Below are 60,908 nucleotides of genomic sequence, written 5' to 3'. Positions count from 1 at the left end.
ATCCATGCTATAGATCAGACATTTGAAATTAGTAATAATTTGGTCTGGTTCATTGAATGTTGAAATCCTTGCAGTAAACAAAGCCAAATCAGCTAACTCTGCAGATTTTTTGGAGATGTAGCAAAAGAAAAGTTTAAAAATAACAGCAAAACCATGATAGAACAGACAACGCTCTTACATAGAGTGCTCTGAATTGCAGACTGCTGGCGTGGCTGTCTGGGGAATGAGGTGCAAATCATCCATTTAGTCCCTTGGCTGAACCACCATCTCACGGACAGTTAAGCTTGAGAAGGGAAGCAAGTGACAGGTAATCGTATTTTTATCCTCATGTCCATGGGTGAGAAAGGAAAGAACCTCTAGCAACCCACCCACAGCATATACCCACATGGGAGGGACACAGGGCATAGCTGAGGCACGTGGTGTCCTCGCACAGAGCTAGGTGAAACCTGGGCAGCAGATTGCAGCTCTCTGCACAAGGGGTGATCAACCAGCAGCTACATGCTGCTTCCAAGTAGATGAAGCACAGATCCCCTCCAGACCTATAGCTCATGTTCTGCTGGGTTAGCAAAATCCACAGGTTGGGGGGCAAACCAAATATGCATGCTCAAATTGAACTAACCAGGCTGCCCAGTACCAACCCAAGCCTTGTTCAAGTTATCACTAGGATGGAAGGATGGCTGCTGGACTTCCCCCAGCTCTTTGGATGCCCGTGACATAAGACTGGCAAATTTTGGCATGTGGCTCACGGGACAAGAGGGTTAGCCTCTCTCACCTGCACTGCCAGCTGAAAAGAGATGTGAGCCTGCACTTCTCATGATGCCTGACTGCTACCAAGAGCGGACAACACGATCGTCGTCTTTGCCAGCAAACATCCCGGGACTTACAGGGTGGACAGTAGGAGCCCAACCACCCATTTGGGTGCAGAGTGTGGTGTCACGAGGGCCTGTTCCTCACCCCTGCTGCGAGAGGAGCAGCAGTCAGCCTCGCCACCCGCTTCCGTGGCCATGGCACAAAGCGTTCACAGCAAGACCGCAGTGCAGCCCAAGAGCTGCCGGAGCTTAGCAGTGGCTTGGCCACAGCCGCTGCCGGTCAGAGAACTCCCACTGCAACGGCTCTCTGGCTAAGCTGACGTTTCCCTTGCCGGCGCTGTGTCTGAAGATTGTTTTCAACCTGTGGAACCACCCTGGCTGCTTTTTGCTATATTACAGGCTCTGATTTACTGCTTTTCTCTTCTCACTTCACTAACGGCCTGTCAAACACTCAGCAGTCCTGCAATGAGATTTTGTAGACATAATTTGCCCCGTTGGGGGCGTATGGAAAACAGGATACTGTAACACACACACACAGTACACCAGCAGCCTCAACTGAGGGCCTAGGAAAATTACATTGCTGTCCTCCACGAGGCTTCTGCCTGGAAAACAGCAGCTTGAACCCGACTGTGGCTCGGAAGGACCCCTTGCAGCAAACGCTGTCGTGATGTGCTGACACAGATGCACTGACTGCGTGCATTTGCCCCCTCATGTCACGGACTTCTGAGCCTCCATTTGGGATTCTCTGCAAGAAGGTGCTTTGTGCTGTTACAGCCCTTCATGAAGACGTTGTCAAATGCATTCACGGCCCTTACTTAGTGGAGCTTGCATTAAGTGGAACTAAATTTAGCCCAGTACTTCTGTGTTGAAAGATGCTGTATAGAAATGCAAAATTAATACATTAAAATTAAACAAGGCAAACATCTAAAATACTAAAGTTACCCCACCATATTCAGTTCAGTGCTCTCTGTATTCAGAATATGTTTGCCAACCAGCCTTTCCATATAAATTGATTTAAATATAGAAACCTTGGTGTCATTATCCCAAAAGAGAGGATCCAATCTTTTTTCCAATTAGAGCTAATGAAGCAATCTCACTGACTGTAAGGAGAACCACATGCAGGTGTTAGCTATAAAGTCAAAAATTCAAAGTTTTCAAGTCACCTTATTCTGCAAGGTTCTACTCCTAAACAGCATATAAAGCATCAATAGCTTCTAAGTAGAGAGCAACTGGTGAATAGACAGACAGGCTAGTATATGGTTAAGTATTTTATAAAATGTAATAGCTCAGTAAATTTACTTTTAAAGAGGGTTTTAGTTAACAAAATGCCTTTCCTTGACATGTTCATATCCATATAACTCATGTTTTTCCCTGACACATTCATACCCATATAAATCATGTCTGTATTCAAGATAATAATAGATTAGTGCCCTTTTATAAAATATTAAAAAATGAAAAATTCATATAAAGTGTGACCAACCTTCTCAACAAGAGCTTTTTTAGAAAATAAACTACTGGTGTGTCTGTGCATCTAAAGTTTATATTTTGGTGTATTATTAATTTACACGAACCGCATGCTTTGATGTCTGAATTCAACAGCCTTTTACTGCAACTGTTTCCTTTAATGTAAAGTGTGTGTGGCATAATTCTCATTGCTAATTGCAACCTTATGATAATATTCTGCAGAGTCCTGCTAACCTCATTTACAATAGCGTAAGAAGCCTAGGCCAGCTGCTAATAGATGTGTGCTAAGCTTTTTCTGGGTTTTTTTACCATAAATAGAAATGCACACAATCTAAATCTTAAAATGCAAATCCTTGGGCATTTGGGGAGAGTTTGGATCTAGACCCAAACTTTGAATTTCCAGGCCATACCCAGTTGCCGCAGCAGAGGTTCCCTGCTTTTACCGCTGATTTGTTTTGCTTTCAGAAATGTGACTTCAGCAATGGAGCAAAATGAACCACTAAATAAAACACACGCTGCCCTCTTCCAGCTTTAGCTGTGATAGCGTCGTTAGCACAGGAGGAATTGTGTACTCTCGCCTGCCCTCTTTTGATCTTTTCTATAAATTGTCCGGCCTTATGTTTCTGGTGTTAGACACACAGAGATGGAGAGCAGCCTCCTGACTGTCAGCTCTAACCTCGTGGGTTTAAACAGTTTTCCCTTTTCAAAAAGGGCTACGTTGTGATCCATTTAGCTGTATTTAGTTTACCACTTGCAATACAGACAAAAGGAGGTTAAACCCTGCCTTCTTATTAGAAGAGCTGCAAAGAGCATCTGGAAATAGGGCTTGAGGAGATGGTTGAAGAAGGCTTAAATGCAGTCCATATGCCATAGGCACACTTCTAAAACATTTGTCAAAGTGTGGTACACACCGTATTTTTAGCTGTGATGGGAAGGGAGACAAGGTGAGAGCACACGTAGGATGTTCGCAGCGAAGGTGGGAGAGAAGGGCTTGTTCCCGCAGACCCTCCAGCTGACAGCCTGCCCGGCTGCTCCGGGCTCACCCGCAGCCCAACGCGGTCGAGTCACAGCAGCTTCGCCAGCTGCCAGTCCCCCGGGCTGCCCTAACGCCTTGGACACGTATTCTCGGCTCACCCGGCTATGAGACACACGCGTCCTGCCTTAAAGCTGAGGCAGAGGTCCGAGATAGCACGTTCCCACCTGCCAGGGGTGGTAAGAGCAGGCACAGCAAGGGTTTGAAAGCTCAGCTGGCAGTTTCCTTCGGCTTCAGAAATTGTCACCTATTTTATCTGATGGCTAAGCCTTTGCCTGTTGTCCGTACCACAGTCACACTGCTTTACCAGAGTGGTGGCACCATCTGGCAGGAAAGGCAGATGACTGCCTTACACACATACACAAAGCTCACACAAATTCTGCCTTTTTGCCATTTAATTCCATGTTTTTATTTTCTTGCAAGGATGGCATGTATTTTTCATTCATACTGCAGTGCTACACTTTAAGCAATAAAATGACATCTTTACTGATAATTAATTTCATTTCACAGGGTTTGGGACATGGAGACATCCACCAGGCACTTGGTGTCTTCTTTTGGGGGCAGGTAACTTAAACTACCTTTAATTCTGTTTCCCACCGTGCAAGGTGGAGTGGTGATCACTACTCCACCTACCCTGAAGTCCTTGTGAAGCTCACTCGAAGAATGAAGAAGTGCGATCCTTGTAATTAGGGAGCTACAAAAATGCTAATTATTATGATTCAGTGTTCTTTCAGATGCTGCTTGAAGTGGAGACTCGAGTTTTTAAAAATACTTTTATGCTAATGCTTTATTTGATTTTTTTCCTAGAGATTTGTTAAGTGTCAAGTGCTATGACTTACAGCTGAAGCACAACACTTCTAATGGAGTGTCTGACCTTTCAACAACCTCACTGAACAGCACCAACGAAATTTCCAGGCAAGCTAATTAATACACTGGTACAGCACCAGTCGGGTGTACCTCTAGCAGCTTAACTCTCAGCCAAGAGGATTAAATCCTCCTGCCCTCCCCACACCCACATCTCACTAACAATAATGGATTTGGGACCTAATCAGGCATTAAAAGAGAGGATTAGTGAGCTGCAAACTGCAGCAATCGCAACTCAGTTTACAGTGCATGCAGGGGACTGGCAAAAATTACAAGGCATGCTTTCAGTAAATTAATGTCTATGTATCTGAAAAACCCATGTGGGCAGCAGAGACTGTTGGACTTATACTCAATGTATGTATATCACGATTATGAATGATCAGCAGAAAAAGCAACACAGAACAGTAGCTTAATGGGAAATGACAATAGAGCAAGAAGCAGGTACATGTAGGTGACTGTGAAGCACCGAATACAGTTCAACTGTGGTAGCACACACTACTGCCATACATTTAAACAACCACCTTTTCGAAGATGTGGGATATGTAGCATCCTTCTACAAGCTCTAGCAGGTCCCGGGAGTGTAAGGCCCACTTTTACCTGTGTTCAGAAAGGGTACTGTAAGGAGAAGATACGCTCCTAGTTTTTCTGCTTTGACTGCACTTAGGGCAAGGAGAGATTTAAGTAGAAGAGAAGAGCAGTAAGAGAAGCAGGGCTTGGAGGTTTCAGGGCTCGAGAGATGTGTAATTGTCTGCCTTGAGGATCCTTTCCTTGGCCGGGTGGATCATGAGAAGCAAGATCTTTAGATGGCCATGGGCTATGCCTACAGTAGCAAATAATTTGGTGCAGTAAGACTGCCTCTCAGTCACTGGAACGTGCTGAACTCCCTCCTCCTCCGGCTCCTGCCACAGGCCTGCCTGCAGGATGTGTGTGCAGCAGCTTGGCGGCTCTGGAGGGAGACACTGATGTGGGGCCATGGCACCTCTCCAGAGCCTTTGTTTCCACGTAGCCAGTCTGGCATCTGGAATAGCTGTCAGCCCTGCTGAACGAATGAAGGAGCCGTGCTACCATTTGTTTTACACATATATTACAATGTTTGTTGCACGGCTTTGAGGTGAAGTCATCCATACTGGGTCAGGACTGGGTATGCAGTTTCCGATCGCCGTTGATAGTTTCACGTAGCTGCTGCGTGAATGATTTCTCCTGCGGCTCACAGCCCCTGTGGAATTGCTTTTAGAGGTGTGCCGGCTCTCCTGGGCAGTCTGGTGATATTCATCCCTTCCCTGCAGATCTGAGCCCAAAGCTGTAATTCTGTCAGAAGCTTCGTCCCCGCTGCCAAGCAACATGTGTAGAAAAGCAGTACACTTACTGTGTTGGAAACAGGAGTATGCATAAAGGGGTGCTGATGCCAGCGATAGTGGGGAGGAGGTAAAAAAGGTACTTTACAGTATTACCTCGAAGGGACCTTCTGTGGGATCCAAGAATAGGAACGCTGGAGCTATGTCAAAGCGCTGTCATTTCTCCAGGTTCTCCACCATGGTGACAGAGTCCATGTGAGCAGCTGCTGCCACGTAGCGCTCACATAGTACGGACATGTCTGCCATGCTCTCAATGAGGTGTAATGGGACTTTAAGAGGATCACCTTTATTCTCCTGAAATCTGTGGGCTATTGCTTGCCGGTGCTTTCATATCACGAGCAGTCATGATGTTAGCAACCTCCTCCTTCTGCCAGCAAATTATTCTGCTACCCAGGAAACCTCTGTCCCTCTCATGGAATAACAAGCCCTACCACTTCCATAAGGGGCCCAAGTTGCAACTCTCTGAGTTTTCAGGAGGCTAAAGGCAGAAGAGAGAACAGTTGGCAAATGGATAGTAAGAATAAGATCTGACAAAAGAAATGAGGGGTTCAGCAAGTGGGATTGACAACAGAAGGGAAAGCAGCTGAAGACAGGAAAGGATTTCAGACTACAAGTGTCAGTGGATGATGGAGTGGTGGCAAAGAGCTGAAGGCTGGCAGATACTGGCAAATAGGAAGGTGCCTATGGCACTTGGCCCTTTACATATAGCACAAGAACCACTTCAGGATCTTGTGGGAGCTCTGAATAGTTTGAGAGTCTTCTTTTGGCACATGTGCTATGTAACATGCTGGAGGATCTTGAAGTAGTGCAGCCCACATATGGATTTGAAAGACGATGTTTCCACTTCCATGAAGTGCCAGAGTGGAACAGCATTTCACTGCCTTTCCCCAGAAGACACCTAGTTTGTGCTCCTCAAAACCACTCCGTGTGGTGGTGTGCTCCCCCTGCCCAGCCCCAACCTGACCTTTATTTCCCTGCTCAAGCATAACCCTGCTCAAGCGATAACCACCAGTGGCGGTCGTAATGGATGTGTCTGGTTGCGATGGCTGCATCCGGCTCAAAGTGGATTTGGGGGAAGCAGATAACAACACAATAGCCAAGGGCTAATTTGAGCAATGCGCCCACCTAACCACAGTGCTTGTCAAGGTCCGAGTCAAGCCAAGTTTGGAAGAAGCTAACACCTGTAGTCAGTATGCAAACATGACTGTGAGTCAATCATCTTACTCCGTAAATAGTGGACAGCCCAGGGCCTACTGAGCTCTCCTGCACAGCAGCAGGCTGCACGCCAGGATCTCCCCTTGAGTAGGGACGTCTCTCAAGGTTACATCTGCTGCAGAGATCCCTTACTCCTCAAGCTTGAGAGATCCCTTACCGCAATAGATCCTCAGTAAGTGATTAATAGCATGCTAAACTTTGAAATCTTAGCTAAGTGATAATAAAGGATTGATTGTGCATATATAATCCTTCAGACATAAACCGTTCACCAAGTCTGGGACTAGGAGTGCATCCAGCCACACCTAGACACCCTCTGAGAAGGAGTTCAGAATGCAAGGGGGTCCTTTCTGAACCTCATGACTCAATGGGAGGGTCTCCCTGACAGTTTTGTCTGACCCTGTCCTCTATGCAGTAAATAATCAAGTGTACCTTGCCATCGAATCTTGTTAAACCACTGTCACATTTAATATCAAACTTTGTTAAATCACTCTTTTATATCATTAAACATATTGCGGCTTCTCTCTTAGGAGTGAAGTGCGTCACTCCATCCGCGACACTCTGAGAACCAGACTAGCCATAGAAGCAAATGTGAGCTTTGCTTCGAAACCACACCACTGGGCTAGACAAAAGCACTAAAGGCAGCCACTGAACCCAGGGCATGCACGTCTCTTGCACATCTAGCTTTTTTGAGAGGTGAATTACAGCTCCCTTATCTTCCACACCTGAGAGAAGAAGAGAAGGACCTAAAGTATATCTTATGCCTCCTGGCAAAGGGTGTTGCCTTTTTTATGGGTAGGTCTTTTTACACTGACAGCCTGTCAATGAAGGGGTCCTGTGACATGGCTTTTCTGTGGTCAGCATGTAAAGCAGGTGGTCCAGTAAGTTTTTAGTGTAGTGTGTAGAAGGGATGAATTACTTCCCCTGCTCAAGAGAACAGTGGTGTTATGTGCACGAAGGAGAGACAAGGGAGAGCTGCCATCTGCTGTTGGAAACGTTCTGGTTCATCTTTTAGCCCAGGCACCGCTAACTGCTGCAGGTGACTCATGAATGCCAGTGACTCCCATCCCACTGTTTTAGCACACAGAGCAATATTTCTCAGGGGGTCCAGGAAATCCGCACCCATCGTGCCCTGGGGAGAAGTAAAGTTTGCCCTGAAGTGCTGCTGTTGTCGTTTCAAACCTAGGAAAAAGACGATGGATTTTCCTGACCTTTCAGACCATCCATACCAACAGCAAAGTAAAGCTGGAAGGTATGGCAAAAACCACTGTGCCTCCAGGAGGGAGTTTAATGGAATAATCAACAACATTTTCAAATTTAAGCCATAGCTAGTCAATTAAGTCAGTGTTTAGACCTGATATCTACAATGGTTTGGTTTGGGTTGGGTTGGGTTTTTTTTCCAAAAGCTGAGCGCTCTCTATTACAATGGAAATGAAAGAATTACTGATGCCCTACACTTCTAAAGTCTGGATACTTACGGTGAGAAAAAAATTATTAATCATCTACTGAAAAGACAGCTCATTTACTGAAAATTTGCTTTGAGTCAATCAAAATTATTTATCAACTTCTGAAAACACGTTTACTCTTACTTTCTAAATGACATTTTAAGCCAGTTTAGCTAAATGTAATTTACCCTTTTTTACAAGAAGAGACATCCAAATATTTAATACGAATTAAAGAAAACATTTCAGTCATTTAAGTTAATTTTGTTTAATGCTTCAATTAAAAAAAAAAAAAAAAAGCACTGAAAATTCTGCATACAAAGGTACTCCTTGTTTGTATTTTTTTCCAGTAGAGAAAATGAAGAAAAAAGCCATCCATATCACCCTAGTCATTTACAGGGGAACCACACAATTCAATAATTCAGGACCAGATCTTTCACAAACAAATAAAAACTCATATTACAGCAGTGTGGTGCTGATTTGCTCTGCAAGTAAATACTTTTCAGTTATTCTGTTGAGTTTTTTCATTGCAAATTGGTATTTTTCCAAAGGACAAAATGAAAAAAAGAGTAATTCTAGAGTATGTGTATTAAACTCAATTTTCCAGCAGGAATGAAGGCAGGGGCAGCAATAGCAGCTGCAAATGAGTGTTCAGTCAATTCAGTTGTTTGCATTGGTGAATTTTTGAGTAGTGAGGCTCTGCTCTAGCAGATGCATACATTTAAGGGTCTAAATATAAACTTATAGTCCATATGTGAAGCTGTTGGCATATTTACCTTTTAAATGAAGACTGGGTTATTTTTCAAAAATAAAAGTGATAGTTCAAAAAGAAATTATTGATTTAATATAGTAATTATGGGATAAAAGCCAAGGCCTGGTATATGTCAGACAAAATCCTAAGACTTATCCCCCAAACAGATAACATGAATTTTGTCCCCAATATACTTCAGAGGGGAAAACCCTTAATCCAACTGTGGTAATGCTTTTAACTTAAACTAGTCAGTCTATGAGAGGGTGTCATTCAAAACACGAATTAGGGATCTCACCAGCAGCTGTCACACTCACACTCAGCTGGGCTGAGTCAAGAGAAGTAAATTCAGAGGAGAACAGGTGAAAACCACCCTGCAGGGTGGCTGTACCTCATGCTGACTGCTTCTGATTTGAAAACCTGCCCAAAACACACCAGTGTGTATTTTTCTTGGGGTGATTCTGTGGGTTTTCATCTGCGTTTTCCTGAGAGCGGAGGCAGCAGCAGGTACAACCAGCAGATGGTGCAGCTGATTGCTTCCTCTGCAGGGACTCAGGGTTAGCAACTGGTTTTCCCAAGGTGGGTTATAAGGTGTGCTGGAGAGAGAAATAAAACAACACCGTTATGTGGCAAGTCCTTAATAAAGTTACTGATGTTACTCTGGGAAGAAGGCACTACAGTTTCTTCTGTTCCTACACTGAGGTTTCTAAGGTCTGGGGCAGCTTCTGATGCTTACCAGTTCTCCCACCGCTCCACTCACACTACTGCCAAGATGGCTTGAACTCGGCAGGGCAGAGGCAGGTTTCCAAAACCCACGCACCCCTTCCCCCCCGGATGCAAAGCGTGGTATGGAAAGGAGCATCTCAGCCTTTGTGCAGTCTGTTTGTAGCCTTTTCCTTTGAGAAGACAAAGGTGAAAATGTAAAGCTGTGCAAAGCAATCTCAGTAGCTGAAAAAATGCTGAGCTCCCTTCGAAACTGAAAAGAGAGCTGGAACCCCTGAGGTCCCTGCAGCACAAACTTACTGCAGCACAAACTTACTGCACCGTAGGATGATGACGCTATCCCAACAAGTGTCAGACGCTTTGGGGCTGAATCACTGTCTCGCTGAACTGGGCGGATATCCTCAGAGCTGCAGGCTGCCACAGGATGGCCACGGAGGGTAAGAAACTGCTCCAAAGCAGAAAGAAAACAAATTAAAAAATCTTTCAGAGGCTTGCCAATAAAGTTTCTTTGGCTCTGTGTCTGGGCATCATTCCCAAATTCAGCCTCTCGCCCTCAGATAAAGCACTACAACCTGGAATGGGAGTCAGATGCGTGGGAAGGGAGTGCATGTATCTGTGCCTGGGCTGGAAAACATATGTACTGTAATGCCTAGAAAAAGCTTTTTGCTTTGGGCCTTGCTCCAGAAAACCTTTTACATTGCTTTTACAACTGTCCCCTGTTGCTTGGGACTGCCCAGATGTTTAACCCAGCCCCAAGGACAGGGAGACTGAGGAGTTTTCCTTGCGCTCTTCCCGCTGCCACCCAGATGTGGGAGCAGCCAGCCTTGGGCGCACCACCTCCGGCCCACACGTCTGCTCCTCAAGAGGTGGGCGAGAAGAGATGGTCGCCTCAGGCCGCGGGGTGACCCGTCCACAGCAACGGGACCCACAGCTTCTGGCTTTATCTGACACATCGAGCGGATCAAGTCCCAGCCTCAGCAGGGAGGGGGGACAACCAAATACCTTCGGGGGCAAAGGAGGGAGAGAGGAAGAGAAGATCCTGAGAGACTGTCGCTGGCCTATTCCTACCATTTCATCGTGAGGTTCTATGACTCCGTGGATTGCTTGTTACTTTTTTTAAGCCCGTATCCCGGAATTTGGTAACTGTGTAAGGATTTTAGCTGTTCTCAAGTTAAAAGCAAACACGAACCGCCACCATCAAACCGTATGTCCTCAGCCTGCCAGATCGCAGAAAGAAGCTGGAAAAACTGCGGACAGCTTTCTGTTTCACCTCACGACTTTAAAATCAGCCTCTTCCCGGAGGGCGGGAGTTGACTTCTGGCTGGAAGACGGCAGGGCGCGCTTAACCCAGGGGAGCCGCAGGTGAAGACGACCGCAACGCCCGAAGCCCAGGAGCAAGGTCGGAGAACCGGGGAAAGGCTTCGCCAGGGCCACAGCCAGGCTCGCCGGCGGGAAGGCTGAGGAGAGGCCGGGGCAACTCTGCCCCTTGCCGCTCCCCTGGGCGGGCCGGAGGCCTGACAGGAGGCGCAGACCAGGCCTGACAGGGGGAGCCGGCGGAGGCCGGCCGGGCCCGCGGGGGATCGTTCCCGCCGTCACGCCTGGGCGCCCCGGCCGGCAGCGCCCTGGCTGACGGGGTCTGGGGGCGCCCGGTAACGGCCCGCAGGCCCCGCCCCGGCACACCTCGGCCCCGCCCCTCGCCGGTAACGGCCCCCCCCGCCGGCCCGCCCCGGCACACCTCGGCCCCACCCCTGGCGACCTGCCGGCTCGGCTCGGCGCGGCGCGGCTCGGCCCGGGGCGCTCGCCGGGCGGCGGCAGGGCCCTGGCTCGGCGGTAAGGCTGTTTCCTCACGGGTGGCGGGGCCCCGAGCTGCCCTAACGGCCAGCGCCGCTCGGGCCCCGCGGCCGCCTCGGCGGCGGCTCTGTGTGTATGTGTGTGTGTGTCCCGTTCCCCCCCCCCCGCCCCGTCAGTGGGGGGGGCTGAGGCACGGCCGCGGCCCTGCGCTCCCCGGGGGCTGTGGAGCGAGGCGGCTCGCCGTGCCCCCCCCCCCCCGCCTGCCGCCTCCTCCTCCTCCTCCTCCTCCCCGGGGGCGCGGCTCCCCGCGGCGGGCGGGTGCCGGCGCTCAGCCCGCGGTGCCCGGTCAGCGCCGGGGGCTCGGGCTGGCCGGCGGGCCGGGGACGGGCTCCCCGCCGCCGCCCCCCCCCGGGGCTTCCCCTAGCCCCGCTCCGCCGTGCCCCCCTCTCCTGGGTGCCCCCCCGTGTCCCCCCGAGCCCCGCGGCGGGGCGGGCGAGGGTCGGCGGCCGGCCGGTGCTGTGCCGCCTTCCAGCTGAACTGGGGCCGGCGGGGGGGGGAACCCCAAGGTTTGTTCTGTCTGTTAAGCACAGAAAGCACCGGCCGGCGGCTGCTGTTTCAGGTCGTCCGTCGGAAGAACGCTTGAGGAGATGTGATTAATGTAAAACGATAAATGCAGTATTGCCTGCGTAATTTACGGATGCCGAACTGGACTTACTAAGTCTGTCTTAATCGCTTAAATAGTTGGAAACACTGTATTTTTCACAGGATTAAACGGCCGGTGCCCCTGTCGCTGCAAGCCACGTTCACCTTTCCAGTAATGGTTCGGACAGGGAAAGCCCATGCGAGCAAAAAGTACTGTTTGACTGTGCGCGAGGTGGATGAAGTAGTCATAGAAAATATTTCATAAGTGCTGGATGTTGTCTATAATTATTTTGGTTTGTCTCCCATATACTCAATCAGTACTCAATTAATATCCAACAGCTTCTGTTCAGTATTTGCTGAACGTTGTTGCCTCAGTTAATGGCTTGCTTGTGGTGTGGGCAGATAGTTAAAAGTGTAAATTTTAAATAATTTTGCCTACAGCGATTTTTAGTTGTATAATATTGGAATGTGTTTATTCTAATATCAGCCTAATTCTTTCTCCTACCTTATCAGCTATCTTTCTTTTTTCCTACACAGCCCTTATCACAGAAGTATTTATTTAGAATTCTTTCTTTGCAGGCTAATACCTTACACAGAAAGTGAGACTGAGTAACATGCACATGCTGATTACTGGAGGAGACGCTGAAGGACATCCTGTTTTGATTTAGCAGTATTATCATTCTTTGGGGTGAAATGAAGAATTTGAATCTGGTTTGGAAACATTCAGATTTCTAATGCAACTGAACTTCAGTAGCCTTTTTTGCAGTTTGGATTCCAACAAATGAATTTTTCTTAAAGATGCAGAACCTGTCACTAACAGAAAGTCTTACTAAGGCAGACAAATCATACCGGATGTCTCTAAAAGACCTAGCAGATGAAGTAGGTGGTATGTCTCTCTATGAAGGTGACTGTAACTTGAATGAAAGGACAAATAATGAAGAAATTATTAATCTTGAAGTAATGCAGCAAAGCTTCCCTGTAGTGACTAGCAAAGGGAGAAGTTGTGAGGTGTTTTCTGAGAGCAGTTATAGTACCTCAGAACCCAGCGGTTCCTGGGGTGATTTTGAAGGCTTCGAGGAGTCCTTAGACAAATCGGAGAGATTCAGTCATAATCTTGAAGTTTTGCTGAAGTCAACAAAAACCTCTAGAGTTGATACAGACTTAAGCAGCGGACATTGTAGCACTTCTGTTGGTGACTTTTGTTCTGAGCCATCTCTACACTGTGGGATACCAGACGCTTCGAGCTCTCTAAATGAGGTATGTGTTAATAGCAAATCAAAGACCAGAAATGTTTGTGTTACTGCTTCCTACATCTCAAGATTTATATCTGAATGTCTCTTCCATAGAGGATAATGTTGTATAGGGAGAGAAACCATCAAGCTACTTTGCAGCTAAATCAAGTGGAACAAAAGCAACTTCTTTACAGTGTTTGGCAAATACTTAAGTTATCCTGCTGGAGAGCTTTAAAGAATGATGTGCTACTTTGCTTCTAGACACTAGGAATAAGCAAGCACATAGAAACTATGAACCTTGCCCTGAAGCACATGCAATTTAAAAGCTAGGCAAGAATGAGCATAGGAAACAAAAAATCGGGAAGGTGGGTAACAAAACCAGGGTGGACAAAAATTCTGAGTTGCCTGCAAGCTTACTGAAGTAAACCGACATAACATTGAGTTAAAAATTGGCAAAAACAATAACTTTTGTTACGTAATATACTGCCTGAATAATCCAACAATCTTTCTGGAATTTTAGACTGATGGTGGGTGGAAGTTAATGACAAAGTGAATAGAAATAATTTAGTATCATCCATTTTTTTAGCATAGGATGTTACATTCTCTCATACAGTGTTGGAACTGATAATGTGAATAAATAATATAATGTGTCCTTATCAGCACAAAAAAAAGGCTTAAGGGTTATACCTTGTTGCAATGAATGTGTTTCCATGTTTACCAAACATGCATCACCAAAGTGAGGAAAGTAACAAAAGGAAAATAAGAATGTACAAATGCAAAACAGAACGCTCTCATTCTTACTACTTTTTTCCAAATGTTTTAATTTAGGATAAAAGAGAGCAATCTACTAAGACTTCCACGGGGTTAATCAGTAGCAGTAATAGCTTACTGCTTGTAGTCTGTTAGATGGGTTTTAGTATGCATAGGGAACTGAGGGTTTTCTGCAGACAGGCTTTCCTGCCCTTGCCTGGGAACTTCACCTGCTGCAGAGGTGTTACTAGGAAAAGCACAAAGATGCACGTGGGATAAGCTGTCCAGCACTGATAGAAGTGGAGATCACAAGATACCTGGTTATTGGTATGCATAAACAGAGAATTTAAATTGTTCGTAATGCTGGAAATTGGGGACAAGAAGTCTTAGGTTGAAAAAAGAGAGTATGTAATGACTGGAGCTGAAATAGAGTATAGCAGAATGTTTGGTTTCTTTCCAAAAGCAGTAGATCTTAATCTTACTGAAGCTTTTGCTTTATTTTTGCATTTATTAAAGGCAACGGGAAATGTCCAGTACAAGCTAAATAAGTTAACCATGCCTAGGGTTTCAAGTTGTCTTTTCTTGTCTCAGGGTAGAGAAACAGCTGCAGAGCTGTTGGAAATTTCTTTGGGTGTAGAATATTTGGGTAGCTGTCCTTCGTCCCTGTGCTTTTTGTATTGTTTGTTTGGGATCATACACTCTTCAGGTTGGGGCTCTGTCTTCTGCATGGTCAGTAGAAAAAAGTCCAGGTAGGTTGGAAGGGACTTCTAGAGATCATCTGAGGTCAGAGGTCTGACCTTCAATATCTAATGCTTCAGTTAATTAAACGATGTCAGTCTGGAGCAGAATCATTTTTTTTAAGATTAAAACAATCACTAATTAATTTCCTTGCAGTAGCTGGGTATTTTGCCTACACGATTGAATAACTTTGAGGATTTTTCATGTGTTCTTTAAACACAGGCCTTTGTGAGAGGGACTAGTGCACTTGCTTAAGCACTGGAGTATTCTGATATAATAGGATATAGAGGATTTCGTCAAAAAGCACGAATGTGAAATTTGTGCATTCATATTTTTATAATTAGTACAAAGCTACAAGGTAAATGGAAATGTACCCAAATTTTGTTTTAGAAACAGCCGCTGAAGTAGACAGTAATAAATGTTATTAAAAAAAAAATCTTGCATTTTTCATCTGGCTTGGCTAAACTGTAAGCTAGTGACTTGTATCAATGTTGGAGCAATGTCACAGACTCTAAGAAGATACTATAAATGAGGCAAACCTGTGCTTCCCTTGATTCACACTTCTGTGGCTGTAATTTCCCCCCCACCCCAAGGCCAAGAGCAGCTGCCTGACTTTTGCTTAGCTCCTGTCTCATTTAGGTTTTGGTACTTACTTGGAAGTTTTTTTTCCTTGATGATGACTCTCCATGTATGCTTTAGCAAGTGTGCTTTCACAGACTTCTGCTTCTCTGACATCTTTCTCTTCCATGTAGTATCCCTGTTGTAAGTTACGTCTACTGAAATAGTTTACAAATTGATTTAAAGTATTATGACACTTTGGGCAAGATTCAAAGGATTTTACCTAAGGAATCTTTGAATGTCCCAGCAGTTGCCCTTCAGGATAGGCAGTTTAGCAAGGCCTTACTTAAGGAGGGAGCAGCGTGGGGCACAAATTCTATTTCTAGAAGCATGCTTAGAAGTACAGAAGCCTTCTACCAGCTCTGTTGATTTTGCCCACTCATCATTAGATTAAATCCGTACTCTCAGTATTCACTGCACTTGTCTGAGTTCAGTACAATGAAACTGGAAATATCTCAATTTATTTCAGCTGTTTGAATTACAATTAAATGAAACTGTCAAAATACAGACAGTTTTTCAGATTAAATGGTTGATTGCTAGGCAAAGAAAACAAACTGACTGGTTTCATTCTCTAGTTTTCACACAACATTGCTGCTCCCGGATTGCAGTCCCTCTGCAGGGTGTTGAAGTCAATTAATTGCTTTGATTTAGAAAATTGCAGTGATTCCTTCTTGGAAGGAATAAAAGGACAAAGCGTCTGGACCAGATGGCATGATAACATCCCTTTAGGATAGGATGTAAATTATGCACATTTTGCCTTGTATATGTATTTCTTAGTCTTCAGATAACCCTGTTACTTCCAGTAGGCCTGTTTGGATCACTCATGTGGCTATGTTCAGTCCTCCAAACCTCCTCCTCATCAGTGCTGGAGGAGGAACAAGTATGTAAACCTGGCTGTGATTTTTTAATCAGATAGGCTGGAAAAAAGTTTGGTGCAAATGCAAGGATATACAGACATACTCACCCGAGCTTTTATGCAGACTTACACAGTGCAAGTATTTATTGGTGACTATAGCATTTAGTATTTATGTTACATTTGGCTGAATTAGGTGTGTTTGAATACTAAGTTAGCAACACAAGCTTTTGAACTGATGTATACATCAGTTTTGACTGGGACTGAATTAGCTGAGCAAAAGGAGGAGTCTTGAGTGCTAATGGGCAAACCAGTCTATAATTTAGTAGCTGGGAAGCTTGAGACTAAGGTTCATCAGAAACTCTGGGACTCTTACTTCTCCTCCAATAATTTTAGGTAAGTATACTCAAAACAGTGAACTATGGGCTAGTCCCTCTATGCCATTAATAAAAATTTTAAAAACAATCAATAATACAATCGTTAGAAACATTGTAGTCTTTGGACTAGGTAATTCATGAAGTGGGGGGGGATGGCCTGTACAACACATGTAATAAAACTCTGTTTTTTCTAGGCATACCACAGCTATGAGGATATATTTAAATTGGGCTTTCCAGAAGTCTTTGTATCACAGTCCAGAGAGAGCATAAGAAGCTTAGATCAAGTACTTGATACAAATAATGAAGATGTTGGGATTCCTGAACTTACGAAGAATCAACTTTGGTAATGAGTTTAGATCAACAGTTAAAACAAAAAAATTATGAGGTTCCTCAGCAATTACACTGTTTATTTCATAATTTAAAAATCAGTGGTACTTGCAGGTGAACTTAAAAGATTTTTTGATCACTATGCTCTTCAGCATGTAGATCTTACCAATTTTGTATTGTGTTGTTAAAGGAAATGGATTGTGTTTTAGCCATTGGAAAACAAGGAAGGGAATATATCAAAATTACAAATTCCTGCTTAGGGTTTTCCTGCTGTTGCTGTACCTCCTTATGACTAAGCCTCTGGAATTCCAGAACACCCAACAGGCAGCCTGTACTTCCTGTTCCCTTGTCCTTTCTTTGCGACACGTCTGACTTATTTCTCCATCATCTGAGGCAGAAGCATTGCTGCTGCTTCTACTGACAAGCCACTCGCCTTTTTTTTTTTTTTTTTCTCCCTCCCCGGTTTTCCCAGGTGGTAACTTCTTCTTACGTTTAACCAGATGTGCTTCAGAATCTGTGGTGCATCTGGCTTCTTTCCTGGGGTTACGTTAATAGCAATTAGTATCATTAACTTAGCTTTCTCTTAAGACAGCTGGAATACTTGTAGATTTGTTACGTGTTTTTGAAGGATCAGCAGCTTCTGAGCAGTGTCGTTACTGAACAGTATTGTAGTTATTTTTGCATACATCTGAGGCTTTGAATCTAGAAAGCTGGATCAGACCATACTTTGGAAATATTGTAAGAATCATAAGAAATGTAGTTAAAATGTGGGCATCCTTTTGGCCAGTTCCTTGTATATGCATTATATTTTAATCAGCCTGAAACTTCTGGAGAAATATGATATATACGTAAAAGGGACTGCAATATTATAGCAGAGTACCAACTACAGACAAGAAAGCCCTGATCTACTCTGGTGATTAACAAAGATCAACGATAATTGCATCCTGTACTAAATTAAAAGCAACTGGATTTATATAGGATGAATGCAATATAAGAACTGAAAGTATTATGTAGAGGGAGCTCTTTTAATTCTCACTGTTTCAGTAGTGTGTGCCTTTGGCTTGTTTTGTAGTACGTACATGTCCAGAGCAGATGCAGGTCACCCACCTGAGCAACAGGCTGCTGCAGTGGAGAGGCATGACTGATAGGAAGGAGAAGGGTTTGAGGGACAGAAAATGCAAAGTGCAGAATTAATAGGGCTGAACTCTACCCACATTTCACAGAAGCAATTGAATAATACAAGTTGTTGGCATAAAACCATCTCTGAAATATGCTTCTAATGCACTTCTTATCTGAGAAGCCCAAACATAGTTATGTTGACTTACTGTTTCTGTTAATTGTCATGCAATCTTATTAGTACATTGGGTTGATAGTTTGAAGGAAGGTAAAAAAGAGCTTTAAGGTAAGTTGCTTTTTAGATCAAGGTAGGCTAGTACATGACTCTATGTAGTGAAAATAACTTGGTTATGTATGTTCACTGGAAACTTTGTACACCTTACGACCTCAAATGGTGTTTTCTTTCCTAGCATCGATTCTGGAAATATATGGAGAACACTCAGAGACTTTGATAATACCCCCAGCTTAAGACATCCCTGGAGTAAATCTCATTGCCAAGAAAACCTCTTGAGTGTTCTTGGAATAGATGCAAATCAAAAGGTAATTGAACAACGGTTTCCTAGTATGCCAGCATAAACACTTAGTTATTAATCTGATTTCCTGTAAGTTACACATGCAGATGCATGAGGAACTAGATCTGGGTGAGTCATAAGTGTTTTTTTACAGAGAGCCTTTTAAAATGATAGTCTAGTGTTTTCTCATCATTATGGGTAAGTAACTATGAAATTGTGCAGGATCAAATTTTGATCATCTTTACATTGAATTCTCCACTATGTAGCGCCCTGTTGTTAGGTGGTACATTCAGCTTTAGTATAGGTGTAGGATTAGCTTTCAGATATGTATGCAGTAAGATGGTTTTCTTTTTTTGCTCAGAGTATGAGCAAATTGTTAGCCTCTAATATCTTTCCATTAAGTGAAAATCAGATTTGAATCAGAGAGGCTGTTAAAGTAATTACTGGATGTTTTTACTGTGTACAAACTGAAAGTGTGTTCCACTTCCCTTTTCCTCAGATTATTCTATCTGGTTTTGCAAGGCTTGAGGAAGAGTACATTTTAATTTAAATCGAGACCAAACCAACAGCATTGAAAGATCTCAAAAAGAAATATCTCTGTTTAATCTCTTGTTTTGAGAGGATAAAGGTATCACAGAGTTTAGTATTCAACCTGGTTATTTAGTTGGGATGATTTAGTCACATGTGGTTTTCAGAATTAACTGTTCCAATTGATAATTTGATTGCTGAACATGAGGGGGGTATTGCATTCAATTTTGATTTTATGGACATATTTGACCTTTCATGCAAGTTATGTACAAACAGAACAACGGTGCTGAAGGTATAGGACCTATTCTGCACTTGAAAGTCACTTTTATAGAACTGTCACTTAACAGGAGAGAATAGCAGACATGTCTCCAACATAGTCAAACTCCCCTTCTGTTCCTTTTGCCCATAGATACATCAGCATTAAATCAGTGCCCAGGCAGCTTAAACTTCTGTCATTACTTCTGTTACTGGAAAATTGTATTGCTTTTAACAATACTGATGAAGATGTATTTCTCAGCTATTTTCTGGTGTAGGTTAAGGCTGATTTTAATTGGAAATGGCTTTTTTATCAATTTAAGTCACAACTAGATTCATGTGTGTAGAACTTGTTTGGGCATAAAATTGTTTTAATGCAGGGGGGGCACATGATAAATCAAAATACAGCTTCAGAAAGTAAAATTTAGTGGTTATTCTTATTTGAGGGAAACTTCTCTTTAGGTTATATGCTTTGAGATCACATAGAAATTTGTAAAGAAAATGTAAATTATGTTTTATTAGGACTTTTCAGAGACCCTGGATGGCATTTTTGAGGAATCAGATGCTAAAGACAATGACGACTTTGGATTTGATGGATTCAGTAGTAATAACTGCAGAGCACTGATCCAGACCAAGGTAAGAATTGCTCTGAAAGCAAGCACTTCAGAGAACCACAGAGTGTATTTTACATGTTCCTCTGTGCTGTAGCCAGCTGTTCTAGTATATGTCCTAATGTAATTGTTTAGTTCTGATAAAATTGTTTAGGTGTGGAGTTGTTTTTTGCTCTTGAAACCTGACAGCTTTAGAAAAGGTACAATATAATGTACCAAATGCAAAGCAACATAATATGGGGGATACTGAAACAGGTTATTCATTACATAAGCTGGACTTTAGGCCAAATTACTTATTGGTTGAGAGAGAGCAGCGATATATAAAATGTAGTCAGGATGCTTTGATGACAAAGGAAGATAAGCGTGTCTATAGAAGGATCAACATGTTGATCACTGATGACTGTAACTCGCTCCTAAAATATATGGTAAGGGAGATGTTAGAAGCAAAGCTTGTAGAGAAGAATTTGCATTCAGACTTGCATTTCAGATATTCAGAATGATTCAGATTTGGTTTGCTCACACTCGAGGAGAAAACAGAAGCTACTTAAGGAGGAAGGCAGAATTGATGTTAAAATTACAAGGATTTGAGAACATTAGTTTTTAAGCTGTGTTATAAAACATGTAGAGAAATGAAATTGAAATACTTTGTAGTTAGTGCGTTTACATCTTTGGTCAAACAGGCCTTAATAAGCTCTGTTTCTTTCTTTCTAAAGCAATGCAAGTTGGAAGGAAAATTCTGTCATTCCCTGTTGCTTTAAAAAAAATCAGTCATGTTCTGTTTTTAACAATTTTGGATGAATATTCTTAACCCAAGGTCGTTTCCTCAGTGGAGAATAAACTTGAGCAACTGTTGTTGCTGTGGAGGTGCAGCACAGCAGGTTTGAGGCACACTTTCATTGCTCTGTTTTATTCTGTTTACTGCATTGGACAATGAAGATGTATAACCATTCTGGGAACTTTGTGCATAAGAGATGTTAGGCTGGAGAAATCAGAAATAAAACCGGAAGAGGCTGTCCAGCTTATTCCTTCATAATTCAGTTCTGCTTTCTTCAATGAGTACATGAGGGTGGGATCACAGTAGCTTACACATACTTGGAAATGTATAAAATATAGAGACAGGGTTTAGGCAAAGGAGAAGTGGTTCAAGGTAGATGAAGACGGAGTAGAAGTAAAAAGAATCATGATACAAAGTTAAGGTAAATGGACAGTATTTTTCTGGAGTAGCCTCTGAAGAGAAAGGACAAGCCCTGCAGCTTGGTGTCTCAAAGTAAAGCTCATTAGGAAACGGACGTTGCCATTTCTAATTTTAAGTGAGTTAAATCATATAATGGGATGTTTTCCATTTATCTTCCTAGTTAAGTCCTTTTTTTTTTTCTTATGCTAATTTTATTTTTATGAAAACTGTATAAAAATTAGATTGAAATATGCAAAGTGATTAACTTACTGTAGGATGGAAAAAATTAACTTAAGGTTTTTTTTGTTTTTTTTTTTTACTCAGCTTTCTGTATCACCTGATTCCAGACATGGTCATCTTTTCACCTCTAACCTCTTTTTGAAAACCACATCGTCAAATGGAAACATGCAATATATAACAATCCCAAGGAAGAAGCACATTTTTGCTACACACAACCTAAACCTAAAAATGAAATTTTTCAGTAGTGATGTTTGTTGAATCAAATGCACTTTTTATTCTTTTTTTTTCTTTCTTTTTTTTTTTTTTTTTTTTTTTTTTTTTCTTTTTGAACTGAATGTAGTTTACCTTCATTTTGTTACTGGCTTGGTACTATAAGACTACATATGGTCTTTAGGAAAGTGACATGTTACTGGATATGAGGTACCTAAAGCCACATTATTAGAAGATATTTATCCTATTTAGTTGTGAAGTCAAAGGTGTAATTTTGTCCCACTCAGTTTTGCTGCAGGGTCATCTTTTACAGTAAATCCAGCTGCAATCACACTTTAAAGATACTCTGGTGGACTGTTCTCCTGAACTACTGACCTTTCAGGCCTTAATGCTGCTTTGATCAAAAACCTTGTTTCCCTCCCAAAATCTAAACACACCTCAGGGTGTGTTGTAAAGTGTGCCTTGTCACCATCTCTCCTCGTATTTGGTCTTGCTTGGATCAGCTGAGGTCTGCTACTTTGCTACTGCTGAACATACAGAGAGGAGCCTTCTACATCTGGTGGCTTTCACCGGGGTTTAGGAAAATAAAACTCTTAACTCCTGTCTGATAAAGCCTACTGTGGTGATATGGGTAGGGTCAGTGAAACGTTTTGTTCTGGCATTGGTTTTTAACTGAAATAATTCACCTCTCTGAAGCTGATTTTAACAGGATGTTTTGGATTCATTCAGCTACCAAACACTTATACCATGCATAACCATGCTCGTTAGAGCTTAACAGGGGTGTAGTTCAGGACTTGCACTGCACAATGCTGTAAATTGCTGCCCTTTTAAAACTTTATAGTAACTATTGACTATGTTGCCCATCTTCCTGCATGCTTGAGTGCCAGAGGGGATGCACTTCACTATCATTCATATAATCTACGGTGCTGCCTCGCCAACTCCAACAGCTTTATTTATTCATTGGTATGCAAGTTACTAATCCATTTACTGCTTTGGCCATTCTGAATATGAGAATTTTATATGGCTTTTTATTTTAAAGAGTTGCTAAGTACTGCAGCTGGTATTTTATGTGTTAAAAGCAGGGAACAAACTTGGATATTCCAAAACTAAGTCAGTTAATTATTTAATGATGTGCCTATTCTGTTCTTAGAATTAAAAATAATGTAAAGCACTGGCAGACTCCAACCCTTAATCTAGTAAACTGTTCAGCAGTGAAATTACAATTGCTGTAATAACTTGCAACTTTAGTAATGTTTATGATACCTCAGTGCTATTAGCATAGGTTGAACTGTGTACTGGTTACTCAGTAAATTGTAACGGGCCATTTGGAAAAGTGCTATTTGGAAAAGTGCTATTTGGAAGTGGCTCAGCAGCTTCCCTGGCCTTAGAGGGAGTTCTGCTGTGCCAGACTGAAAAATCCGTGTGGATACATGAGCAGGGTTAACTGTTTCACTTAACACTGGATTTGAATTAATTTTCAGTTTCCCTTGTAAGTCTTTCAGAGCACTTAAACATGTATTAAATAGGTTGTAGTCATAAACTCACAAAATAGTAAATTGCCAGTAAATGATGAATGGATAGTTGAGGTTGGTAATAAACATTACTGAAATCAAGTGTAAGAATAAAGTAATATTTTTATGTTTTCAGACAAGCAGGGCCCTGCAGAGGGGCCTGAGGGGACAGTTTGTAGCAGGTATAGCACTGACTGATGCACCAGATCCCAGAGGCCGGCTTTTCTTCTGGGCTTCCATGTTTGCCTTTGCTTTTGCTAACATTGGACGAACATGTCGAAGAATGTTTTGTACTCTTACCCCAGGAGAAGGGTGACTTCTTCATCTTTCTCTCATAGTAGCAGGTTTCACAGCCCTGTCCAAGGTACCGATTGGGGAAAAAACAGTTTCAGCCCTTTTTAATTCGGGGGGGGTGGGGGGGGGGTGGAACAAACAAAAAACTATCTGGGGTTCCAAAGGTGATGGTCGTCTTCTTCTGGACAGATGCTTTGGGGCACCTGAGCCCATACTACCTGTAAAGTCTGGCTGTGCAAGACAACTGAGAGACTTTTTGACTCCTGTCTTCAGTCCAAGATGAGCAAGTTCATCTCTTCAGAGAAAAACACTAGCAGATTTGAAAGTACGAAGTAATTCAATTCAGCTTCAAGGTTGTGGGGTCCTGGCAGCCTGCCAGCCCTCATCAGAATTTGGACACAATCTGCGTATTTGGGGGTACTCACAAAGAAAATTGCACTCCGCTTCTCTTAACTGACAAGAGAGCACACTCAGGGAGACAAAACAAATTTTAACAGACCATTTTCAGGCATATTGCACTGTATAAAGTTGCCTTGCCTCCTGCTGCTATCCTGGGAAACGAGGGGTGCCGGGAACCCCTCTGGTGCGTTTTGCACAAATACTGGCTATTCATTTCCGTCAGTCATTTCCTCGTTCCTGCCTTCCCCAGCACCCAGCCAAGCACGCCAACAACTGCTGCGCACCCACTCTCCGAATGCACGGCTGCACTGAGGAGTAGCGGGTGTTTATTCTGTGAAAAAGGTGCACGCAGAAAATAAAATTTGTATCTCAGTACTTTTTAAGGTACAAATTTCATCATTTCTCAGTGGTGAGCTCTTGGCTATAAAAAACTGAGTTTTGATGAACTAAACATGTTACTGTACTCTGTGTTTGCAGAAAGCAAATACCATCAATTTTTGACATTTGCTTAGGATTTTGAAAAGGTGAAAACTAAAGCAAGGTAAGAGTTTTAGACAGCAGATCTAGGCAGAAATGCCTTTTTCTTCCACTGAGATTAGAAGGAAAATATACCCACAGAACAAAGTTTTTAAAAGTTCAAATCAGCAATGTAATTACTGAAATGTTTCCTTTGTAGAAACACTGTAAACAGCTTTGCAAAAGAACAACTACATTGTGAAAGACTGAAAATATTTCAATGCATACTCTGTTCAAAGGTGTAACGTAAAATTTTAGGGAGCTTATTTCAACAATCCTTAAAATTGAGCAGAGTAGGAAGGCAAAGTCCGAATAATATGTAGAATTTGATTAACAAAAAAAAGGGGGGAGGGAACAGACACACATTCCAGACCCTAGGATGATTTCTAAGTATACCATAAGCCCACCATTGGCTGGACATATGCAGAAGACTTGGAGTCAAAAACAAACAAATCTTGTAAAAGCTTAAAAGTGCTTTTCAAAGTGCAGGGTCATTACAGGATTTAAAAGCACTCTGATCTTTTTAATAGTGAAGATCAGTTTTGATAGTTCTCCCATTTTTTAACAGGAGGACCTCCTAGAGTACTCCTATTCCAGTTAAGATGGCAGAGGGAATTTGGCCAAAAACGAGCTGCACTCAAATCAATTGTTAAACCCCAAACTTCCCTGTGGATCCGAGTTTAACTTGCCAGATCCACTCTGGAGGATTCAAAAGAAACAAACCACGCACCCAGCAGACGCAACAGGCTCGCTTCAGTCACATCTAGCAGAAGTTCGCCATTCCCCCTACTGAAATACAGATAAGAACCTCCAAAGCTGTCATCCCACAGCACAGCCCGGGCGCCAAAGCACAGCCAGCCCAGCGTAGTGCTCTGCTGGGATAAATGGGTCCTAATGAGGGAAAAATGTATGGAATGAAGTTGCAACATTTTTTTCTTTTTCAGTCAAGGCAAGATGCCTGTGAATGCTGGGCAAATACTTAAATGCCAAAAATCTTCCAGCTTCCCTGAATATCTGCTTTAATAATACATACTTTTATAGACGCACTTTGGCATCTTAACAGCTTAACTCTTCACTTCTAATATTGTTTTTTAATAGCTCAAAATCAGTTTCGCAACTAATTATAACTCGTCTTCCGCACAGAACTAATGGATAGTTTATTTTCTTTAGTGTACTTTACTCTTGCCTGACCCGGAAAGTTAGTCTTTTTAAGTCTCCCTTCCAGTATACAGGATACGGAGCTAGACAGAGCACTCTGGGTTGTAGCTGCACCTCTGCAGCTAGCCACATTTTAAACCAGCATTGCACTGAGCTGTGCTGCTCAGCACACTTCTAAGTTCAGATCTTTCAGTGTGGCTAAAATTGATGAAAGTACATGAAACCCTACACCACCTTTAAAGAGTCTCAACATGACCTGAAAGCAATACTTCAAAAATATTTCCTTGAAAGACTAAACTGCAGCATACCTTCACAAGGCAGCATTTTCTATTGCCGAGCCTCAAGACCCATCAGTACAAGAGCAGGTCTACTGCAGTATCAGTGGTGTCCTGCTCAGTAATGCAGACAGTCACAGGGCCAACACCACAATGGTAACCACCTCACAGTCAAAGCCAGATTCCTGTGAAGAAGTTACTTCTAGACCTATGCTTTTCACACTGTGGTCAGCAGGCTCCAGGACAAAAGGCAGGACAAATTCCTCATCTGTAAGTAGCAGCCAATGCAGTCTCCTCAATAAAATGAAGTTCACTGCAGAAGAGTCAGGATCTCATTTTAGAGGTCCACAACAGGAAGAGGTTGGAAACCTTTAAACCTGAAGTCACTGGTGTAATTTGGATTAGCACAGACTAGCAAACAACCCTCCACTCGCATGGAGCGGCAGTATTTTTGTCCCAGACTGAGAAGTATGCAAGTCTGAAGTGTCAGCAGTATGTGCATCAAGGACACTTGTATCTGACACTTGCTTTAAAGTGTGACAAGCCCTGAAGCAACACAAAGAACTGCGTGGGCCTGGAAGACTACGCAGGGCAGTTGAGACAAAAACCAGAGGACAGCAAAATGCTAACAAACGTATGTCACCTGTTCATAACAGGAATCCCCCCACCCCACCAGCCGGAAAAAATGCTCTGTGGGGACAGGACACATAAAAGGGATGCAACATTGTAGAAAAGGCTAGTCAAAACTTAGAGCTAACACAGCTTAAACATTAATAATGGCTAGAGTGGACAGAGCTACCAGCTTAAATATTAACAGCTGAAGTAGACAAAGCCTATAGATCGTGGTATATGAACTGTAAGAACCGTATTTCAACATGCCGGATAGTTAACTACAGAACTGGCCGAAACAACCTGGGAGGAAGTGATATGGTGTAAGAAGATGACCATGTAGCAACCGCTTAGGAACAAAACAGCAAACAAAAACCAATACAAAGCAAGACAACCCCAGACCTTAATATTACTATTGATCCGAATTATTGCATGAGAGGGGTGGGGAACTTAGACTGTAAGGGTATAATTGCCCAGGGATTTCTTTTTTCTGGGTCCCTCTCTGGAGGCACCTGGCTCAAGCTGTAGCACTATTAATAAAAAGTACTTTCATAAAGGAATCGTTCAGCTTACACGGAAACCTCGAGTCAAACCCTGTTATGGTGGCATGTGTAATTTCCGTAACAGCGAAACTGTGTAAGGTATTTACAGTATTAAGTATTACAAGTATTTCTGGGGAGAAAGGACGGGGTGGGGGGAGAAAGAAAAAAAAAAGGTACAAAAGCAGCAACCTAAGGAAAATGTTAGATCTTCATGAGCAAAAGACCAAATGAAGGGTGGCAAGGTACCATGTTTTTTTGTTTCGTTTTTAAAAGTCAAATACTGAAGGCTTCAAAATATAAATGGTTAAACTGCAAAACTGTGGCTTTTATTTCCAAACATACAATAAATAGGTCCACCACAACTAGCCTCTAACTTCATTTTACATGGAAGGATTTTAAAATTAGTTTGTGCATATTTAAAAATTAAACTTCCCTTTGCACATAATTCCATACATAACCGAACTGCATTACATACCAGCTTATGGTCTTGGCACTGTGATGCAAGCAACCAATTAGAAACAGAGCTTTGTAGCAAGCACTTGAACAAAAATTGCATTTTGAATTGTTGATAAAACATCTACCAACAATTTAATCTTTTTCTGAAGCATACAAAAAACTTTAGCATGTAAATGCTGAAAAGCAAGTTGTCTTCTCTTGTGTTTCTGTAGGGGCTCCAACATGAGTAAGTGGATTTATTAAGCATTCACTATTTGCTACATAATACAATTTTCATACCAAAATATCTTTACTGCATAGTAACATTCCATATTTTCAAATGCAAAAAGAAATTAGATGCAGTCTTTTTATTTTATCCCTCATTACTGAATGTAAAGACATTTTTAACACAACTCTGCTTCATCACAGTGCAGAAGGCCCTTAATATTTCAAGGATTTATTCAGTCATATCTTTAATACAAAAGTAGAGGCTGAGGAAAAGCCAGAGTAGTCTATACACAATGCACAATCTGTGTACATTCTGAAGCTGTACCTCTTCAAGAACTATTTATACACTCTTCAAACAAATCCCTTTATCCAGCAATTCAAAATACTTTAGATCAGAGGTTTTATATTAGAATCAATACATTATATGCATATAAATACATTTATACCCTTCGGTTGCTAAACAACCCAGATGGCTGCGAGGATGTGACCTGAACTGGTTCTCCATTGGTTTGGGATACCAAATTGTATCGGCAGCTAACTGTTAACCAAAACAGTCACAGTAAAAAATGGAGATCTTTGCACAAGGTAGGTGTGCCACAGCATCAGTTAAGACTAGAAATACTAGGTGACACCCTGGCCCCTTCAATAGGGCCAGGATTTCAACTTCTGTGAGATGCAACACACAGGCAACATTTTTTTTCCTCTGCCGATGCCCCATTCATGAAAAGTCTCAGCAGAACAACAACCACCCCCCACCCCCAAAACCAACAAACCAAAGCAAAGCTTTTACAACTGCAAATTTTCTTACAAGACAGGTGCTGCAGCTTTCAAGAACAAAGTAAAAGTTTTATAATTAAAAAATAATAAAAAAACCAACCCAAAAACTAATGTGCAAGTGTGTAGTTCAGAAGACAATAGAAAAGATCAATATAGACCTCAGTTCAAGCTGAAACACAGTATCCAAACTGTCTTATGGAAATAGTTCTCACTGCAAATCTCATCTTCAGTTAATTAGTGCGCTTATATATACTTATATACACACCTGCCATAGACACGCACCCCTCCCTCCCCAGTACAACCTGCAGCATCGGCAGCAGGAACTACCACGATGCTTCCAAAGCCCACGCAGGCCCCAGCCCTGGCGCTGCATCTGAGCGGTCAGACCCCTGAGCTCCCCCAGACACAGCTGCACGATGGTACTTGGTCATCGGCACTGACTCACCACGTATCAATGAGTATTTCAGGAGTATTCAAAGCAGTAAGCACTGGTGTAGTAAGAAGTGTTCTCAGCTTTGTTTCTTAAAGGATACAGACATGTTGACTCTTGAGTATCCTCCAAAGGTGCTAGAAGTTTTAAGTTTGAAGCGTTTCTTTCCACAATGCCAGGTATACAAATGTGTATCTTTTTAAATAATATTGCACATAAAAATCATCTTAAACTTCGTAGTGAAAGCAGGGTTGAAGGACAGTGTTTTCCAAAACAGATTAAAAAGCTACCTGTACATAGTAAGTTTTAATTTAAAGAACGCCAAGATTATTCAAAATCTAAGCACATAATACTGACAGAAAAATGTTAAAATTGCACAATCTACATATAAATTACATTTGTAAATACTTAAAAGTTTTTAAACATTGAATACCCTTGATTTCACAAATCAGCTAGGTCACTGTCAAAGGATCAGCTTAATGAGTTAGAAGTACTTTCCCCCAGAAAAAAAAATAGAAACAAGATCTGCAGTCTTAGACGAAGCACTGGAAAGAGTTAAAGCATTTCAGCTCAGAGGTAGTGCTAAACACATCCAACTAGAAGTCCATTATATTTGAACTATGATGAAATAACGTAGTAAAATGTAGAAAGACTATAAAATTTACAAAAATAAATAGTTCTGAATGCTTTAGAAAATGCAAGAGACTTCGTTGATCAGTGTCTTGATCTGCTTTTCTGACCAAAAGAAAGCGAAGTGTGTCTCATTTTTAAAATATACCCATCTCTAGTAATGCGCCTGCAATCCACGCAATCCAACTATGCAACTTGACGTATGCCAACCTGGCATAGACTCTGATATTAAAAATAAAGTGGAGGCTTTGTAAAAGATCATCTCGTATGAAATTTGTTTTGCATGTAAATTCTTCTGACAAATTAAAAATTGCACATAAAAAAGTTTATTGAAAGAGGCATGAGGGGTGATAAGGGTATGTGCCTATTGTTCCACATACACCCTGGAAGGAAAAAGATGATTGCACAGTTCTGATAAATAAATATTTCTTTAAAAAAAAAAAATCTGCCACTTTTTTTGGTTTTTAAGATTTGGAATTATTTAGAAAATCCCACTACAGACAAATTATTTTTAGTTTGTGTTTTAAAGAATTCTTTACAACTTTTCCAGTGGCTTTTATCCTGAAACCAAATGAAAGTGGCAGTTAATAAGTATCTTTGGGTAAAACAAGTATCAGGATCCAACAAGAATTTCCATGATGTGGTCCAACTCACTCAGATCTGTTCTACATATCTGAATGTTGCTTGCTGAAGAAGAATTACAAGATGGAAAGGTTTTCAATGGTTCTTCTGTAGCAAGAGATGGTGGTCTGGGTGGCATTAATGGAGGGCAGCAAAAGTCTGAATCATACATTGAAGTGTCAATATCTTCAAAAATGTCATCTATTGCCAAATCCTTCAAGTAGCTAGTTGAATTTGAAATCTCAAAGGAACCAAACACACATTCAGCTCCCTTCAAATCCTGTCTATCATCTTCTAGTTTTAGACCAGTATTTTCTGGAAACTTTGGCTGGTCGTCTCCAGTAGAAACCAGACAAGTAGGCGGGCTTATATCTTCTACAAAGTCTAAATCCTTCAGAATAGATGAAATAGCAGATGACATATCATCATCTGAAACTATGAGCAGGCTATTTTCAATTGGGTCTTCTACAGACCGTAAGTCGCAACAGTTAGACTCTTGCTGACTAATACCTGAAGGCAACTGAAGAGAAATCCCAGATGACTCCATCCCTGTGTAGCTGTGAGAACTAGGAGTAATGCCAGGGCAGACATTAATTGGCTGCTGACTACTCTCTTGTCTCATTTCCTCTTGAATTTGCCGTACTGTGTTGGCTATGAGGACAGAGCGGTGCAAGTTCGGTTCCACCAGCATTTTGTACGTCTGTAACTTGGTGAGGCACATATTAAGCACCAACTGCCTCTTAAGTGGATATGGCAAATTTCGACTGGAATCAAAGGCACTCGAGAGACCAGCCATGTTCTCCTCATAGTCACTCAGCTTGCGCTTTAGACCTCTCCCCAACATGAACCTGAAAGAGAGAAATTATGAATTAACCTTGGGCAAGACTATCACTTCTTCTGCAAGATCTCAAGAGACGCTTTTGAAAAGTCTGTAGTGTACAATGTATTGGTTAACTTAGACTCTAATGCCATAGAACATTTAAAGACAGAATAAAGTCGTACACCTGATACTACTTTCACTGAGAAGATGCACTTTCCAGCTCTATTATTTCAGAACAATCTTTTTTTTAAACAGAAAACATGAAAGAAATATAGTAACTGTTTTTTTAAAAAAAGCTATATGCTTCTAGAGTTTTGGGTTTAAGGTTTACTTTTAACTCTGAGAATATAAATTTAATTATTTAGAATCTTTAGTAGGTGAGCTTTTTAGCCTCTTATCCATTTAAATTAATAGCATACAAAAGTTAATGAGAAATATCTGAATGTCCACATGAAATAAAATTGATGCTCATACTAAGGATTATAATAACTATACAAAAATATTTCAACATTTTCATTTTAACATTCATTCCTAGGTACAGTAGGTAAGATTTTAAAGGTAGTTTCAACACCCATTTTTCTCTCATTAAGGTATTCTTAATGTCTCACTCAGTGTCTCTGAGAACTCTCTGTAGAACTCATTTCTCTCCCTCTTCTTTGGTGACTTAAAAGTTGTTTTACTACAGTTGAACCACCCAGCAAGACCAACAACAGGGCCTCCCATGGGATCCTTATATCCATTCCATAGCTTAGTAGTTTAGCTAAATAGTGGGAGGAAATTTGGCTGGGCCACAGAGCTCACAGAATCATGATCGGTGCTCATGGCTGCTGGTTCACAACCTGCAACTGACTTAACACTAATGACATCCAGCAAGAGGCTATCAAATGGCATTTTAAAAGTGACCAATTTTGATAAACAGCTAAAAGAAAAGAAATAGAATTTACTTGCTTTCAGTCTGCTTTGTGTGCTTTTGCATTGAAATATGGTAGGTCTAGAACACTGTGGTACAAAAAACTGTATGCACACACACCTAAAATACACGTGATCCAAACAAATACATGCTTGGATACTTTGCAGTTACCATTCAAAATATCAAGTGTTTTATTAGGGACAACAAGCACTATGCAATCACTGGTATAAACACAGAAAAGGAGTATACCATGCACAGGAATACTGGTAAAATCTTGATGTGTCCATGGAATACAGACACCTTGCTCCCAAACAATTAAAAAAAAATTAAGCAATCATAAATTTGACACCCAGTGGCAGATTAAGGGCAGATCCTTCACACACAATGATCCAGACCCTGCATGCTGCAGAGGGCCTCCCAGCTTCCTTTTCATGTGAGCACTGGATACTGCCAGCAATAGCTCAGCTGATTGCCGCAGCTGCCAGCTGCTAGCCTGTTGCTAGACTTTTGGGGACAAGGAGAAGGCAGCAGGATAAAGCCTCTTTTACTTTTGGGATTTCTCCAGATTTGTAGGAAGCACTGCAGGGTTCCATGGCTACATCCATCTGCCTAGACAAGACTGCTGGAGAACTCGGCTCCTCTGGAGGAACAGGAAGTAAGAAGCAGTGCATACTTCTTAGTAAGACACACAAGAAAAAAACAGACAGATGCTAGAGGAGTTCAGGTTTAAGACTTCTCGATCATACCCACTTTTTTTTTTTAGGGACATATCTGGATGAAATTATATTTGTCATAAGAATGCATTTTTACATAACAGGTAGTAGTTTGGCCTATAGTTCAGTTTACTAACACATTCACTATTAGAACAACAACAACAAACTTTAATTACTTGTGATTTTACCAGTGCTGCAATTTTTTAACTTTGGAAGTCTGTTTTACTCCAAAGTTTTCTGCTAAACTGCCACAGCACCAGCTGAATCTCTTTAAAAAACATAAGGTGTCTGGATGCGGTGTGCCTATTCACCTAGGTGATCTTCCCACACTTATCACATATCGCTCCCCCATTCCAGCACTCCATTTAGAGCAAAAACAACCAGACAGTACTGAGCACTCAATTACAAACAAAATCAGAAGAAACCTGGATACAAAGTTCAGGCACCAAATATAATAATAGAAAGTATTTTCAGCGGCAGTGTGTGTGTCTGTCAGGCATCCCCAGTCAAACTATTGACAACACTGTCAGCAACCAATAATTTTAGACACAATCTATGGAAAAATCACAATTATGCAGGACTTTACAGTAAAACTGTTGCTAAACACACCAACTCATAACATATCACGAAGACAAATAGTGTCTGCAAATCCTGGAAAACTCAGAATAAAATTATTAACTCTCCATTTTAAGTAGCATTTAAGTTTTGTGTACTACCTAAGGCATTACCCCATACCATTACCATAAAGAATAAAAATATACATCAAAATGGCTATTTGTTCACTAAGCACCATCCTGTCCATACACTGCACACTAGTTTGTTTTTTTTTTCTCTCCACTAACTAAAGCAGACCAAAACTCACTCACAAGGGAACAAAATTAAGACCATACAAGGAACAGTAATTCTAACATTTTATATGTTCAGAATGCTTGGTTTTGACGATTTACTGCTTTTAATATATTTTAAAATATATATTTACACTTCATTAGACACACAGGAAATACTAGACTTATCTATTTGAATTAAATAATATTGATTTCCAATATCTCAAAAATGTGCTAGTATTTAAATTCTGTAAGCAAGCTTAAAGAGCAAGCTAACTATCATAGGCAAGGATATATAATTTCACAAAAACAACTTAAAATGAAATGTTTAACTTTTAAATTCATACAGTAGTTAGACTAAATATTCCATGCTCATATACACAGACACCCTCCTTTTCATTCCTCAATTTTCCTTCATAAAATTTGTTCCAGAGTATTCTAGAAATATGTAACAAAGCTTGAGCATGACAGCACTCTGAACAATAAAAATGAAGTGCAAGAAACATTATTTGCTCCAACTTCAAATGTTTCTACTTAAGACTCCCCACTCTCTAGATGTTAAAGATTTTTTAATTGTTTCTTAAGTACACAAACATAGTCCTATCTTGTGTTTTAGAAATTCTGCCTGTTTAGTATGATTTTTGCCTAATTGCAAGGATCCCTAAGTCTCCTTCCAGAAGCTAGATGACTTCAGAGGTTACATAAAAATTTGGAAAAGGCTAATGAAAACCAGAGTACCACTGGTACAGTGGATTTAAAAATTACTAGTGTCATGGTTGCTACAGGAGACATTAAATTTCAGTTCTTGTCAAACACACTCAGCTGCTGACCTACAAAAGATACAAAGCCCCTTTGTTACCAGCTAATCTACATTTTATCAGGCTTTTTGCTTTACTTTCTAGCACAAGAATTTCTGACAGGGTTATATCCTTAAACTACTCCATATTTTCTAAGTAACTTGTCCTTTTGTAGCATTGCGTATTAACACACACATCCCAAACCCAAAATTCACACACCAGTCAAATGCTCTCTCTTGATAGCATTACTTTGCAATATAAGATGTTGATCACATTATTTAATTACGCAGTGCTCCCCCCACTTCAATTTTTGGTACTAAGGAAAACAAACAGAAGTCCACACAAAAATCCACGCTACTACACCCAGACAATCCTGTATTACTGAGTGATTGCTGCACAGTTGTCAGTCCTTTCAAGCAGCTGACAGAACGGCACAGCCAGTTCAAAGAAGCACAAGTTGGGCATACTAAAACACAAAGAGTGACTAGAAACTGCACTCTCCTTACTCCAGCCTAATTCCAGGAACCTACTCGGATCTCAAAAAACTGGATCAAGTAACAGAATTTTGGACCGTGCCAATCTGATAACTCTGTAATTTGTAAGTAAATAAACTGAACAAAAATTAAAGTTTACACCAACTTCAAGTGTGAGTTGTATACATAGCTGTTCAATAATAAAAGAATCCAGCAAGCTGGAAGTCACCCTTCTCTTGAACTTTTTCTTAAAAATTCAACCACCAAATTTTTTTTGAGTTCAGATGCTCTATTTTAGAATCTTTTGTCATGGAAAAAAAAGAACAATGAGGAACCACACTACATCTCAGTAATTTTTTTCTGGCATTTTCTCATCTTCTCTCATTATAGTAATGCAAACTGAGCCACAGGCCATTTATGGCAGAATGCTTTTTTAATTAAAATTATTTTGCAGATATAGACAAAAGGAAGCAAAGTGAACTCAATGTTTAGGAGCGCCGAACTCTCCATCCATGTCACTGAACTACAAAGGAGACTGTACACAGAAAATTCTGCCTCTGACAGCGTGTTCCTCAGTTCCTTCCAGTTCCATGGAGGACATTTCATAGAAACTCCTCCCCGCTAAGATGGGAAGCATCCATGCGCTGTAATTCTACACCATACCAGGGTTTGAAAAAAAACTTGGGAGAGAACAGGCACGTCCCTGGTTGGCAAATCCACACAGAATACCAAACAAACAGGCCTGGTCAGAGTGTGCAGCTACTCAGAAGAAACGTTCCAGGCTACCAAGAAAAATTCACATTGCGATGCGTTGTGGACAATACAGGACTCGTGCCACCATTTCAGAGGAAAAACACAGCTCCATCTGTCACAGGGTCTGATAGTGCAGTGCAGCTGCCACCGACACATGGTTAGGAAGTACAGCTGGAAACAGTCACAAAGAAGAACGCAGCATGTGAAAACCCTCAATTACTTCTATCTGGGCAAACTACTTCTTAATTTTCTCTTCCTCACCTTCCAAAAAAGGTTTTAAGAGCAAGTTAAACAATGTTTAGAACTCAGAACCACACAGAGCTTTAATTTTTGGTAAAGAAAAGCTTCAAAAAACATTAGTATATAAAACCTGACTGCCACAGTTAGTATTGTCTGAACATGAACTTTTCATGCACAAAACAAGCACTATAGTCAACTACACAAGAGTTATTCATTTACCATTAAAGAGTATGTTTAAATAGCAAGACCATCAATAAAATACTTGGCCTGCGCTATGCAGGTCAAAATCATTTCATTGATAGTGGTCCCTTCTGGCTTTTCTTTTTAGGATATTATTAAATTCAGACTTGCTTTTCATACAGCCACAATGTTGCATTTTTCAGCCCCTAGACTGTCCCAAAGTGAAAAATCACTTTTCTGGTAGGACAGAAATACCGGATTTGAATAGTTGTAAGCACCTCGTAAGTGAAAGCTGCCCATCTCGTTTTCAGTAATACAACTTCAGTATTAAAATCAAAATTAGAGACTCCTTGCTGTTCTAATTTGGGTATTTCCCTTTCAAAGTCTCCTTTGGCTCATAACTGTAGAAAACATGCAACAATAAAACCAGACAGAAGTCTCTTTGGATTGTAAACTTCCTAGTGACAGACCAAAGCCGATTGATAACCCGATTTCCTGCTCTCCCCTCTCTTCCATGGACACACATTTCACAAGCACACATCTATCTGCAGGAAGTGCAAAGGAAGACAAACATCCCTACAGTTACGGTTATTTCCCAGAATTATTTGATGTATGCCGCACACTATTTTGAATTACAATCCTTCCCCTACCCAACATACATTTCAGCTTAGGCAACACAACTTCATTAATAGTTTTAATTAAGTGGTGGACTAGCTCTTGACTTGTATTCCATGTATGAGAAGCTGCACAAGAAAAAGGTAAGGCTGAAGGTACAGTTAACAGACACAGTGTAAATCCTTTCTCCCATCCGGACTTAACACTGATCACTTAAACATGACTTACGTAACACAGTAAGCTGTCAGACAACACAGAACAGTGTATCTGATCTGGTGTCATCAGGAAGCATTGGAGATTCCCATAACATCACATCTTGGCCAATAGCAAAAATTAAGAGGAAGTGAGCGAAGAAGGATTAAATAACTTAGAAAACACCAAAGTAAAAAGTAATTTGGAACTGAAGACACTTTAAAATACACAAAAATGTACTTAAGTTCATTGCCTCCCCACCACCCCCAGCCCTGCCCCAGTTTAGCAGAGATGAGTAACCGTTGGAGAAGGCACAAGTGGCTAAAAGTGCACATACAGGGAGGAGTGCAGTCCTACCAGCTTAATCCCATACCTAAACTCCTATGTAACAACTTCTTCACAGAAGTTAGAAATGACCAGAAAATAGCTGCTCAAAGAAGGGAGAATTAATGTCAATGTTTTAGTCACCAAAATCCTGAGCTAAGTCAGGACACTTAAGTCTGTTACTACTAAAGCTACTGGAACACAGAACCAAGATATGCTACTGTTCAGACTTAAAAAACCCCAACCAAACAACACCCACCCCCAAACACCAAACCCCAAAACCACACAGAAAAAAAACCCCACACCTATGGATGTGCCTAACATCCCTTCCCACATTTTGAAAATAAGAGTAGGCTGAATAGTATTCATTAAGTAGAGGAAAGGAATGAGAGGAAGACTGAGTCTAGCACAGAATTAGGCTGGAATTCATAACCTTCCCACTGTCGCTTCACTATTTGTGGAAGTAGAGAATAAATACATATCATACACTGGTATTTTAGGAGCTGAAATGATGTTTACAAAGCACTGGGGAGTAGCTTTACCTTGACTTAAAAGTTAGTTTGAACCCCCCCCCCCTTCCCCCTCCAACCTGTTTATGTTATGTCTAATGGGATCTGGAAAATTCCTGCACTTAAAGGACATCTTCCTAAGTTCCTTACTCCCATTTTATTACATAAAGCACCGGTAAGAGCTTTGCTTTACAAACTACCACAGCTAAGTTTCAGAGCATGACATTTCACTCTGGAGAAGAAACTCCTCTCTTAGGATGCGTACCTTCCACAAACTAAAACAAGTGGATCAGGGCTGTTTACAACAGTACATGAACTGTATTCTCAGAAGCTGGTATTAGAGGCTAATATAGAAAGCTGCTGAGGCAGTACCAGTGTTAGGTAAAGAAAAACTTCCATCCTTAAAACAAACTAAACCCCTGCCACTCTTCTTCCTCTCCCCCCCTAAGCTTGTGTATTTAGTTCCACATTTACATATAAAGCTCATGTATATTTTTTATGAGTGTGTGTTTAGCAGATTTTTTTTCAGGAATTTTGAGTGGATTATTTTTTTTTTAGTGTAAGAAGGGCCCAGAATCATTTAAACTAAGGATCAATAGTAGTTAGCAAAAGCTAACACATGATCAAGAGTTACTAAATCTAGAAACTCCCATAGTAAAACTAAACTGTAATTAAATAAGAACATAAAGGAATCCAAATAGCAAGAACCAAACCACCATGGTTCCACCAAAGTATCTCACTGGAGAGACAGATGATCAGTAGAACTGCAAACGTGATGACATACCTCTTCACAGCTTGTTCTAATCAACTGAACAGTTCTCAGTTTTCTTTACAGTATCTATTTACTTCAAATACAGAGATACTGGATGTATTCACCTACATCAGGGTTACAATGGTCTAAATAAAGATCTATTAATAACAAAAGTTATAGCTTATTAACGATATCAGATCCGCATGCCCATACTTTAACAGAAAAATCAGACCGTTAACAGTAAAAGCAACCAAGAAAAAAAGGAAGTTCTCTTTTCCTGATAGAGGACCATGCATTTACTCTAGCCCTCTGTATGGGATATTTAGGTAAGTAATTATCAATAACCGAATCAGAAATCACTTTAAATTTTCTCTAACATAGTAGCACACAACAACTCTTCTTCAGTATCCAAAATGCCTTCTCCTCACAAGACTGTAACAGTCAATTTCAGCAGCTGAACAGTGGACCTCGCTATAAGACTGAGGCCTTAGTTAACAAATTTCCAAGAAACGTGATCTTATCACAATATTGAATTCTTTGTTACATTATAATACTTCCTCCTGATAAAGGGAAAAAAAAGTCATGCAAATTCAGAATATTCAAACCAAAGAGCTTATACTATTGAATAAGCCTAAAGCACTTCACTTTATATTATACACCCCACTTTTAAAAATTATTTTTCAGTTTACCATTCTAACCCACAAAAATAACATCTACAGCTGATTATCACAACACGCACTATGCACGTAAGATATAATTTCATAACAACATACAAGTAGTTACCCTCAGAAAACAGAAAGGAGTCCAGGCAGGAAGATTCCAGATCTTGCATAAAGTGTGGTCATCCAAGGGTCCTGAACTATTCAAGAGGCCAAGCCATCCACCGAGGTAGGATGATGTGACTTAATGGGAAAAACAAAACAAACAACAGAGTATTTCATTACTATGTGATTTTTTTTTTTTAAAGCAGAAGTATTAAGTACACAATTCAACATAACTTTTTAAACGATTTGTGCTAAAACCTATTAAAACAGTTAAACTGAAGAAAAACCCCTGAAGTTCACGAATACACTGAAATAAGAGGACCTAACAGTTCCACCTATGAACACATAAAATGTGGAAACTATCTTTCATAAATGAATACTACAGAATAGAATGCTGATCCTCCAAGTGTTAAGGTTTAGGATAAGAACTTGCATTGATACTTCTCTTCAGCTTACTGAACACCAATCTACAGTTGTAACCATCTCAGAAATCACGTATCAGGAGACACAATATCATGAACTGTAAAGAAGTACATTCCAGAATTATCCCCTAACATTTACAGGCTGCAAAAGCAGTTAGATTTTTATTAAATTCCCTAACTTCCCTCATTTTCAGCACACACAAAACCAATATGAGAAGATAGCTGGCAGGATGTCCTATGATTGCATATAATATTCAGTGTGGCATCATTTTCGTCAAAACCCTGATAAAGCAACATCTGCAGTTTGGCAAGACACCACATAGATGAAATAATGGATTCGATCAAGACACTGGAAACCCTAGGAAATGTGAAAAGGCTGAAGTGACAGTAAACTACGGACTAGGCTAGGAGATGTGGAGGGAACTGCATGATCCACGCTCTTGAGGTCTCAACTTCACCTGAAGAATCAAAGTTTTTTAATTCCAAGAATTAAAAGCCCTTATACAGGCTAACAGCCTACCGCCTGGATTATATTTAACGTATTTCTTTATGTACAATATACATACATACACACACAGACAGATGCACCCCAACTACAGCACAATTACTTCACAAATTTACCACAAGAGCAAGGATCAGTACTTATCCAGATAAATACAGTCCTTCGTGACCAAGAGTTCATACATTATTTTACAAATCTTAAAATAATACATAGTGAAAGGCAGTCTTACATTTAGACAGACAGACAAGTAAACGAATACAGTTGATCTTACATAGCAACTCATAGCCTGATGCTAGCAAAGGGCTCCTCCGTTTACAGATCTCAGAACTGTAAAGATGTAGTAAAACAGCAGTAAAATGCCCATGACCTGAGAATGCCAAATCTAACCCACAGCAATAGACACACTGATATCTCCCTCCTCCTTCTAGAAGCTGACTTCTTGCCGATCATAAGGACACCCATGCTATTTGTAAATATATAAAAACAAATAGACACAGGCAGATTCATAACCCATTTGCTTTGAAACAGCAGGACTTCAGAAGGTCACTACTGAGGTTTATTAAAGTGTACTTGTTAGGTCACAGGGGGAGGTGTACATTCATTGCATTTTCTATACCATGAATATAAAAGAACAAATGTTTTAGAATGTGAAGTCTTTTTAGCATTAAAGAATCCTAAAAAAAAGCTAACAAGCATACTAAAATGTTGAAGAGTTTTAGACTTCAGCACCTTAGTTAAAAAAAAGCTAAAAGCATTTGGTAAAAAATTAATACTTCTAATCATATTTTAGAAGTCCAACCCCTTTACTAGAAGGAGCTGAAGTCCAAGAAATTATCAAATTTAATTCCTTTATTATATGCTTTAGAGGACTCCCACAAAATTAATCGTTGAGGTTATGATTTTTCCCCTGTATGATTTCACACAAGTGTCAGGAAGAAGTACAGAGGTAAGGTTGCTAGGTTTAGTTTTTACAGTCTGTTAAAAAAAACCTATAGAAGACACACAGTAGCTGTAAATCACTATGAATTATATGCCCAGTAAATTATTTTTTCCTTCTTTTTCACCATCTTCCCTCGCAGTTTCCTAGTACCCGTTTATGGGTCACTTTAGAAATTTGAGATTAGAGCATTCATTTCAACGTTAATGGTATTTTCCACATTGCAGTTAGACGCCTGAACTAAAGAATCTTAGCTGAATCAAAAACAAAGTAGAATACTACTGCACAGGCCTCCTACCTATGTTTTTGGAAATGAACTGTTCCAACATAGTTTGAAAAATTCCAGGCCTATCTAGGGCAGAAATTATTAACTGCGTCTATTAGAGAGATGAATTTGCAATATGCATAAAGGACACCAAGCTTATGCCCCTCCAGTCTTATCCGCCTACTTGTAGTTCAGGCTAACATACACGGTTACCGAGACAAACAAAACCTGCTATTAAAAATGTAGCTGCAGCAAATACACAAGTCGCAACTCTCAAGAGGCAGCGATCACGAGTGCCAGAATTAAAAAGCTGCGATTCAGGGAAAGCCTCTTTCCTGCCACCCTCCCTGCAGCCACTCCTCCGAGCGCACAAGTACTAATAAAACCCAAGGGAGCCTGCCACCATTTGGCCTTTGTGGAAGGAGACTAGTTGGTACTTCCTGCAGGCGCCCGCCCGCGCCTCCCCCCGCAGCGGCGGGCAGCAGTAACCAGAGACAACCTTGGGCTTCCCGAGCCGCGAAAAGTTACACTCCTCCCCCTTCCTCCTCCCCAGCTTACCAGAGACCCCGGCCAAGCTAATTATAACTGCGCTAACAACTTCCACCGCGGTCCCCGCTCCCGGCGCCCTGCTCGCCGGCCTCCCCAGACCCGGCCGCTCTCCCCCCCCCCCCCCCGGACCCAGCCGTAACTCCTCGGGGCCCGCCGTGCCCGCGCTCCCCCCTGCCGCCATCCCTCCCCACCTGTCTCCGCCACCCCGTCCCCGCGCTCCAGCCGGGCCCCCGCCCTGCCCCCACCCCGCCCCGGGCAGGGCCCCCTGCCCCCTCAGGGGGCTTCCGACCGCCCCCGCCGCCGTGCCCAACCGTCCCTCCTCACCCCTCGCTGCCCTCCCCCCCCCCCCCGGGCCGGTTCGCCTCCCTGCCCGCACAGGCTCGCCAGCCCCACGCCCGCGGAGGGTAGGGGCTGCCCTCCCGCCCCCTGCCCCCCTCGCGGCGCCTTCCCTCAGAGCCGCCGCCCGGCCCGACCCGACTCCGACCCCGACCCTGCCCGGCGGCCCCACCTGGGAGCGGAGGAAGCCCCCCGTTCTCTTCGCAGCCTGCCGTGCCCTCCCTAGCCAGCCGGCCGGGCTCCCTTCGGCGGGGCTGGGACTCCGACCGGGAGGAGGCGGAGGCGAGCGCCACCCCCGCCGGGCCCCGGCAGCCTCCGCTCCGCCCTTCCCTCCGCCCGCGGCACCCACAGCGGCGGCGGGGGGGAGGAGGGGGGCGCTGCGTGCACCGCGCCCGCCAGCTGGCCGCCTTCCCATTGGCCAGCGGCCCTTCCAACCAGCCCAGCAACCATTTTCTCACTGGCCGACGAGCCGGTGGGGGCTGGGCTCCGACTGGCCTCGGGGCACCGCCCAATGAGAAAGCTGGGAGAGCTAAGGCGGGCGGGGCCGCGCACCGGCTTCGCCCAATCGGAAGACGGGCGCCGCCGAGTCCCCCGTCCCCCGGCGCGGCGCGCCGGGAGGCGGCCCCGCCCGCGCGGCGCGGGTGCCGCTGACGAGGGCGGCGGTGGGGGGGGGGGGGGGGAGGCGGAGCGCGCGGGCAGGCACGGGGCGGCACGCGGCGCGGCGGGCAGGGCAGGGCCCCGCCCCGCGCCCCAGGCCCCGGGGCCGGCGGGGGGCGCAGCGGCGGCGGGCGGTGTCCCGCCTTCCCCGGGCGGGCGGTCCTGCCGCGCACGTCGGGGCTTGAAACCTCCCCGCGGAGGCACCGGCCAGCCCTGACCCGAGCCCTGCAACACCCCCCCCCCGCGTTGGTTTTTTTTTTTTGGTTATAACTCGCAGTCAGTCTCTGACCGAAATTGCCAAATTTAAGTAAGAGGAAGCGCGAGGGCCTCCATAAAGCAGCATTCCTACAACTCCCGTTTACAAGGGCAGTTGGGAAACGAGGCGCACGTGTCTCCCGACCAGCGATAAAGCTACATCAAACATTGCACAATTCTTCCATAAATACTCACTTGATTTTTTTTTTTTCCTTTAAAGATGAGGCGGGTTTGGCCATGCTCAAACCTCTTGTATTTGCTTCCCAGAGGCATTTGCGTAATCAAGTTATATTGGCACAAGTGTGTGCGCAAACCTGATTTCAAAATCTGACATTTAAGTATTTGTAAAGATTGATTTTGAGCCTTTGTCGAGCCCTACCGTGGGTTACCTGATGAATCCCCAAAAAGCTGCTCAGCTCTCTCGGAGATGGGTTCGGGTTGATCTGCAGGACAGTAAAACCAAACAAAAATCAAGCACGTTTGCACAGACAGGTTCTTCCTACGCAGAATACAGGCGCAGACCAAATTCACACAGATTGTATGTTGGTCTAATACTACAGAAACACTTGTGGTTGTCTGGTGGTGATGAACTACAACTCCGATGAAAGATCAGTTGCTTTCTGTGATTATTCAGCTCAAGAAAGCTGATGTTTCGCTGAAGCCCCTCAGGCCCAACAGATTTTAACCCCTGCGCCTCCTGACGGGCATTTGTGCAGGGGTAGGAAGAAGGAGTAGGGAGGCGACCCGAAGGAAGGGGCGAAGGGCAGAGAGGCACAGAAAGCCGCAGCGGAGCCCCGCAGGACCCATCGCCGGCGGCGAGGGGACACGTCTCCAGGCCACCTCTCTCCTGCCGCCACCGATTCTGGGCCACAGCTGTGCTCTGACCTCGCTGCCAGGGGTCACGGAGCACAGAAGGGGAGCGAGTGCTGCCGCAAGAAGCATTAATGAATCCTTTTTGACACGCTGCCGGAGAGGAGGATGCCTCCCCGAACGGCTGAGGGGTGACACCCCTAGCCCCACGGTCCATCTGCTGCACCAAGTGCGAGTGGGGGACCGGTGGCAGCCGGGAAGGAGCAGACCAAATATCCCCCCCCCATACCATGCCTTAAGTGGAAAAGTAGTTCTAAGATGTTCAGGGTTCTTCTGTCTGCTCAAGTCAACCAGGGACAACCAGGAGTATCGCACCAGGACCGACCCCTGCCATATGCCAGGGATTATCTCCGAGGAACAGACACAGGATAGGCGTACAAAGGTAGCTGGCGTAGAAAGGACCGATCTGGAATGATTATGTCTAATGCAGCATATAAAGCGGTAATTTAACCAGCCGCACCACTACAGTGTTTTAATAACTTGAGCAAAAATTAGGTTTTCTAGACCTGACCCCCGTTGGCCAAAACTATACATTCTCCAGGCAACCCCGTAGCACTGGTACAGCAGACAATTCATTCCTCTCTACAGCTACAGGGATTTAATGCAGTACCTGAGCCACCCTGACATTCTCCTCCCGGTCAGCAGACCTCTCAGAAAGACACCAACACCAGTCACTCTGCCTTCCCCACTCTTTCCTAAATTATGAACATAATGCGGTCAGCGGTTTTGTAACCAATTTTTGTTTTAACAGAAAAGGGTGCGCATGCCTTCTACAGCAGGCATTTCTAGAAAGGTCGGTTCTGTTTCATACATGCTCTGACAAGATCTAAAAAAAAAAAAATTAACATGGAGTTGTTTAAATACGTGCATTAGAACTTTGGATTTATGGCCTAACATTTGGAGAAGTTAATAGAAATTAAAGAAAATACACTGATTATTTGCAAAGGTTTTTGTCACTTTTTTGCTTGTGTCAACAGTGGGATTCATGTAAGAGAACTGGAACCTAGTTCAGCTTAGAGATGTTTATGTCCCGTGCAACTCACCTCTTAAGCTAGAGGAGCTGTGCTTGTCTCACAGGCTTAAGAATTCAGAGGTCTGAGCTCGCATGTAAGGTCTTTCTTGACAAAAAACTTTTCTTTAAAAGGCCCTTACTTTCTCAAATGAGGTCATGTTCTAGGAGTCTTTAATGCACTCCCATTTTGCCTTTAACCTCGAGGCAAACAGAGGACTTAGCAATACGATTTTTTTTTGATTTAAACATGGTCTTTCAGTATGACTACACTCACTGCAGAAGGCCAGGATACCATTCTCACGAGCAGCATTTTTGCTTTTGCAGCAAATTTCACGTGAGCCAGAAAAAACCCCAACCCCAAACCCAATCAGGGTCTCTATATAACTCATCTGAAAGGATTACTGGAGTCTGCTACTTCTGCTTACCTTCAGCATCTATTCAAAAACACAGTTCCAGGAACACAGGAACTAATGAAGACTGCTTTCCTATGGATTTATGCCTGTGATTAATTGCCTCTGTGTCTAAGGTACAAGCTCTAATTGAAGCTAGTCTTATGCCTGGGAACTTACAAATGTCTCTCCCTTATCTGGATTACCATGTATCAGTACAGAATGCAGTTTTCTTCTGATCTTTCTTTCACCTCCACACTTAAAAAAAAGCCACACACAAAAAAACCCACCAAAAAAACCCCTCTGAAAATGTAGTGACTGTGAGGTCTGCCAGATTTGGTTGAAATTCATTAGCTATTCTAAAGCTGAATGACAGAACGATCATGTATGCCATACTTCCACAAGAAAGCGAGAAAGGGTAGTGCCTACTGCACAAAAGCCTGGTTAGTTTTACCACCTGTTTTTGGTGGCAAAGCCTCTGTGAACTACTAACTAATCCCACACTTACTCAAGTTTAAAAAAAGAAAAAAAAAAGCAAGCCATGACTTAAGATGATAATTTTTTTTAAAAAACAGAACACATTATTGAATATTTGTCAGAGTACTAAATAAGCCATTATGCTATTTTGTCAGAAGAATCACAATTTACAAGAAAAAGCACTTTCTCCCTATACCTTTCAAACAAAGCAGACACACAAAAGCAAACCATGTTACTGGGCTTCAATTAAAACAAATAACCATTCAACAGTTTTATCTTAAACTTCACTCAGCTCACTGGACAAAAAAACCCTCCCAACACCCAGTACTTTCCGTATCTAGCATTTGTCTCAGTACTTATCTCAAACACGGAAAAGTGAATTTGTTTTAAGTACCGTTTTTTTCTCCTCTGAGTATTAAAACTCTTTTGGTGTGTGGTGTTTTTTTTTTTTTTTTAGCAACATACCTGCTCTTCCCTTTAGAAGTCCTGTTTTGGAAGCTTGCACAACCCGAAGTTGAAGTTACATTACATTTTCTTGATCTCCAAAACTTGTCTGTAATTGGCACGTGAAAAATACAATATACTGTTGCTTTGTTGCAGCATTTTACTATTGCAGTATGTACTTGCCACTTCCCTCATGCTCCTAGGGGACTTCCAAATACAGCAGACATGTGGATACAATTTCTTTTTAATTCTGTTTTTGCAAGAAGTCATGTAATCACCTGTATCTTCAATTATTCTTCCCTAAAAAGATGACAGTTGAAATTACTGAATGTTTTCCCTGCAATGGAAAGCTGCCTCTAGCTTTATATTTTCCTGTTGACATGTTGGTCGTGCATCAGCATTTACCACAATAATTCTTCAGGTCATAAAACACTCATTTGGGGGAAATCTTGGTTAAGCAAAGGAGCAATTGTTTTTAAAAAAAAGCTACCACTACTTATGAAAATCATGTCAGACAATGAAATTTTAGTATTTTTCACTGTCTTAAAAAAAAAAAAAAAAAAAAAAAAAAGAAGTCAAGTCACTACAGACATCTGAAGTAAATCTCTTTCCTGACAACTTGAATTATTCAGTGGGATTTCATCTCTGCGGAACTTCCTTGAAAATATAGGAAAATTTATCTTAACTGTCAACTTTGCAAGAGACACCAAAAGGAGTTTAAACAATCCTTGCAAAAGCTTACAGCTGAACAAGCCAAATTGACAAAAATACATATTTTCTAAGATGTGTATTTCATTTCTTCGGAACTTGGTGGTGATGTACTTTCAGTATTAATCACATAGTGTGAAATCACACTCATTTAAGAGTTGATGAGCAATCAAAATTTGTCATGATCAGTCACGGGTTTTTTGCATAAGGGACTATACATCCTAGGCCTGAGACAAACATACTTTCACTTTGAAAAGAAGTCACTTTTGAAAGCATTTTTGCCTTACCCTAGACATCAGCAAATAAATGGATTATTTTTTTCATCCTAGCTTTTGACAGTTTGTTTAGTTATATGGGAGTATGGAGTAAGTTGCAGAACTGTAAAGCAGTCATACACTCAAATCAATATTCTGAGGCACAAGACATCCATAATGGCCTGATAATCACAATATAAAACTATACTATCGGTCAATTTACAACAACGCTTTTAAAAATGCCTACTAAAGCAGTCCAGGCATACCTGAGACTTCAAAAAATCTAAGGACAGTTTTGAAAACAGGTAATTCCTGGTGAGTGTGAAGACTTGCATGTGCATCCCTAACCTGCTCAAGGCTGAAACCCTCACTGCTGCGCCTCTGAGGCAGTCCGGAAAGGTGCTTTTCATCCAAAGAAACGATTCCCTCTTCGTTTACCAAATTTTTCCTTCAGGCAAATATGGCTGTGTTCACAGAGACAGGCAACATCTTTTGCTAGATAAACTCACAGAGCTGCGGAAGAGAAAGGGGATTAAAAAAACCCAACAAACAGCAAACAAACAGGGAAGCGATAAGCAGACAAGCTTTTGTGTGCACAAAGCCATTGTTAATGCAACCTGGATCCTCACACTTCTTGCCTTTGCTGAATGCCCAAGCTTCAGAAGCTCCATGCGATCTGGATTTTCTGGCGAGGGAGGAGAAATAAAACCACAGGCACAGAGGCAGAAGGGAACAGATATGGACAGATATTCAAGGTTACCTGAGAATAAAGCAGATCTAATGTTAGCTGTTTGCTTGAAAGTACTTTCTTTTGTGCAAGTCTACAGCTGAGTTATGTCATTCAGACCAACAGCCTTGTTTGAGACACAGCATTGACTGCCGTGCAAGTTTCACGACTCTTTTCCCTAGGAGCACATAGAATTAAAAAGGGTGCTAGAAGTGGTAGCAAAATCTGACAGAAGCCTTTCCTAATTTAACAGAGTTAAATTATTTCCCATTTATATGTAGAAATTAAGAAAACCACCATCAGCAAGTATCTCTTGCCATTTGTAGTAACAGTTCACAAAACATGTAATTTAAAATTCACTGTTTTACAGGCACCCTATCATTTCTGATGTCTCAGTATCTTAAGAGGAATACATAGAGGGGAAAAACACTGTATTAACCTTTAAGTGATGCATATTTAACTAAGATGTTTTTGGACTAGCAAAGAAATGACAATGCAAGTTAAAAAATAAAGCTCTTGTCCTGGTTTCGGCTGCAATAGTTAATTTTCTTCCTAGTAGCTAGTATAGTGCTGTGTTTTGGATTTAGGATGAGAATAATGTTGGTAACACACTGAGGTTTTAATTGTGGCTAAGCAGTGTTTATACTAAGCAAAGGACTTTTCAGCTTCTCACACTGCCCTGCCAGCAGAGGCTGGGAGTGCACAAGAAGTTGGGAGGGGACACAGCCAGGACAGCTGACCCAAACGAGCCAAAGGGGTATTCCATACCATATTACATCATGCCCAGTACATAAACTGGGGGAAGGTGGCCGCGGGGCACCATGGCTCGGGGATTGGCTGGGCATCAGTCAGCGGGTGGTGAGCAATTGTATTGTGCATCACTTCTTTTGTATATTCTATTATTATTTTCCCTTCCTTTTCCATCCTATTAAACTGTCTTTATCTCAACCTACGAGTTTCACTCCCCCCCCGCCCCTTCTCTCCCCTATCCCACTGCAGGGGGGGAGTAAGCAAGCAGCTGCATGGGGCTTAGTTGCTGGCTGGGGTTAAACCACAACAGTTCCTTTTTTTTTTTTTTTTTTTTTTTAAAAAAAAAAAACAACCAACAGGAGAAGTGAAGCTACCCAGCATAAGCAGCTGAAATTGACTGAGACACACCAATAAAGCAGTAGGGAGACAAGCCGATTTTGCACTGACTGGTCCTTGCAAAGTCAGACCAGTTCTAGGCACACATCAGTTCGGTGCAGTGACTGTGCAAGTTTCAGCAATACAAATTCTTATACCTGCTGAAGACCTGAGCCAAGATACCAGGCATGTAAAAGCACATAAGATTTGGCATAAGTTTTAAGAACATAATAAAACAGGATATGTTTTCCTGTTTAAATGCTTAACTACATAAATGCATACTTACCTAATACCTTTCCCGTTAAGCCAAGTAGTCTCTACAAATTGCTCTAACTAGGCATAGCTTCCTCAGTAAAGGAATGCACCCAGCTAGATGGTTTGTACACAGAGATACAGATACATATACACACACATGCATTTGACACATTCAGTTTAAGAGTTATGAACAAATTATACTAATTCCTACCTGTAACATGGAGATTGATGCCCACTAAGGAGGCAGGGGGAGAGCATCTTTTTAAATACATTAGCATGCAATTGCTCATTCAATGAAAATGGAGCTTAAGGGGGAGCAGAGGGGAACACCCACAGTTGTTCAAACCTGTGGGTTTTCAACCACAGTTCAGAGAAGTTTTGGGGAACTTTCCCAGAGGGACAGAAGATTTTTAGTTATTCAACTCAATGCTAATGTTCCCTTTATAAAACTTTGAAACTGCCTGGCTTTCTGCTTTACCCTAAGGCATCTGCTGTCTGATTCAGTGGACCTATTCACACACAGAAAAGCATAAAGAAAAATTTCCTGTGGATTTAGAATTTTGAAGCAATCTCTGATACTACAACAAACACTGACAAATAAAACAGACTGTTGTTTCACTGTGAGATATGACAGTTCACATCAACATTCATATCCTCCTGAAGCAGGATGTACTACTGCAACACCTTTCCATTATATCTCTATTAAGACATGTAGTATTGGCATGCTTCTTTGGTCCAGCTATATCATATGGACTGAATTTGCCAAGTGTCTATATGCTATTTCATCCTAATAAGAAGTTATTAATCAAGCTTTAATTGAGGAAGCAATGTTTAACTACTACAGCAACTACAGGTTATCTCATGCCAAGTTTAATACAAGAAAGATTTTCAAATTCACTAAAGACTCACACCAACTGCATGGTTTCATGCAGCTGAGCTAATATGCATTCAACTATCAAGTTTGAAAAATTTAGCAAAGTGGTACCATTTCTCCCCAAACCAGATGCTTCTAAAGCACTGGCTGAAACCATAAGGTCGGTGGTCTCCTTTTGTGGAGGTGACACTGGAGTGTCCTTAACACGCCCCTGCCCCCACCCTCCCCTTTTTAGGGGTTTGAGAATCTGAAAAGGATAGTGTGTAGTAGGTGAGGTCACTTGTGGGAAGGCAGAGTCTGTCAGATGCAGAAAGGTATTCTCTTCATATTCAGGAACTTGCTTGGTTCGGGTCTACAGAAAACAACTGAGTTACTGGCGGATGTCTTCCCATGGCACGACCAATGCTAACACATTCCAGAAACCAATCAATCTTTTCCCCCTCCTCCACCTCCCTGCTAGTTCAGGCCTCTTCCCCAGTACCAGCTTGTGAAGGTAAATATTTGTCATTTTATAACAAAATCATACACTGTACTTGATCTATCCCTTTCCTCTGAAAAAGTCTCATAAGAATAAGCTTAATTATATACACTCTAAACCAAATGCGGCTACTTGAAGAACAAACACCATCCCATGTTGTATTATCTTTTGTTATTAAAAAAAGCCAAGAGGAAACCCTTGGTAAGAGTGGAGCATATTAATTATGACAAGACATCATGACATACCAGTTGAGATTTAAAGGCCGCTAATAACACTTTTTGTAGTAATTAGTGCAAGATAGTTATCCCACATAAACAAATATTTGATGGTAGACTTCAGTGATAAAACAATTCACTTGATGACATTTACATATAAATACACATAAATAAAAACCTATGCAATTTAGGTTTGTAGTTAACAAAAAGCATGGTCTGAAATGAATTAAATGTAACTGTATCTAGCTGGATCAAAGCTCTTCCTCTAATGATACTCAAGTATATGGGGTATGAAAAGCATAATTTTACAATTCTCAATTTAGTAAAGCACTACTCTATAAAACAGAATCATGAAAACAGCTCTTACATTTTAATGTAAAGTATAAAATTGTATATTTACATTTACATACACTTTACTGAACTACATTGGGTAGCTCACGGTAAAAAAAAACATCCCTTTTTGAAAATCGTTCAAAAAATACATCAACTGCAGATATGATCAAAAGTTACTAAGTTAGCAGCTGACATAACATCTGTAGTAAAAATATATTTTAGGAAAATACCTGGAAAAATCTAAACACCAATAAACACTTTAAAAACTATTTTTGAAGTAAAAATTGTAGCAAAAACCAGAACACACTAGCTAGGATAACAGGAACTATTGCATACTGCTCTTTAAGAGCCATGTAGCGACTTAGAACAGAAGCAGCAGGAGTTTTGTGATGTAACAAAGTGGAAACCGGAGGAAAATAGGAAACCAGTTATCTAACTTCTCTCTATGTTTATTACCATTCTTACTGGGAGAAGTATAAGAAAAAGATGAGAGAATCCCTCTCACTGAGCACATCCTCCATCAAAGGCTAAAACAAATTGGTAAAAGGAACCCAATTTCAAGAGCCTTGGACCCAAAACTTAAAAACATTTACCGTATGTACTTACAGTTCAATGGACAATAAATCAGATTATTACACTACAAGTTGCAGGTTAACTTTAAGAGTTAACACTCCTTTGCAATATGAAGTGCTTTTTAATATATATATCTATATATTATATAGATATTTGTAAAATACACGTGCAGATTTGATAGAACAAACTGTAGAAATAACTTTCTCGAGTCTTTTCTTCCCATTAACAGATCTTTATCTCCTACACAAGGAGTTTCAGGATTCAACAAGGATTTCCACAATATGATCAAGCTCATTAAGATCAGATTTACAATTAGAGTTAGAAGCTGTAGCTGTGGGAGAAGAAAACGTTTCAAGCCCATCACAGTGTCCCATTTTTGAGTTGCTCATCATGCCTGTTAACATAGTATCAAGATCATAGTAAGAATTGTCAACTTCTGAAAACAGATCTTCAACAGAATTAGGACTTTTATTCTCCAGTGTCTCAAATATTTGATCTAATGATTTTTGAAAGTTTCCTTTATTTTCTTGTGGATTCTCCATTTCCCACACATTGCTCTGCAGGTTTCTCGGAACTTGCACTGAAGGGGCTGTTGACATAGTTTCTGAACTATCTTGTGCCTGGTCACCCTCAAAGTCTTTATTAAAAGTAGTATAGCCTGGAACATGCTTTCCCTCAGCTTGTTCCCTAGATGAACGACAGAGGATATCTGTTGAAACAAGACGATCCAGGGATGCCTGCCCTGTACTCTGTGTATTTATCATCTGCCAAGTCCCATCTTGAGTCATTTCCTCTTGGATCTGCCGTACCGTGTTGGCTATAAGTACCGAACGACAAAGGTTAGGTTCAACCAGCATGTGACACAGCTGAAGTTTAACCAAGGACATATCTAAAAGTGACTGCCGCTGAAGATTATATGAAGGAATAGCCTTAATACCAGCCAGAGTTCCTTCAATATCTTCTTCACCATCAAAACATTTTCTCTTTAATCCTCGCACAAACATTGTGTCCTGTTAAAAAAAATAAAAAAAAATTCTTGTACAACGTAAACAGCTCGAGAGAGGTGAAAAGAAAGACTAAAAAAACAAACCAGAAAACTTTAAACAGCAAATTCTTTTAAGATAGAAACATCAGAATTGTCATACCAGGTTATAGAATGGCCAGTGTGGTACAACAGGGGTCAGGAACATGTGGACTGGGTCCCAAAGACGGCACTGGGGAACCAGGGGTGAGCAGGTCCACAAGTCATGGCATCGGAGAGAGGCAGGGGCTTCCAGCTCCTGGCTCCCATTAACCTCCACACTGGATGGAAGTCAGGAGCCGCTGCTTCGCACAGAAGCAAACATCCCAACGGCTGTATTTCACCTACTGGAGAGGCAGTTTCTCCTCGCTCCTCCCAAGTTTCTACTGGCATGCTTAACCTCTAATTTTGGAAATAAAAATACAACCTGGCATACCATCTTTAAAAGTTTTGACCCCTCCAGAACATCAACATGCCTAACAGAGTAACACGAAAAAAATACCATGGGCAGCATACTTGAAAAGGTTAGCTTATTTTGGCTACAGGGCGAGTAAGATTTACATTTGTTCCATATAACTTGAGACATTCAACTGAGGTGCCTAAAGCAGTCCTTCTGGTTCCCTCACTCAGGTGAGTAAATGAACTGTGTAATTCCAATATGAATTGTGCAAGTCCAATAAGGATAGGGACAGTCATCCTCTGTACGGGCTTCTGTACTTCTTTCCCAGTTGACTGTAAGAAAGCAAAATTCCCACATTCCTAGTTTAGGTTCTCCAGCTAAAAATAAGTGGGGAGCATCCAGGTTTCTCATTATTTACATCTAAAAATCACTCGCTGAATTTTCCAAGGTATGACTTTCAAGCACTAGCCTCCAGATCTTCTTCTGAATTGCACTAATTTTGACAGCAGTGCCCCATGCAAATATTGCAGGTGATCTCTTGAAATACAAAGTAACTTTTTTCTTTTTTTTAAATGCAATAGATGTCACTTCTTTTCATCTTATAAAAATTAGGCTGCAGATGAAAGCTGGTACCTGATCTTTACATTCATGCACCTTTGTTATGTCCCTTCTGAGTCTTCTGTCCTTAGAATTCCTGTTTACCCAATATTTGGGTATTTTTTTTAACGTAGTGACCCAAACAAAACAAAGTTTTTCAACTAAAAGGTGATAAACCCAAAAAAACTATTGCAGTGTCTTTCTATATCATTTTCCATTTCCCAAGGTAAGACCTAACCTCTGCCTTGCTTTTCTGGTTGCTACAGTATGTTCCACATATTTTCAGGGAGCTCTCTCTCAGCTTTTTCAGAGTCACTAAAAATCCACCAAAGTGCAACAACACTGTTCCTTTCGAAATACACTACATACTTATCTACTCTGAAAACCTGGGGATAGCACAGCAGCCAGATAAACATTTGGTCTGACTCTGTACAATACTTCTTACATTGCTGTATATATCCATGAAATAACCTTTTTTTGTATTCGCCAACTCTTAAAGATTTCTTTCCACTGAAGGTACAAAACTCTTTAGAAATCATAATACACAGAGACTACAATATAGAATATATGAACTTGGTCTTATGGTCATTTTTCATAGACTTCTTCAAAGCTATCCAAGGATTACCAATATATTAAATGCTTTGGAAGTTTCTTTTAAAAGTTTCTCCCGTAACCTAACATATTTGCATTATTCCCATTAAATACAACCCAAGTTTTTGCTTGATAGTGCCTTTCCTGGATTTTTAGGTATTCCTGCAAACTTCGTATCAGAGGATATACCATTTAATTTTTCCTACAAAGTTGTATGTACAGTGATTCCTAAACACACACGCACCATGTGAAACTTGACCTCTAGAAATATCTTTTGGGTCTACTAATCAACCATGTATGACTATGTCATCAAACATTAAACACTCTGTGCAGAGTTTGAAGCTTCTTTTATTTCAACTTATATTCTTGTGAAGAATAATTAAAACTTCAATTGAACGTTAACCTGGTTTTCATACATCTACTACTTGGCATTTAAATGCCTTCTAAGGCAAATCAACAGAAGAACAGGACACAGCAGAAAACTAGAAAACATACACTTGGGTGTGTAGCAGCAGAGGAAAACATGTTTACAGATTCTTAAAGGTAAACCTTTCACAGCATTCACTGGATTTTTTCCTGTAACACTTACTTCCAATTAGTATCTTACATCATAAAAACAGTTCTTTGTCACCCTGTTCCTAAGACTGCACAAAATAACAGATTACAGTTTCATTTAAGAAGCAAAAAATTACATACCAGTAATTGTGTTTGATGCAGTCCTTCCTCTTCTCCCATGCTACTGAGCAAGAGTCCATACAGTAAAAGTTAAGAGCACCACCTACCAAGCACCGGGAAGGAAGATGTCAGGCAAGTACAGGAGGTGCAGAACAAAATAGTTTCCCATTTCAGAAACTTATACATCTCTCTTTTCAATTGTTTCAGTATCTCTATCCTCACAACACTCCTACAAACTTGAATAGTACTATTAAACCCAATTTACAGCTAGAGCACAAAGGTGATTTGCCCGACAATACACCCAAAATCTGCAGCAGGAGAAGGAAACTGCCAGTTTTAAGTCCAAGTCCTAGGCTGTTACCCTGACCTTTGGACCAGCCTCTCCCTTATCCCTATGCCTTTGCCATTTGAAGAGCAAACAAAATCTTTAGCGATCATCTGAAAAATTTAAATGCACACAAAAGCATACTGAAAGGAAGTCTTCGTTACTTTTATCACAAAACTATACAGTTTTCACCTTTGTTGTACAAAACCATGTATCACTGTAGCATTTAGAGAAAAAGAGCAAGCACACACAAATATAAAACTGAAACACAGCAAAACCAGGCAGGATTTTCCTTTACCAGCACAGAAACTATGACTAAGATTTACTTTGCAAGATGACAATAATGAAAGTAATGACAGTAATTAAATTGTTTTAACTATAAAAGCTGAGTTTTTAAAACACATTTAAGGCAAAATAAGATTTGATATACCAAATACAACTACCAAACACATGCAACAATTCCTTTAATTACTGAAACCTAAAAGAATCCTCTGTTTCAACAGGCTACAAAAACTTATACGATAAAATATGAAAACAATTCAGATACTTTTCTAGACATGTCTGTACAGTACAAGACAGTTCAGTGTCTGCAACTTAAGTACATACCTCAAAAAGAAACAAGTAAAAAGGATGCATATGGACATCTATTTTTATTTTCTATTGTGGCTGGTAATAAAAAATACTTGAAGAGTGCTTGCTCTCAAAATTGGGAGGGAAGGAGATGGTCAACAAAGGACTTGGAGGGGCAGCAAACACATTTTTCTCAAGAAACTGCATACTTGTTAAAATACCACAACAAAAACCCCACCTTAAACACTCTCAAGCCAAAATCTTTTGACTCGATCTCAAAATATTCAGACTAAAATGCTGTTATGTCATGGAAACGGTATTTCAACCAACTCGTAGTCTCATTCTCTTATACAGACTGAGCTCACAGCAACATTCAAGAGAGGGTCATGAAGCATATGAACTACAACTCCAGTGAGACACCATAGTGTCAAGTCAATAAAGTATTTATTTCTGTCAAACACCTTATGATGCTGTAAAAGTTCAGAAGTTTTTGCTCCCTGGGTATACTTTCAAAACACTCTATAAATGAAGGGCAATCTCTCTGACAGCCTGTATATGGTAACTATTTGAACCCCCGAATTCCCAATAGGTATGCTTATAGTTTTAGGGTAGGTGACAAGGGCATAAACTTTGTTTAAAGAAAAACCCATCCAAACAAAAACCCACAAAAACCCCACAACCACGGATAAAGATGATGCAGTCACGAGAACAATAAATGAAAATATTTTCTGGTGCTGTTTTGGATATCTGACAATTTTAGAGGAAGAGGCTTTGACCGTTTGCCTCCCAAAATAGCAGACTGATAGAGGAGGGGACTGGTGACCGGAACACATGAGTTCTTGGCAAAAGAGCCATTATCACATCCACAAACGAAAAGACATAGGGGATGTTGGCAGACCAGTCCAGTCTATTAGCATACTAAAGAAGGAAACAGTTTGCCCATGCAATGTAAAAATGCATAAGACCTGCTGCATGTGATTCCAGGTTCTTCTGTAGAGCAATAAACAAACCATGTGGACCTGTGTTAGCATAAACTTAAAGAATATACCCATCACAGCACTTATTTCTATTAGGTGGCATATGAGCATGCCTCAGAACCTAAGTTCTCAGTAAAAAAAAAAAAAAAAAAAAAAAAAATTTAACTTCATAGCCATTATCAGATGCAATTAAAACCTTGCAAATAAAAAACCTTCCCCAGACTTCCCTGCACTATCTCCAACAAGGACTCATCTCAAGAAAGTATGAAGTTCAAAACCTAATTGATTAAAATATATTTCTCTATTGATTTACATACTAACATACTCAAAACGGTATTAGCCATTGTGTAAAACCTCTTGGTACAGGAGAGCAAGATTGCTGCTGCTTTGGAGTCAAAGTGTTCAAAATTCTCTGATAATTTCAAGCAGCATCTGTCTCTGTCCAAGAGGCAATGTCTAGACTAGCTGTATCACCTCTCTTCTTCCACTATCAGAGTCTCAAGAGCCCAAACTTAGCGTGTTTAACTTAAGCACTGTTTGAAATAGCTGTACAAAAAGAGCTGTCAAGGAGACAACAGCTATCTGTAGCATAATACAGTATGAAAAAAAGGAGTTTCTGTGGGTTTTGGTGGGGGTTTTTTGGTTTTGTTTTTTTTTTAATAGTAGCACAGGGAGCACGTATTATGTAATTCATTAAAAGTTTTGCTTTGGGGATTGACAAATGCTCAGTCTGCTTTACAAACAAGGATCAAATTTCAAGCACCAATTCTTACTACAGCATCAACTTAAACATTCCAGATTCACACTCAATTCAGATTCATGTAGAAATATGCTGCCCAAGATATACTTAAGTACTCAAGGGGAAAAGTCGCTTCCTAAGAGTTGGGGTAATAGAGAAGATGGAAAATTTTAGCACTGTTCACCTTTACGAGAAAGCAGACAAGAACTACCTAGGCAAGTGCTGGAGGTTCACTTAAGCAAGATGCTTTTTGTACAGATGTAAGTATAGTGATGATGGTTAGCATGGGAAGGTTAGAAGGTATTGTATCTCCCCTCTACCACTCTAATCATCCTCATGATCTAATTCATCTTCATCACAAAGATGATGAGAGGGCTGGAGCACCTCCCCTATGAGGACAGGCTGAGAGAGTTGAGGTTGTTCAGGCTGGAAAAGAGAAGGCTCCGGGGAGACATTATAGCAGCCTTCCAGTACCTAAAGGGAGCCTCCAGGAAAGCCGGAGAGGGACTTTTTACAAGGGCATGTAGCGATAGAACAAAAGGTAATGGTTTTAAACTGAAAGAGGGTAGATTTAGATTAGATATATGAAAGAAATTCTTTACTGTGAGGGTGGTGAGGCACTGGAACAGGTTGCCCAGAGAAGTTGTGGATGCCCTATCCCTGGGAGTGTCCAAGGCCAGGTTGGATGGGGCTTTGAGCAACGTGGTCTAGCGGAAGGTGTCCCTGCCCATGGTGGGGGAGGGTGGAACTACGTGATCTTTAAGGTCCCTTCCAACCCAAACCATTCTACGATTCCATAATCCCCCCCCCACCGCAAAACTGTCATTTATAACAACTGTGATAAGAAATCAAAGCTACGTGTAATGGTGAAAAGAAGATGGAAAGCCAGGTACTCCTCTTTAGGCATGCATATGTGTGTGTACGGTGGTGTTGAGTTACAAGGTGGGCTGCAGACACAGCAGAGGGCTGGTAGGGCCAGAAACATCCCTATTCGGACTGGGACAAAGGCACCTATAAAGCACCGAGGTTTGGTCCACCCCCCGGGCGTAGGGGGCTAGCAGGCACCTCTCCAGGACACGAGGGCTTCGGGAAAAGGCACTAGCTCCCGAGGAAAGGCAGGCTGGGAAGCCGGGGCAGCCGCACGCCCAGGGCAGGGGCGACGGCAGGCGGTGCGAGGAGCAGAAAGCTCGTGGAAACGCAGACGACGGAGGCCCGTGGCCGGGGCGGCTGAGGCCGGGGGTGGGGGGCGGCCCGCCAGAACCGGCGGGGAGAGGCGTGCCCGGCGGGCGCGGCCGGGGCGGGGAGCGAGCCCCGGCGGACGGAGGCTGGGGGAGGGAGCGCGGCGGGGGCCGAGGCGGGGTTGAGCCGCGATGCGTGCGCTGGGGGAGCCGGGGGAGGTCCCCAGGCACGGCACGCCGGCGGTGGGAGGGCAGCGGCGCCACGGCGTGCGGCGGCGCCGGAAGGGTGCCCGGGGGTGGAGGAGCGGGCGATGGGAGTGCGCGGCTGGGGAAGGGACCGAGCGGAGGAGAGGGGCGCCCGGCGCCGACGGGCAGACGGGCCCCGGTCCCCCCCCACCGCCCCTCAACGCTCCAGCGGTGCGCGCGTGGCCGCCAACGGCCCCGCGCGGCAGTTACTCACCGTCCCGCGCTCCCGGCAAACGGCCCGCCGCCATTTTGAATCGGCTCCCTCCTCCGCGGGCTCCGCCGCCACCGGCTCCCCGCCCGCGCCGTCCCCAGCAGGAGCCCCGGGGGAGGCGGGCGGCTCCGGGGGGCCACACGCCGCGCCCGACCCAGCCCAGCCCAGCCTGCCGTACTCACCACCTCGCCGCCGCTGCTGCTGCCGCCGCCGCCTGCCAGCGCGGGAGCCCCCGCTCCGCCTCACCGACCGCTCCGCGCTTGAGGGAGGGGGCGGGGCTGGTCCCTACGGTTGGCCCCGCCTCCCCCCGCCCGCCATCTTATTGTCAAAGCCCACAAAGGAACTCGCTTCCTCCCCCACCCCCGTCTTCCCGCTGGGGGACGGGCCTGCCCCGGCAGCCACGCCTACAAGGGAACGGCAGCTGCTATTGGCCGCCGCCGAATCGCGCAGACGCCGCTCACCACTGCGATTGGCGGCGCCGTTGCCACGGCGCCCGGCCTCTCCCGCCCCCCCCCAGGCACCGCCCACGGGAGGCTGCGAGGTTGCCGCGGCGGCCGAGCCCTTCCCCTCGGCCCTGAGAGGCTGGCGGGAGGCGGAGGCGGGGGGCGAGGCGGAGCCCCGATTTCAAACGGCAGCCAGGGGCCCGCGGCGCGTCTGGGCTCCCGGCCACGGGCTCCGGCGGGAACAGGTTCAGACCTGGCCCCGCTGCAGCCCGCGGGGAGCCGCAAGGAGCGGGGGGCGGCCACCCACCCCCGGGCCGCGGCGCGCCGCCTTCCCCCGCTGGGCCCGGCCGCTCTCTGCCGTCAGGCGCCGCTTCCCTCAGGGCCGGGGGAGCCCCCGGCGCCAACCGCTGCCGGCCCGCCCTCGCAGCCGCTTCCCCCCCCCGCCCCGGTGCGGCCGCCCCGCGGGGGGTGCCAGGCCTCATGACTCCATTAGCAAGGCCTGTGGCATTTCCTGTTTGGGCCCGGCTTCGCAGCCCCGCGTCTCGGAGTCAGAGGACGGGGAAGCCGCTTCCTCGGGGCGAGGGGAAGGGGTGAAGCTTCGCACCCCTCAGGAAGCCGCTGTCCCAAAAGCTCCAACCGCCCTGCTGAGCGAAAAAAAAAAAAAAAAACAAAAAAAAAAAAACAACCCCGAAAGCTTTGAACGCTGCGGTGACTTCAGCTCGATGCTGCTGCACATCTGCAAGTACTTAGGCCGGCCGAGCGTTCCTCGGTCGCTTTCCCGGTCTTGCAGCTACGTGCCGGCTGTCTCCAAAGCAGGCAGAAGGGGAGGTCGGGGGGGGAGCCGGGCTTGTCCTGGCTGCGGCTGCCGGCAGAGAGCCGCAGCGGCACGGCAGCTGCTGCCTCCAGCCTGCGGCTCGGGCAGGGGGAGCATCTGCTGCCCGCGGTGGGGCGAGGAGAGAAAGAAAATGGAGAAAGGGTGGGCTAGGCACCGCCGGGGGCGATCAACGGGGCTTGGGGCTGAGGGTCGGTACGAAAGGCTGTAAAACAACAGAGCTGTAGCTTGACACGGGAAAGCTGGAGGAAATAGCATTTCCATAGCGAAGCAAGATCTGCTTTTGGGACAAGGCAGGTTACAAAGTGCAGTATTTCCCCTTGTGTTTTTTACAGTTCCTTGCAGCGTGTTTGTGGCATCATGGTGCAAAAATACGAGTCAAAACTTTGAAAGAACAAGTCCACAAAGAGAGAGATTCTCATGCTCTATTCAGCTTGACATTGGCTGCCTCTAGTTTGGCTGCAAAGAATTAAACTAGGGAATCCCGCAACAAACCCTGCAAGAACCTTTGAGCCTCTCTGGACTTCCCTCT

General features: G+C 42.6%; 4 protein-coding genes across 11 annotated transcripts; 1 reads left to right on the top strand and 3 right to left on the bottom strand.

The window, feature by feature from the left end:
• Positions 1-8,508: 8,508 nt before the first annotated feature.
• On the bottom strand, positions 8,509-12,705 carry LOC115337291 (translation initiation factor IF-2-like). Its single transcript, XM_041128399.1, has 4 exons — positions 12,671-12,705; positions 10,941-11,568; positions 9,967-10,095; positions 8,509-9,823 (listed from the first exon to the last, which is right to left on the bottom strand). Exons 1-4 carry the CDS (start codon positions 12,703-12,705, stop codon positions 9,791-9,793), a joined length of 825 nt encoding a protein of 274 aa, XP_040984333.1. The 3' UTR covers positions 8,509-9,790.
• CLBA1 (clathrin binding box of aftiphilin containing 1) lies at positions 11,030-22,229 on the top strand. 4 transcript variants are annotated; one of them, XM_030005451.2, is made up of 7 exons: positions 11,388-11,480; positions 12,663-13,340; positions 16,846-16,994; positions 18,505-18,634; positions 19,912-20,025; positions 21,499-21,692; positions 21,725-22,229. In XM_030005451.2, the coding sequence occupies exons 2-6, from the start codon at positions 12,882-12,884 to the stop codon at positions 21,670-21,672; spliced, it is 1,026 nt and encodes a 341-aa protein (XP_029861311.1). In that variant the 5' UTR covers positions 11,388-11,480; positions 12,663-12,881; the 3' UTR covers positions 21,673-21,692; positions 21,725-22,229. The 4 variants fall into 4 exon arrangements, with proteins under 4 accessions (XP_029861319.1, XP_029861311.1, XP_029861301.1 ...); XM_030005459.2 differs by lacking the exon at positions 11,388-11,480 and adding an exon at positions 11,030-11,049 and having other exon boundaries at positions 21,499-22,229; XM_030005441.2 differs by having other exon boundaries at positions 21,499-22,229.
• A 5,003-nt stretch (positions 22,230-27,232) lies between these two features.
• Positions 27,233-42,256, bottom strand: LOC115335332 (SERTA domain-containing protein 2-like). 5 transcript variants are annotated; one of them, XM_030000823.2, is made up of 3 exons: positions 42,098-42,256; positions 38,924-39,052; positions 27,233-30,897 (listed from the first exon to the last, which is right to left on the bottom strand). In XM_030000823.2, exons 2-3 carry the CDS (start codon positions 38,980-38,982, stop codon positions 30,042-30,044), a joined length of 915 nt encoding a protein of 304 aa, XP_029856683.1. In that variant the 5' UTR covers positions 38,983-39,052; positions 42,098-42,256; the 3' UTR covers positions 27,233-30,041. The 5 variants fall into 5 exon arrangements, with proteins under 5 accessions (XP_029856683.1, XP_040983664.1, XP_040983665.1 ...); XM_041127730.1 differs by having other exon boundaries at positions 42,138-42,252; XM_041127731.1 differs by lacking the exon at positions 42,098-42,256 and adding an exon at positions 41,074-41,674.
• An 8,350-nt stretch (positions 42,257-50,606) lies between these two features.
• On the bottom strand, positions 50,607-59,410 carry CDCA4 (cell division cycle associated 4). The gene is given in 5 exon segments (XM_029999915.2): positions 50,607-52,581; positions 52,717-52,823; positions 52,826-52,994; positions 54,877-54,958; positions 59,284-59,410. Coding segments are annotated over 4 exon segments (1,071 nt in total). The 5' UTR covers positions 54,916-54,958; positions 59,284-59,410; the 3' UTR covers positions 50,607-51,825.
• Positions 59,411-60,908: the final 1,498 nt, after the last annotated feature.

Source organism: Aquila chrysaetos, chromosome 2 (assembly GCF_900496995.4).
Source record: "Aquila chrysaetos chrysaetos chromosome 2, bAquChr1.4, whole genome shotgun sequence".
Classification (NCBI taxonomy): domain Eukaryota; kingdom Metazoa; phylum Chordata; class Aves; order Accipitriformes; family Accipitridae; genus Aquila; species Aquila chrysaetos.
Note: the sequence above shows the minus strand (reverse complement) of the source record. Positions and strands in the feature narration are given on the sequence as shown.

What these genes read in the sequence shown, in the direction of transcription:
- LOC115335332 (XM_030000823.2), bottom strand. Translation starts at nt 38,982, where the DNA reads ATGCAAGATCTGGAATCTTCCTGCCTGGACTCCTTTCTGTTTTCTGAG. An exon ending in TTTTCTGAGGGTAACTACTT is followed by an intron (nt 30,898 to 38,923) that starts GTATGTTGTTAT and finishes TCTCTCTTTCAG; the next exon opens with GTTCATGTTGGGGAGAGGTC.
- LOC115337291 (XM_041128399.1), bottom strand. Translation starts at nt 12,705, where the DNA reads ATGTGCATGTTACTCAGTCTCACTTTCTGTGTAAG. An exon ending in AGTCTCACTTTCTGTGTAAG is followed by an intron (nt 11,569 to 12,670) that starts GTATTAGCCTGC and finishes ACATACACACAG; the next exon opens with AGCCGCCGCCGAGGCGGCCG. An exon ending in CGTCATCATCCTACGGTGCA is followed by an intron (nt 9,824 to 9,966) that starts GTAAGTTTGTGC and finishes GTCTTCTCAAAG; the next exon opens with GAAAAGGCTACAAACAGACT.
- CLBA1 (XM_030005459.2), top strand. Translation starts at nt 12,882, where the DNA reads ATGCAGAACCTGTCACTAACAGAAAGTCTTACTAAGGCAGACAAATCA. An exon ending in CTTCGAGCTCTCTAAATGAG is followed by an intron (nt 13,341 to 16,845) that starts GTATGTGTTAAT and finishes TGTTTTTTCTAG; the next exon opens with GCATACCACAGCTATGAGGA. An exon ending in CTTACGAAGAATCAACTTTG is followed by an intron (nt 16,995 to 18,504) that starts GTAATGAGTTTA and finishes TTTCTTTCCTAG; the next exon opens with CATCGATTCTGGAAATATAT.